Source organism: Oncorhynchus tshawytscha, linkage group LG08 (assembly GCF_018296145.1).
Source record: "Oncorhynchus tshawytscha isolate Ot180627B linkage group LG08, Otsh_v2.0, whole genome shotgun sequence".
NCBI classification, from domain to species: domain Eukaryota; kingdom Metazoa; phylum Chordata; class Actinopteri; order Salmoniformes; family Salmonidae; genus Oncorhynchus; species Oncorhynchus tshawytscha.
Window position 1 is genome coordinate 68,602,481 of NC_056436.1, and position 57,431 is coordinate 68,659,911.

Here is a 57,431-nt window from a genome sequence, read left to right on the forward strand (position 1 = left end):
GTTTTCCTACCAAAGGAGATCTATTTGTCTAAAACTAACACATTGTTTCAACTCATCTTGTAATGGACACAGAACATCACGTTTGGGGAACACGCTCCTTGTCATCTTGAAGATGTTTGTAGAATAGTGCCCACAAACACTCATACACATTTCCTCTATGTCTAAATGCTACTCCATGTGAACTGAAATATGTTAAGACTCAAATATTTTTGGTCTGCCATAATGGCAATCTGATGTAGCACATGTAGGATGATGGCCTACCCCTAGTACATGTAAGGAAGTGGCTCAACTCTGACCCCTTGTGGTGAAAATCTTGACAAGCAATGTGTAGTGTGGATATCTACACGTAGAGGGCACTGTTTTCATATTTGGCAGTTTGTCCAGAATTAGATTTGGGTCATTCCAGCAAGTTTACATGATGATCAAAATTGCAGTGTTGCAATAAAGTTGAAAGACTGAGATAGACATGTTGGAATTGTTAACTTTTATTGAGTTTTAACATTTGCACAGTGGCAACATTGCCCATAAAAAAATAAGAAAAAAGTGGAGTTATAAATAGCTGTTATATAACATAATATGCCTTTATTAAGATCCTCTGACAGTGAAATGCATATAAAATGGTGTAGCGTAATTTACATCAGAGTATGCACCCAGAATGGCCTTGCATCAAGATATTCTGTACCGTATGCAGTAGCTAGTTCCATCTGTTTATTTATCGTCCTTCCCCAGTCATATCATTTTCACATGACATTACGTTGCAACCACATGCCTGTGGAACATATTACAAGCGGATTGTATTACTATCCCAGATCCATGTAGTCAAGCCCCACCCCCAAGAACAGTATTTCCAGGAATCCCCGTTGTGATTACCCAAGGGATTCCTGGGAAAACTGGACCCCGGGGGCGAGGAAAAGCCCAGGGTAATGCTATAAATGCACTCAGGAGGAGGAGATAAATTATAGCATGGAAAACACACCAGGAACTAGTCTTTAATGGTCCATTAACATGTTAACATCATGGGTGGAATGATGATTTGGTATCTCAGATATATGTCCAGACCTGCGAGAGACAGAGAGAGAGAGTGCGAGAGAGAGAGAGAAAGCGAAAGAGAGCAAGAGAGAGAGACTGGGAGGGGCAGAACCAGTCACGGGGGCCCTCCCTCCCTAATATTCTGAGCACATATCGCCACAATAACAGCTTCCATGCATGGTCTCCATGATTATAAGGCACAGAGATAGACAGAGCTATCCCTCTGTCCCAGACTGCTCACCTCGCTGTAGCAGCACCCTCCTTCCCGAGCTACAGTGCTTCATCTCAGACTCCCAATTGACCAGAGATGCAGCACTGCACCTGGGGCCTGAGGACCAAGCAATAGAGTTACACAGTAAAATATCAATGCCAATGTTCTGGCACACCCACCCACCCAATCATACCTTACCTGTCTTCTCTTCACATCACTAAAGAAAAGGGTTGTTTTGACTAGCAAAGTGGATGGTGTTAGAACCTCTCTGGTTTGTTTCTTGTCTAAGACCCCAGCTCAGACTGACCTGTAGGGAAAAAAGAGCAACGGAAGGATTCTTAAGGGCATTCACCAAACAACATGAAGCACACATTCTGAACTCAATTGTGAAAGTTGTCTTGTCTGTACAGTTATTTTCTAATTGGAAACTGTAAGAGAGGTGGTACCATAAAGAGTGAGGTTGGCTGGCTGTATGTTGGGGAATGTGGGGGTTGTAAACGTTATTGTTGGGGAACAGGAAACGACTTTGACCCCTGCTTGCCTTCCTGCCTGCATATTTAAACGCTGCTCCATCCTGTCCGTGTTCCCTTTGCTCCCTGCTCCCACTAGCATTCCTCCCTGTAGCTTCCATGCCATCTCCTGTTCCAGCACGTTCTTCTCACAGCAACTGCAGATGGGTTAGAGTGCCAGCAGCATCACCCCGAACTGCAGGACACCCAGCCAAACCCCAACCAGGAGCTCCCTCTCTCCCTCTGTTCTAAACACACCTCCTCTACTCTTCATGCTACATCCAGGATTCCTCCCTCAGCTATACCACTCTGAAATCTCTAGCTCAATCACTGCATAGGTACTTCTCATTTCTCATCCCGTTAGCCTTGCTCCCACTCCTTTCTCAATTAAAGTCGGCATGCACCATTTCTCAGTAGATTCTTATTGCTATTTATTTAGAATGTAGAATGGTGTAATCATATACGTTAGATAAGATAACCAGTTAATTAAATATTTTAACATTATAATAACAATTTAACTGACTGTAGATGTGTGTTGTGTTTATGCTAGTTGGTAGTTTATGTGTTGGTAGTTTATGTATGCTAGTTGCTAGTTGGTGTTTATGCTAGTTTATGCTAGTTGCTAGTTGTAGGGGCAGAATGTGTGTCACTGTGTGTCATGGTTACCAGCTCCCTGGGCCTCTGGGAATCACTAAGGTCAGGACACCACAGTGCCCTGCCTCCCAACATCAGACCTCAGCCACCACGAAGAGGAGAAGGAGGAGGAGAAACAGGGGGAGGAGGGAGGAGGAAACTCCCATGGAGCTCAGAGACTATATCTGATTTTAGTTACAGTAACTTATTTAGTGATTATGCTTGGTTGTAAAAATACAACTCTGAGTCAACAACACCCATAATGGAATTAGAGTAAAGAACACACTATCAGCTTATTCTATCGCGGGGGGAAGTGATGTTGTGGGACACTGGGGATGGGAAGGTTTCAAACAAATTTCCTTGGATCTGATATCATCTGATACACAGCCTTCCCCTCAGTGACTTTCAGCCAACTTAGACAGACGTACTGACTGTGCCCTTCAGGGATGGGAGTTGACCCGGGATGAGGGATGGGAGTTGACCCAGGGTGAGGGATGGGAGTTGACCCGGGGTGAGCGATGGGAGTTGACCCGGGGTGAGCGATGGGAGTTGATCCTGGGTGAGGGATGGAAGTTGACCCGGGGTGAGGGATGGGAGTTGACCCGGGGTGAGGGATGGGAGTTGACCCGGGGTGAGGGATGGGAGTTGACCCAGGATGAGGGATGGGAGTTGACCTAGGGTGAGGGATGGGAGTTGACCCAGGATGTGGGATGGGAGTTGACCCAGGATGTGGGATGGGAGTTGACCCAGGATGTGGGATGGGAGTTGACCCAGGATGTGGGATGGGAGTTGACCCAGGATGTGGGATGGGAGTTGACCCAGGATGTGGGATGGGAGTTGACCCAGGATGAAGGATGGGAGTTGACCCAGGATGTGGGATGGGAGTTGACCCAGGATGAGGGATGGGGTTGACCCAGGATGAGGGATGGGAGTTGACCCAGGATGAGGGATGGGAGTTGACCCAGGATGAGAAATGGGAGTTGTGATACTCACAGTGACACACCAGACTCTACATGAAAGCATTATTATTAACATTTATAAGAAGTGACATCAGCTGTCTATCACAACTATGATTTCTGAACTCTGAGGAGGATTAGGTTGATGTAACTGTGGGACCGCATGTGATTCTCACCTATGGGATACAGTGTATGTCCTGCTCTTTAGTTCAGTGTGTCCCGGCAGACCTCTGCTGTTTACCCCACAATGAAATAGGATAGATATAGAAGAGAACAGTTCAACACTAGTTCCAGCAGACTCACAAGACTTCACACAGACAAACACAGGAACTGGACACTCAACAGTATGGGCTCATGGATAGCGGTGTCAAATTTTGTGGCTAATGCATGGCCTGTAGAGATACTGACTAGCTTAGTGATGATGACCTATACAGAGCCATGCTCTACGTTGTTCTCACAGACAAGAGTCCAAACTAGGTGTCCAAAAGCTGCTATGATGAGGTCTATTTAGGAGTACAATAAATCTCCTGTAATTCAACTGAAGGAGTTTTCAGTTTAGTCCAAAGAGGGAAAGCAAAACCAAAAAGAGGTGAAGAAAATAAAGAAGAAACAAGGGGAGAATTCCAGAGCAATTTGGAGCTCTCCCCAAGACGAAAGAGCTCGAGGTTGTCTCAACCAACCTCTCCTGGAGCCTCCCTCTGCCCTTATAAGGAATTCTGAGCCGGAAAATGTAGCTGAACTTTCGATAAGCATTCACTCTTTCAGGCTCTTGCAGGAAGGCAGATAGTTTGTCTCTGCGCTCAACGTGCATGCCCCTCCTCCACCTCTCTCTCGCTCTCTTGACGGCTGGCTGCATACATTCCCTTTTCTAGTCACAGAATGCTGCTGACTGACATAAAAGGGAAAAGGGCGCGAAGGTGAAGGAGAAGCCAGAAAAATCCAAGAGCAGTCACAAAGAAGGGCTGCCATATTGTCTAAATGTTGCCTAAATAACGTGCTGGGAGTCTACCAGAGACTAAAGCGAGGTGTTGCCTCAATAACGTGCTGGGAGTCTACCAGAGACTAAAGTGAGGTGTTGCCTAAATAACGTGCTGGGAGTCTACCAGAGACTAAAGTGAGGTGTTGCCTAAATAACGTGCTGGGAGTCTACCAGAGACTAAAGTGAGGTGTTGCCTAAATAACATGCTGGGAGTCTACCAGAGACTAAAGTGAGGTGTTGCCTAAATAACGTGCTGGGAGTCTACCAGAGACTAAAGTGAGGTTGTTGCCTAAATTACGTGCTGGGAGTCTACCAGAGACAAAAGTGAGGTGTTGCCTAAATAACATGCTGGGAGTCTACCAGAGGCTAAAGTGAGGTGTTGCCTAAATAACATGCTGGGAGTCTACCAGAGACTAAAGTGAGGTGTTGCAGCAGCCAGGGTAATGTCCACTTTGACATTATGGGGTATTGTGTGTAGGCCAGAGACAGAAAATCTCAATTTAATCCATTTTCAATTCAGGCTGCATATAACACAACAACATGTGGAGAAAGTCAAGGGGTGCGTCTGACTACTTTCTGAATGCACTATGTATACAGGTCTCATCCAGGACCCCGGATGTCTTACCCAAACAGATATCTACAGGCCGAGAAAACATTACTAACAAACACAACACTCTCCCATGCTCTGTTTCTAATGATACTGATACCACAGACACTTAATAACCAACACAAAACAATAAACATCACATTCTGTATTCATTTCCTGTTTCCCATGCTCCTTGTTAAAAACATTTTACTATTACACTGTAAACCCAAAGCTATTTCCAACTCAAATACTTCCAGTAAGTTGAACTCAAAGTCACTGTTACTTAAATGTTTGTGATACTGACTCAAAACTAAATGAGAAGTCACACCAAAAATTTAAAAAAAAGTTATGATAACGAATGAACTTTTTCCCAGAACTTTTTGCTCTACTGCAGGTAGATTCTTTGAAAAAAAGACATACTGTATATCTGTGTTTTTGCATGTTTTGCATGTGGTGATTGATTTTATGTTACCCACAGATAAATAACATACATTTTTAAACTAATCCAATCATTTAGTTCGAATTTTTGCAACTGTTGAAATGGTTATTCCAGTTTAAATGGTTTAGGTAGTCTCCTCCCACTGTTCCTGACCCTGGCAGACATTATGAATGCAGGCTGCTGGTGGATACACATTTAAGCTGTTGGATATCCCCACTCTGGAGTGATTCTAATAGGAATTACACATCACTTTGCAAGGCAGAATAATGTGACTTGCAGGTAGGGTTGCAAAATTCTGTTACTACCGCGATTTCTGGAAAACCTGGGAAATGTAAGATTCCTGGAAATCCTCCTTTTTTTGAAAATCTGGGAATTTTGGGAAAGCTACTGGAATTTTGCAACCCTACTTGCAGACCTGATGTGGCCTGCAAACCATGAATTTCAGACCACTGTAATCAAGTTAAGCTAAGCCTCAAAATAAGACTATGAGATATGTAATGTATTGTCATAAAGAGTTGAATTATAATGATAACATTTGCCTATGGACTCACTTGGTGAAGGCCACAGGACTGAAAATGAACAAATTCAACAACCATGTCTCTGTCACTAACAAATACAGCCATGGGTAGTAACTCCACAATTCACTCAAAAAGGCAAGGCCCACTGGGAAATTATATTGGAGGGGTGGCTTAATGGGGGGCATTAATAAAGAATTTCAAGCTGATACAACTCAAATCTGGACCCCTGGCCTACAGGGTCACAGTGACTATCGGTTTCAGTAATGAATATAAAATCACTTTATGTTACTGTACTCAGAAATATTTAGTGCAACAGGTTTCCTCAAAAAAATGTGAGTGATGACAGCACATTGGCGTTTACAGTGAGGGAAGAGGGGAGAGAGGACAAAGCAAAAAACGTTTTATTTTTTATTTTTGCTAATTCATAAAAAATTTAAGCAGAAATACCTTATTTACATACGTATTCAGACTCTTTGCTATGACACTCAATATTGAGCTCAGGTGCATCCTGTGTCCATTGAACATCCTTGAGATGTTTCTACAACTTGATTACCACCTGTGGTAAATTCAATTGATTAGACATGATTTGGAAAGGGAGACACCTGTCTATATAAGGCCCCAGAGTTGACAGTGCATGTTAGAGCAAAAACCAAGCCATGAGGTTGAAGGAATGGTCCATAGAAGGGTACCAAAACATTTCTGCAGCATTGAAGGTCCCCAAGAGCACAATGGCTTCCATCAATCTTAAATGGAAGAAGATGGTAACCACCAAGACTCTTCCTAGAGCTGGCCGCCAGGCCAAACTGAGCAATCGGAGGAGAAGGGCCTTGGTCAGGGAGGTGACCAAGAACCCGATGGTCACTCTGACAGAGCTCCAGAGTTCCTTTGTGGAGAACCTTCCAGAAGGACAACCACCAATCAGGCCTTTATGGTAGAGTGGCCAAACGGAAGCCACTCCTCAGTAAAAGGCACATGACAGCCCGCTTGGAGTTTGCCAAAAGGCACCTAAAGGACTCTCAGACCATGAGGAACAAGATTCTCCTGTCTGATGAAACCAAGATTGAACTCTTTGGCCTTAATACCAAGTGTCATGTCTGGAGGAAACCTGGCAACATCCCTACGGTGAAGCATGGTGGTGGCAGCATCATGCTGCGGGCATGTTTTTCAGCGGCAGGGACTGGGAGACTTGTCAGGATTGAGTAAAAGATGAACTGAGCAAAGTAGAGAGAGATCCTTGATGAAAACCCACTCAGGACCTCAGACTGGGGCGAAGGTTCATCTTTCAACAGGACAAAAACCCTAAGCACACAGCCAAGACAATGCAGGAGTGGCTTTGGGACAGGTCTCTGAAGGTCCTTGAGTGGACCAGCCAGAGCCCGGACTTGAACCTAATCGAACATCTCTGGAAAGACCTGAAAATAGCTGTGCAGCAACGCTCCCCATCCAACCTGAGAGCTTGAGAGGATCTGCAGAGAAGAATGGCAGAAACTCCTCAAATACAGGTGTGCCAAGCTTATAGGGTCATAGCCAAGAAGACTCGAGGCTGTAATCACTGCCAAAAGTGCTTCATCAAAGTCCTGAGTAAAAGGGTCTGAATACTTATGTACTTAAATTTTCTATTCTTTATAACAAAAACTGTTTTTGCTTTGTCATTATGGAGCATTGTGTGTAGACTGATGAGGGAAAAAAACGATATAATCAATTTTAGAATGAGGCTGTAACGTAACAAAATGTGGAAAAAGTCAGGGGTCTGAATACTTTCCAAATGCACTTTCAACTGTGCTGTGATGTTTCACAAAAGTTCTGAACCTTTTTTATTCTCATAGTTTCTACGGATTTGTAATTAAATATGCATTTTTTTGCTAACAGTGTTGTTATTTGATCGACTGGCTATGAGTAAAAGGAAACTTACAGTTACATTTGAGTAATGATAATTCATAGTTTCTAAGTAAGGTGGACTGCTAAACTCAAACATTTCAAGTACTTATTAAATTACTTTGACTTATAAAGATGATGTCGTGTTCACTTCACCAAATTGATTTATTTGAACTAGTGGTTTATATATAGAGAAATCAAAATAATTAAATCAGTTTCCTCATTTTTAAAATTATTTTTTACCCCATTTTTCTCCCCAATTTCTTGGTATCCATTTGTTAGCAGTTACTGTCTTGTCTCATTGCTGCAACTCCCGTACGGACTCGGGATTCCTCATCATTTTTGAGTAGCTAGAACTTATCCGGTTTTACCTAGTGTAGTTGTTCTGACATCAATGTTATCTAGCCATATACAACAGCAATGGTGCACATTCCTTTGTGTATTAAATGGTGTCTGTACTACTACGCATGTATAGGCAAGGATATACCTTTGCCTACAGTTTGCTATACACATTATGAACAATTCCCCCCCCCCCCTACTACCATACCGCGTTCAAAGGCACTTAAATCTTTTGTCTTGCCCATTCTCCCCCTGAATGGCACACATACACAATGTCTCAATTGTCTGAAGGCCTAAAAATCCTTCCATAATTGATCTCCTCCCCTTCATCTACACTGATTGAAGTGGATTTAACAAGTGACATCAATAAGGGATCATAGCTTTCACCTGGTCAGTATGTCATGGAAAGAGCCGTGTATATGGCATATGCTAGATGTTATGAATGTAATGTTCTGTATATCATTGGTTTAAATACCTGGCTATTTTAACATATAACTGAAGACCTTTCCAGCCTAAACATCTGTCAAAATGATTTGTAAACCTTTTCACTTCAACTCTTCTCCGATGTCAAGAAACTATCACTTGAAAGTGACAAGGTGAAAAATACATTGCCAGGACTTGCTTACTTTGGTGTGTATGTGAGTGAGTGTGTGCAAGTGTCTCTAACTGTGAAGTGCCTAAGCTTGTGCCAAAGTGCTCACCTCCACAGATATACAGACAGACGTGCAGGCAGACACTGTGTTTACACAGACCCATGGCCTGATAATGGACGCCCAAACATTGCCTTTTAAGGTCCCCTCTCATTTCTCCCCATCTCCTTAAATCATCTAGGCAGGAAGCGTGAGGAGGGGCATCCCTCTCTCTCTCCTCTTTTCTTTCTCCCTCTTCTGCCTGCTCTCTGTGTCGACCACAGAGGATGAATCAGATGTTGATGAAGCTCAGCCCTCTCTAGTACCTCTGAGCTCTCTCTCTCTCTCTCTCTCTCTCAGAATTCAGAGGCAAAGAACAAAGAAACAAATGAATGTCACAGTAGAGGCTAATTGAATAGTCATGGTAAACATTCACGTGGGCCTTACTTTGTAACACATGCATATACATTGAGACATTATGATCAGAGTAGTATTTGACAACTTATGGAAGCAACTTTGTGCATCCCTGTCTAACTAAACAATCCAGAGGATAAATGATTACTGTGATCGATTGTGCTAATGCCTAAGTGACAGTCAAATAAGCTGTGAAATCAAAGGCTGTCAATGCGTTTCTTACATAATAACCTGTTTACTTGAAGCATATTTCTAGTTTTGGGGGCCCGTCTTGTTTGGACTTGAAAGTACATGCCCCATCTTCACCATGGTAGGTCAATGTGTTGTGTTTCTCATCCTATCCCAGATCCAGGACAGCAGAGCCCCCCCCCCCCATGCCTGATCCCACAACGCTCCCTCAGATGCCTTCCATAAACACAGGATTCCCAGCACTTTTAATTTGGGTTGGGTGGATTTCTCAAGACGGAGAGAGAATTTCTGAGAAAGGATGAATCTCTTATCACAATGGGCCAAAGAAGGTTGTGTGTGTGTGTGTGTGTGTGTGTCTGCGCATTGGCTTGTGTGTAGGTTAGATAGTGAATTGTAAATTATTTTTTAGAATAGCCAGAAAATAAAACAAAGATGATGAAGAACTATAATTTACTTAAAAACACTACAGATGAATAATACACTATCTTGGGCTCCCGAGTGGTGCAGCGGTCTAAGGCACTGCATCTCAGTGCTAGAGACGTCACTGCAGACGCTGGTTTGATTCCAGGCTGTATCACAACTGGCCGTGATTGGGATTCCCATAGGGCGGCGCACAATTGGCCCAGCGTCGTCCGGGTTAGGGTTTGGCCAGGGTAGGCCGTCATTGTAATTAAGAATTTGTTCTAAACTGACCGGCTTAGTTAGATAAAGGTTAAAGAAAAATAATACAACAATAATGGACTTAAAAACACTACAGACAAATAATAAACTTACTGATTTACGACTGACATTCTTACACAGGGGGTGAAGTTCCTTCTTACGATCATACGGCTCATGGATAAACAGAATTGAGCAATAATTGGGCAATTTCTTCAGCCAGGTGTCAAAGGTTGTGAATGTACATCAAACATGCACACAATTAAATAAGAGAAGGAATTAGCAATATGTAAGAGGCAAAGAACAGTGGGCATTAAATTGACTAGTTAAATCAGAGATTTCAAAAAGACAATCTAGCATCTTTTTTGAGGAGTCATATAAGCCCAGCAGGAAAAGCATTTTACAACCCAGGGAGGAAGTTATAAAACGACTGAAGCATTCCCAGAATGCTGAGAGAGAGAGAGAGAGAGATGGAATCATGAATGTGAGGGTGTAGCTACGGAAAAATTCCTTGAGTTGCTATAGCATCCAAAGGATGGTAAGACAAAGTATGGAGATAACCTCACCCACCCATATAGACAGTATAGAAGAGAACCAAACAACCTCTGTGGTATTGTGTGTGTGTTCCTGAGAGTGAGAGGGAGGGAGAGAATACAGTATGTAGGTAGGTGTGTGTATGATCAGGCCAGGGTTTTCTGTCTGTCCTCCCTTTGAGCATCTGGGAAAGAGGTCTTTGTCATTCTCTGAGGACTTAACCCCTTGTTTCCCCTCCCACCCTGGTGTACATGTGAGAGGGACCCTGGGAACGGGGGTCCCCTGGGGAGGAAGAGCCAGGGTCATTACAGGGTCATGTGAAAAGGCTCTGTGGTTTGATGGCTTCCAGACGGTTTCCTCTCCCTCCCTCACAGTCTCCATCTCTCATCCCCTCATTTTAATCCATCAATCTATCTATACCATCCATCCATGTACTGATATGGCATTCTGCATTAATACACAGATATGGTGGATTACAACCCTGACATGATTACAACTTCAGTTATACCTCCATCCTGACATGATTACAACTTCAGTTATACCTCCACCCTGACATGATTACAACTTCAGTTATACCTCCGCCTTGACATGATTACAACTTCAGTTATACCTCCACCCTGACATGATTACAACTTCAGTTATACCTCCATCCTGACATGATTACAACTTCAGTTATACCTCCGCCTTGACATGATTACAACTTCAGTTATACCTCCACCCTGACATGATTACAACTTCAGTTATACCTCCGCCTTGACATGATTACAACTTCAGTTATACCTCCACTCTGACATGATTACAACTTCAGTTATACCTCCATCCTGACATGATTACAACTTCAGTTATACCTCCGCCTTGACATGATTACAACTTCAGTTATACCTCCACCCTGACATGATTACAACTTCAGTTATACCTCCGCCTTGACATGATTACAACTTCAGTTATACCTCCACCCTGACAGGATTACAACTTCAGTTATACCTCCAACCTGACAGGATTACAACTTCAGTTATACCTCCAGCCTGACAGGATTACAACTTCAGTTATACCTCCACCCTGGCATGATTACAACTTCAGTTATACCTCCACCCTGACATGATTACAACTTCAGTTATACCTCCAACCTGACAGGATTACAACTTCAGTTATACCTCCATCCTGACATGATTACAACTTCAGTTATACCTCCACCCTGACATGATTACAACTTCAGTTATACCTCCAGCCTGACAGGATTACAACTTCAGTTATACCTCCACCCTGACAGGATTACAACTTCAGTTATACCTCCACCCTGCATGATTACAAATTAAGTTATACCTCCAACCTGACAGGATTACAACTTCAGTTATACCTCCACCCTGACAGGATTACAACTTCAGTTATACCTCCACCCTGACATGATTACAACTTCAGTTATACCTCCAACCTGACAGGATTACAACTTCAGTTATACCTCCACCCTGACATGATTACAACTTCAGTTATACCTCCAACCTGACAGGATTACAACTTCAGTTATACCTCGACCCTGACATGATTACAACTTCAGTTATACCTCCAACTTGACATGATTACAACTTCAGTTATACCTCCAACCTGACAGGATTACAACTTCAGTTATACCTCCACCCTAACAGGATTACAACTTCAGTTATACCTCCACCCTGACATGATTACAACTTCAGTTATACCTCCAGCCTGACATGATTACAACTTCAGTTATACCTCCAGCCTGACATGATTACAACTTCAGTTATACCTCCAACCTGACATGATTACAACTTCAGTTATACCTCCAACCTGACAGGATTACAACTTCAGTTATACCTCCAACCTGACATGATTACAACTTCAGTTATACCTCCAACCTGACATGATTACAACTTCAGTTATACCTCCAACCTGACAGGATTACAACTTCAGTTATACCTCCAACCTGACAGGATTACAACTTCAGTTATACCTCCAACCTGACATGATTACAACTTCAGTTATACCTCCAACCTGACATGATTACAACTTCAGTTATACCTCCAACCTGACAGGATTACAACTTCAGTTATACCTCCATCCTGACAGGATTACAACTTCAGTTATACCTCCAACCTGACAGGATTACAACTTCAGTTATACCTCCAACCTGACAGGATTACAACTTCAGATATACCTCCACCCTAACATGATTACAACTTCAGTTATACCTCCATCCTGACAGGATTACAACTTCAGTTATACCTCCAACCTGACAGGATTACAACTTCAGTTATACCTCCACCCTGACATGATTACAACTTCAGTTATACCTCCACCCTGACATGATTACAACTTCAGTTATACCTCCAACCTGACAGGATTACAACTTCAGTTATACCTCCACCCTGACAGGATTACAACTTCAGTTATACCTCCACCCAGACAATGATTATAACTTTGGTTATACCTCCACACTCTTATTGATTGTTATATTAAACCACAAGAATATAGAAATGAGATCATTGTTAGTGGTGCTCGTCTGGCCCCACCACATTCAGATGAGTTGTTGTGTCACCTAACACAAGGTAAAGTATTCACTGAAGAAGCCTAATGCACTCCCGCCCGCACTAACTCAGTAAACCATTGTCTTGCTGACAATGGCAGCAGCCTTAAGGTTGAAACCAACCAGTACCAAGAGTAACACTGGAGTGACACTGATTCTGTGTCCCAGTGAGAGTCATCATCTCTTTCTCCTGGCTGTTCATCAGCTCAGTGTCAGTTTAACCTGCTTTCTGTCATCATGACACACTGACACAACAGACATGTCACCGTGGCGCTACAACAGACATGTCACCGTGGCGCGACCACAGACGCGCCTGGCAGACAAAAACACTGTGACCCCAGGTCATCCAGCCCTAAGCCTCCAGCACAGACAGGTGACAGGTGACAAAGAACTCTCTATCAGTCACCTTCAACCTTGTACTCTGTTGATCGCCTACCCGTCCGCCACATCAAGACTTCTACCTATGAGCATCTATCAGGGTATCACTTGACCATACAATATGTCACATATACCAGTCAACTGTGGACTGTTTTCCACTTTGGGGGAGTGAACCCTGTCTCTAAAGATGTACACTCCCCTAAGTATGTAATTGGACAGTGAAGCTAAAATATGTACATTTGGCTCTATACTCCACCATTTTGGATTTGAGATCAAATGTTTTATATGAGGTGACAGTACAGAATGTCACATCTTATTTGAGTTTTTTTTCATACAGTATGTGTTTTAGAAATGAAAGCACTTTATGTATGTAGTCCCCCATTTTAATATGTTTTTTCATAAGTATTTGGACAAATTCACTTATATTAATGAATTGTAAATAATGCTTAGTGAGAAAGTTATAGAGGAACAATGATCATACCCCCCAAAATGCTAACCTCTCCTGTTATTGGTAATGGTGAGAGGTTTGCATGCTTTGAGGTGCATGCTCTTTGTGTGTGTTCGGAAACATTATATTCTTATTTACAATAAAAGTTACTCCAAAATGACACAATACATTATTTACCTTTAATTTATATTGAGCACAACATAACCCGAAATACATCTAAAACAAACTGCTAATGCATCCAACAAGTGTGTAAAGTCACAAGCTTTATGTAGTAATTGTGTGCTAGGAATATGGGATCAAATACTAAACATTTGACTACTTTAATATACTGTAAATTAATTTAACCAAATACTTAAGACACCTTCAAATGGGGGGATTAGATACAAAGTGCTTTCATTTCTAAACGGTATAATAGATATGTATGAAAATACTCTCAAATAAAAAGGTGACATTCTGTACTTTCTCCTCATTCAAAACAATTCATCTCCAGTCCAGAATGCTGGAGTATAGAGCCAAATTAAAAGTTTTAGCTTCACTCTCCAAATAAATACGGTACGTAGGGGGGTGTATGTAAGGCTGTGTAGCAGAGGCAGACTTACCTTTGTGCTGCTGTCTTTTGCCTGTGGCCCTGGTCCTCGGTGGCTCCTGTGTTGCTGTCTGTCCTAGACTTGGCCCGGTGGCTGACGCTGAGTGGTGAGGCCTGGGTGGGGGTGGGAGGTGGAAGTGGGAGGTGTTGGGGAGCTTCCCAACACTGCTACCATGGCCGATGTGTGAGCCCAACTGGTTTAAGGGGGTTCCCGGTGCAAGGCTTGGGGAGCACAGACTTTTCTTTGACCTTATATGAGGCGAGGGGCAGGCACCTATGAGGGAAAGCCCCCAGAGCTCTGTGATTTGCTAGCGTGAGGGCCCCGTAACCTCAGCCTATGACCTGCAATGTCTGAGAAGGAGATCTACGGGGGAGGGAGGGGGCAGGGTGGAGGGGGGGCTGGGCTTGTCTCCCTTGCAAAGGAAGCCGCATTTGACAATTTTCATATTTCTTCTAAATTTGGAGTTTTCTGCCTGTACTGTAGGCTTGGCCGCCCACTCCAGAGTTCCATGTGGAAACCATTAAGGAGGAGAGAGGGATCCTTGCCATTCCTGCCTGCTCTAGCCTGGTCGAGTCAGGTCTGGGAACATGAGTACAGCGCTCAGACACAGCTATTTGGAATAATTATCTTCCTTTCAAAAAGGCTGACTGCCCCATATGGGAAAGCATTCGCTGAATGTAAGCTGGGAATCATATACTGAAAGGTCAGGGGGGAAAAGAGGAGGGAATACCAGAGAACAGAGGGAAAATAAGCTTGTTTGCTTTTAGAAAGGAGGGAGAATAATGGGGATGGAGGTAGTGAATTTTTCATAGCTAACCATCAGGGTGACTGTAAAGAGAGCTCACTAGAGCATGGAAGTGTTCGATGAAGACATTTTATGAGAGCCAACCACATGCACTGAAAAACACAGCTAGGTCTGGCTCATGTCAAATGATGGTGGGAAGGAGTCAGAGCACTATGGGAGGGAGAGCAACAGGAAGTGTGATGGGCCAACAGATCAGCTCATCAAGGTAATTGGCTACATATCCTGTGGCCGAGAGAGAGAAACATGCCAAAGCAGCTGGTGCCAATCCAACATGAGAAGACTGGCAATCATCTTCCAACTGCTGTCACAGTTTGCAGGGGAGACCGTGGTGAGGAGCAAGTTAGGAAACTACGGGTGATGTTAGCCCTCAGCCCAGATGTTAGCCCTCAGCCCAGACGTTAGCCCTCAGCCCAGACGTTAGCCCTCACCACAGACGTTAGCCCTCACCACAGACGTTAGCCCTCACCACAGACGTGCACTTAAATCCTACATCTCAGGAACATTTAGATACACTGCCTTCAGAAAGTATTCACACCCCTCGACGTTTTCACATTTTGAATTTAAAATGGATTCAATTGAGATTTGTTTGTCAGTGGCCTACACACAATATCCCATAATGTCAAAGTGACATTTTTTAAAATGTTTACAAATTCATTAAAAATGAAAAGCTGAAATGTCTTGAGTCAATAAGTATTCAACCCCTTCGTTATGGTAAGCCTAAATAAGTTCAGGAGTAAAAATCAGCTGAACAAGTCACAATAAGTTACATTGACTACCTCATCTTTGAATGACTACCTCATCACAAACAATTATCTGTAAGGTCCCTCAGCCGAGCAGTGCATTTTAAATACAGATTCAACCACAAAGACCAGGTAGGTTTTCCAATGCCTCACAAAGAAGGGCACCTATTGGTAGATGGGTTAAAATAAAATAAAAAACAGACATCGAATATCCCTTTGAGAAATGTATTAATCACACTTTGGATCGTGTATCAATACACCCAGTCACTACAAAGATACAGCCGTCCTTCCTAACTCAGTTGCCGGAGAGGAAGGAAATCGCTCAGGGATTTCACCATGAGGCCAATGAGGACTTTAAAACATTTATAGAGTTTAATGGCTGTGATAGTTTTGTCCTGAGGATGCATCAACAACATTGTTGTTACTCCAAAAAACTAATTTAATTGACAGAGTGAAAAGAAGAAAGCCTGTAACAGAATAAAAATATTCCCGAAAATACATCATGTTTGCAACAAGGCACTAAAGTAATGCTGCAAAAAATGTGGCAAAGCAATTAACTTTTTGGCCTGAATACAAAGTCTTATGTTTGGGGAAAATCCAATACAACACACTACTGAGTACCATTCTCTATATTTTCAAGTATGTTGGTGGCTGCATCATGTTATGGGTATGCTTATAATCGTAAAGGACTGGGGAGTCTTTCAGGATAAAAAAGAAACAGGAATGGAGCTAAGCACAGGAAAAATCCTAGAGGAAAACCTGGTTCAGTCTGCTTTCCACCAGACACTGGGAGATTAATTCACCTTTCAGCAGGACAATAACCTAAATCGCAAGGCCAAATCTACACTGAAGTTGCTAACCAAGACAGGGAATGTTCCTGAGTTACAGTTTTACAGTTCTGACTTAAATCTACTTGAAAATCTATGGCAAGACCTGAAAATGGTTGTCCAGCAATGATCACCAACATTTAAGTAAATTAGATATTTCTGTATTTCATCTTCAATAAATTAGCAAACATTTCTAAAAACATGTTTTCACTTCGTCATTATTGGGTATAATTTTTAAAATGCATTTTCAATTATTTTCTCCTCACAACATGTGGAATAAGTCAAGGGGTATGAATACTTTGAAGGCACTGTATGTCTTTAACACTATCATATATTGTGGTGATCAGACATTCTGCTCACCAAGCCGAGTCAGCTAAGAAGATTCATCAGAGTATTCATTCATTAAAAATGCACTCCAGGATCTTAAGCACAACATGTTTGTAACATATAGTATGAATTAGATTCACTTTGTCTCGTGAGCACCACTTTCAAAACTACTGGCTGAAATTATACAAAAGATTGAGAGTGCATTTAAAAAAAAATGGGACACAAAGCCATGACCTTGTGGCTCATACCCTGCCAGATGAAGTTTCCTCCTGTACGCCTACAGCTGTGGGGATCCAACACACAGAATGGACTGGGATCTCCTGGGGGTGGGGGGAGTGCCCTGCCATGTCTGTGAAATGTCACTCATTCTGTGTCAGCCACCCCCCACCCCTTGACCCGTACCCCTCATCCTCCAGACTCTCGAAGCCTAGATGCTGCTGTTGCTTCCTGAGGTACTGCCTGGCTGAAAAAGACTACATTCAGACAGAGAGGGGACGGCGTTGAAGGGGAAAAAAGTGAAAAGAGTAAAACAAATGAGGGAATGTTGGTTTGCACCATGGCTGGGCGGGGCAGAACCTTCATTAGGGTTGTGCAGAAAGCTAGGGTCACCCCCAGCCCTGTTCCCTCCCTCCCGGAGAGGCCTTAAAAAGGCAATGTTAGGAGAAGCTCCTCTGTTTACATCTGGAGAAACGAGGGCTATTAAAGACGGCAGCCAACCAGTGCCTCATGGCTTGGCAGCTCCCAACCCTAATAGCCCAGCCGATAGGGCCCTTTTTTCTTCTTGTAAATTGCAGGCTTCATGTGTGTATACTTTTTCCCTCATATGGAGAGGACCCATGACTTATGGGCTTCCCCCTAAGTAGTTGTATATATTGTGTCTTGCTCTATAGCGTAGTGATTTTACCCAAGAATAGACATTACTTTTATGTTCAAATATATTTTATGCATCCATCTTCCTCCAGAGCCCCAAATGTGTGTTCCTGTGTTCTTTTTTTTGTTCTTTCTCTGAACTGAGCGAAGAACCAAGACTTGATGGATATGTTAAGAGAACATTGTTGAAATAGAGACCCACCATGGAAAATGAATTGTTATAGAAACCAAAGGGGTGATACATTATCAACTTTACTCAGACTGTGGCTTCACATTATACAGCTTGTTTAGATTGGCTGAGAAATGATTCTATGGCAGCATAAATATACAGAGATAAATACAAGCAGCAGTGTACACAAACATTCACCTATCAAAAAATGTGCAAAATCTCTGTCTTTTGACCCAGTTGTCCATCCACCACCTCTAAACTCAGATTTGTGGTGAGTTGCCCGTTTCTATCTCTCAAACTGCTATTTTGCAGCACTCAGTTATGTGTCTGGATTGGAGTCTGATAGTCTAGGATAGGGTGCAGAGGCACAAGACAAGACACAACAAATAGTATGTTTCTCAGTTCTCTGTCATTTGAACTCAATGGACAGATATTTGGTGGCAGTGGGATTCTAGGTCATTAATAGGGACTTATCTATTCGTCTAGGTCTAGAGTTGTTAATGACTTGAATGCCTTCAGCATTATGTAATAACCCTGGGTCTAGAGTTGTTTTGCCACATGCAACACAAATGCGTAAAACACACACAAACCAATGGGAATTCCCACCAAGTCCCACATTCACTGTCTCAATGGATGTCACCAACCAACCCCATCTAGAAGCAATAGCAGTCTGTTGTTATTGGAGGGACTGACATTAAACAATGTGGGCAACGGGAGAAAGAAACTTAAATGCAGAAGACACATTTCAGTTGAATGCTTTCAGTTGTATCCCCTTTCCTTTACTATTATATAGCACAGTATAGGTTGACAAGAGGCAGATGTGTCTCTGCTCTCAAAGACATACACTATATATATACAAAACTATGTGGACACACCTTCAAATAGTGGGTTTGGTTATTTTAGTCATAACTGTTGCTGACAGGTATATAAAATTGAGCACACAGCTATACAATCTCCATAGACAAACACTGGCAGTAGAATGGCCTCACTGAAGAGCACAGTAACTTTTAACGTGGACCGTCATAGGATGCTCTTTCCAACAAGTCAGTTTGTCAAATTTCTGCCCTGCTAGAGCTGCCCCGGTCAACTGTAAGTGGTGTTATTGTGAAGTGGAAACATCTAGGAGCAACCACGGCTAAGCCACGAAGTGGTAGGCCACATAAGCTCACAGAACGGGACTGCCGAGTGCTGAAGCCCGTAGATTGTAAAAATCTTTTGCCCTCAGTTGCAATACTCAGTACCAAGTTCCAAACTGCCTCTGGAAGCAATATCAACACAATAACTGTTTGTCAGGGAGCTTCATGAAATGGGTTTCAGTGGCGGAGCAGCCACACACAAGCTTAAGATCACCATGCATAATGCCAAGAGTCAGTTGGACTGGTGTAAAGCTCGCCACCATTGGACTCTGGAGCAGTGGAAATGCGTTCTCTGGAGTGATGAATCATGCTTCACCGTCTGGCAGTCCGGCGGGGGAATCTGGGTTTGGCAGATGCCAGGAGAAGTCTACCTGCCCGAATGTATAGTGCCAACTGTAAAGTTAGGTGGAGGAGGAATAACGGTCTGGGGCTGTTTTTCATGGTTCGGGCTAGGCCCCTTAGTTCCAGCAAAGGGAAATATTTTTGTGTGGAAGAACATGACTGGCCTGCACAGAGCCCTGACCTCAACCCCATCGAACACCTTTGGGATGAATTGGAATGCTGACTGCGAGCCAGGCCTAACGTCAGTGCTCGACCTCACTAATGCTCCGCAGCAATGTTCCAACATCTATTGGAAAGCCTTCCCAGAAGAGTGGAGGCTGTTATAGAAGGAAAGGGGGGACCCTTTTATAGAAGGAAAGGGGGAACTCCTCCCTCACTCCATCTTCCTCCCTGCCTGCTTGCCTCCCTGCCTGCCTCCCTCCCTACCAGCTTGGGAGACCTACCTGCCAGCCTGGGGGACCTGCCTACTGGCTTGGCTTCTGTCATCCCTTTCCCGGTCAGGCAGGCAAGGAGTCTGGCTGGCAGGCACGGAGGCAGATAGGCAGACAGGCAGGGAGGTAGAGAGGCAGGGAGGCCTCCCTGACTGCATGACTGGGGTGCCTGCCTGCCTGGGGGACCTGCCAACCTGCCTGCTTGGGGGAATTACCTGCCTCCTAGCCTCCCTGACTGCGGTGCCTGCCTGCTTGGGGGGCCTGCCTGCCTACCTGGGGGACTTGCCTGGGGGACCTGCCTGCTTGCCTGGGGGACCTGCCGACCTACCTGGGGGACCTGTCTGCCTGCCTGCCTGGGGGCCCCCCACCTGCCTGCCTTCCTGCCTGCCTTCCTGCCTGGGGGACCTGCCTGCCTTCCTGCCTGGGGGACCTGCTTGTCTCTCTCCCTCCTGCCTCCCTGCCTATCTGCCTCCATGCCTGCCAGCCTGACTCCCTGCCTGACTGACCGGGAGAGGGATGACAGAAACCATACAGCCTGGCAGCAGGATAAACTGTAGCAGGAGGAGAGGAGAGGAGCACATATCCTATTTGGCTGACAGTCAGAACTCTGGATGTATGAGGGAGACAAATAGAGGGATAGGAAGGTAAATGGATGGGGGTGAAGGGTGGAGTCGTGAACTTAGCAGCCATTTATGGAACCAAACGGATCCCTCAATTTAGGAGTCTTGAGTCTTCCCATTGCTGCTGGGACAAATAGATGACAGGGCTATATAAGGAAGTGGCTTTCAGAATCAGCTACTGGCTGCCCTCGTTCGTTAGCTCTCTTGCCAGCCGAGCACTTCAGCGGCCTGCTGTATTGCACAACCACCGGTGTTCCAAAGATATAAGAAAAAGAGATAATTAGATAATTTCATTACAGTTAGCTTAATTTTCTTGCAGCCAGTCAGACCAATTACAGTTGAACAATCTGGGGAGAGAAGATTGTTTTTACTAACTAACAAACAGGGAGTACAAAACAGTTTAATTAGCTGGACTGGGATTCAGAAGGGAAACTACGGGTCTCAGCTATAAAACGACAGTCACAGAGGCTGGAACCGTTACTGGTTTGAGTCACCACACTGAATCCCCCCTCTTTCAACAATCTACATCACACAGATAGTGAGCCTGTTAGCCATTCAAATGAAATATAGCCTTGCCTGGCTCCGACATAGCTTGCCTGTTTTGGTCATATTGATTGAAAAGACTGAAAAGATCTAGCGTCCTACACTCCGCTCCGTCTATAGACGTCTGCAAAGTACCAACTATAGGAAAATATGTTTATACGTCATGAACACAGTTAGGAGTCATTTCACAACTGTGGTCAATTATAAAACACAGATTTGTTCTGGTGGAAATCAAGATATGGATGTTGGGGCTGAGCACGCTAACATAGATAACAATAACAGCCTAGGGTTGAGAAGGAGGAGGGTCTTGCCAGATGTTTTTGCATCCGAAATGGTACCCTATTCCCTACATAGTACACTACTTGTGGGGAATAGGGTGCCATTTTGTGACGTAAATATTCAAATCATGTGTGTGGGGAATGTAGTTTTCCACAGACACAGGCAGCTTTGGAAACATCAACAGGAAAGAGTCAGGCTGTGAGGCTTGGTAATTAGGAGGGTGGGCATAGGCACCAGATCCTGCTCAGGGACATATTTTCCTTTTAATCAAAGTGGAAGAGGCGAAGCAAGAGGGATAACTGGGCCCCAAAATCTGTCTTCTCCAGCAGGTGGCGTTTTTTAGTTTTTCTCGATCATCAAGCGGGGAGTTTTTGTATGGACATCAATGAGTGTCAAATTTGGTTAACAAAAAATGTTAGGGCTTATGTGCTACATGTGGCTTATTTGATCGTATAGAAGTTTCGTAATGCTTAGGTTGTGTACTGATATGACGATTTTGAGCAATTTTGATAAAAAACACTTTCTCTGACTTGTGCCTGATCGTCACTAGTTACCACGGCCACAAAGTCAAACACCGTGCTTATTTCTACAATTTACCTTCTTAAAATGTGATTTTAAACCTAACCCTACCCACACTGGTAACCTTAAGCCTAATCTTAACCTTAAAGTAAAAACCAAAAAGCACATTTTAGTTTTCATGAATTCTTCCGAACTGACTTTGTGGCTGTGGTAACCAGTGGCAACCGTTGGCCACACGGATATCTGCCCTCTCGGTCCCACCAGATCTAGCATTCTCCAATCTACCTTCCATTTTTGAATACTTATTTTCATTGTTAGAGTGGCCACTTGAGTATCTGGTCAATATAATGGATAATCTGTGCTTTAATTCATCTGTAGGTTTACCCCTCCACTCTCCTCTAATATGCAGTTTTGGCACAATTAAATAGTAGGGTGTTCGAGGTGTTCTGTTAAACATTTTGCCGTACCAGACTTAATACACAACATTACCTAACACATCAATACTTAGATATTACATATTAAGTGGCATATTATTTTGATGTTAAAAATTCTTAAACCTTTTTCTGAGGTTGAAAGATAAACTAATTCTAGCCCTTACTGGGATTAGCCAAACTCTGTCACACAGACATACTGCAGGTCCAACATGCTATCTGCACAAATCTTCTCCTCTTCCTGCTTAGACTAAGTAGAAGGGGACATTACACACCTATTATGTGTCAGAATGTATAAACAGTGTGACAATGACTTACTCCAGACCAGACACACAACCTATATTACAGTACTTGTCTTGTGAGTCCACTTAAACTCCAGCAAGGAAATGGATTCTCCAGACGCAGGGCAGCATTACATAGTACACTGGCTAATTTGAAAGCTGGCAGTCTCCTCTCCTCGTCTCCAGGTCTTTTAGGGGTTCTACTAAGCTAATATATGGATAACTGTTTCATTTAATAGTCAAGTCAGTTATTAACTTATTTACAATGACGGCATGCAAAAGGCAAAAGGCATCCTTGCAGGGAGGGGGGCTGGGATTAAAAATACCAGTAAATGAAATAAAAATATAGGACAAAAAAACACATCACGACAAGAGAGACAACACTACATAAAGAGAGACCTAAAGACAACAACATAGCATGGCAGCAACACACGACAACACAGCATGGAAGCAGCACAACATGGTACAAACATTATTGGGCACAGACAACAGCACAAAGGGCAAGAAGGTAGAGACAACAATACATCACACAAAGCAGCCACAACTGTCAGTAAGAGTATCCATAATCGAGTCTATGAATGTTTGTGGCTTGTGAATTTTAGGATCCCTGTAAGTATAAAAAAATATATATTGAATTTGGTCTTAACTGCTATAGCCCAAATAAACACCTTGAATAACACATTCATAAATAGCAAAACAAAGTTTAAAAATGTATCATAAGAAATAAGGTTTTGAAGTATCTGTCCTATATCTAGGAGATATTGTCTGCCCTGGCGGTTGATGTGTGCATCTATGGTTCTGTTGTCTGTCCGTATCAGTACTGGGAGGAAGTGCCGGAGTCCAAGGTGAACTCCAGTACATTGACATGTTGTTCATGGTGCCGACCATACACCATGGAGCCCTGAATGGTTCAATACTTCCCATCCCTGTACAGAAGTGTCTGTGATCAAAGTCACCCGGTTGCAAACTGCACCTAGGAGAACTCCACTGGGAATTTAAGTGCTAGGCACCACCATTGTATTGCTTTCCAGCAAGTCATTGAAATGTCCAGCTTTTTGTGTTGGTCCTTTCTGGGACATAGATTGTGTCTGTTGTACCAGTGCAGTATTAACCACATGTGGAGCTAGGAGCTGCTGACTCTCTAGCGCCATCACCCGTTTTCTCAGTTTGAATGTTAAAAGACAATTTGTCAAAGATTACCACTCTTTCTGGATAGTGTCGATCATGCACTTTATGAAAGTGCGAGGGGTGAGCGAAAGGCATAAGGGTAGAACAGGAAACTGAAAAATATGTTTTTATTTATTAAAAATATATTTATTAAAAATATATTTTTCGACAGCAAATCAGGTCTTTTCTGTGTGATGGGGATATGTAAGTATGCCACTGCGGTGAACCAATCACCTGGTTTTATTGACTGAAGGATAGTTTTGATTGGCAGCATTTTGAAGTGCTGAAAGATGACGATTCAGGCATATTAGGTCCAGGATCGGACGGAGGCCTCCGCCCCTTTTTTGGCGCAATAAAATAGATTGATTAGAACCTGCTGTTTTGTTGCGCTGGTTCTACCCCTGACTACATGCTTTTCCAGGAACAAGGAGATTTCTGAGCAGAGTATTTGCTTTTGTTTTTAGGGCACTCCTGAAGCGTGGGGGTTGCTGACAAATTGTACTGCGTAGCCTTGCGTTAGAGTGCACAAAACACCCATTTGTTGGCCGTTGACTTTCTCCAGAGGAAACGGTGTTGAGTCTTGGTCCAGGCTCTGCGTGCTATGGTGCAGAGGGGATGCGGCCTGCATATGGTGTCGCCTCTGCGCTCCACCTCTTCGGTATGGCTGAGAGGGTCTGTTCCTCCACAGCAGGTGCAGTGTGAGTCTGGGCCTGGTTTCTTGGCATCCCAGTTGGGGCCCTGCAACGGGATTAACGGTTTGCTGCAGAAGCATTCCAGGCTTAGGGATGAGGCGCCGAACCTCCATCTGTGCTTCCCTGTCCTCCTTAAGACACTTGGAGGTAGGGCGCTGCTGGGCCAAATGTCTGGCCTGGTGATATGGGTACACCTAGGAGTGGAACCTTCTTTGTCAGGGAGCTTGGTCTGCGGTAACCATAGGTGGCACCGTGCAACACACAGTATTGCCAAACGTGATCATTGCCCTGAAGGAATTGGATGAGTACGTCTGTAACTGTATACAGTTAGTTCGTTCATGGTCTCAGCATCCTAGTTTGCAGAGAGGCGGTCCCGCAGCTCCTTCTGATAGAAGGCCGGTATCGCTGTTGAATTTCTTAGCCTAGCGGCTGAAGCAGTGCTGTCGTGTGTCCTGGGTAGGAAGCTATCAGATGTCCTGCATCGTTTGTTAGGCAGCTCTTGGCCTTAACTGTGAGAAGCAGGCAGAACAAGCGAAGCAAATGACTTGTCCACACGGGAGAAATGGACAAAATCCTTCTTATCTGCACCAGGAACTGTAGCTAAGCGAGTGTGTATGTTTGGCATGGCAGGGGTTCGGTCATTTGGCGTGCTCCAAGTGCATTGGAGCTCACTCACAAAGTATTTGAACAACAGGATGGACGTCTCAGTCTTTGAAGAACTGTATTAATCCAAACTTGGATGTGGACGCCAAGACAGTAGGTGCATGCTCCACATTGAGGTTTTCATTTACCCTCTCAAAGATTTCAGACATGGATCTTTTCTGGTCAACCGTCACCGCGGGTAGCTGTGGTGCATAGCATCATCATCAGATTGCAAAGAACTAGCGAGCTAACACAAGGATGGACATGCCCGACAAAAAGCAATCAAGTTAGCTAGTTGAAGAATTGTATAAAAGTAATCTGAAGGTGATTAACAGCAAACTCGTAATGTAAAACAAACGTGAGTGACGTAATAGACAGTATGTCATGCCACACAGCCATATTTAGTGACAGGTCACATGGGTACAGTAAGGGTGTGGCGTGACAGATATGCTTAATATCGAAGATATTTACAATCGCGTGAAGGGGAAGGAGTTCCCAAAGCTCGTTTGGCGACCCGCTACAAAAACGAAAGAGAACACCATCGTGTTTGAGTCTCACCTTTCCATAGAGTGGTGATATTAGTTTATAGGCCAAACCGTTCAGACGCTAAAGACATGTGTGAGAAGAGTGATTTTCGGGATGTCTTCTGGTCTCTAAACAGTCGAAGATGAGGAAGGCTGACAATCAGATATCTCTAGCTTAAACTCATGGATTTTGATTAGAATAATGCACAGGTGCTTTCTAGAGCCTATACAGTGCACTACTCTTGACCAGGGTCCATAGGGCTCTATTAAAAAGTAGAGCACTATATACGGAATAGGGTGACATTTGGGACACACATTTTCAGTATAAAGACTATAGAGCTCACTGTGAACTGGGCAGTTTCAATAAAAAGAGGATTCACATTTAAATCATGAACAGACAATGAACAGACAACTCATGACACACAGTGGTGCGCCACTTGATTCAGGTCTCCCTTTTTATTATGTGAAATAGTTGTTTTTATATGAACATATAAAACAAATCTAAGATCCATTAAATACAGCATATCTGTACAGGCTTTTTCCTGCAGTGATTAGCATATTTAGATTAAATCCACAAGCATTACTATCTTGGCTTTGGAAGAGGAGGGTGAAGCGAGTCACCCATGCTGGCTTGGTTTTGGAAGAGGAGGGTGAAGGGAGTCACCCAGGCTGGCTTGGTTTTGGAAGAGGAGGGTGAAGGGAGTCACCCAGGCTGGCTTGGTTTTGGAAGAGGAGGGTGGAGGGAGTCACCCAGGCTGGGTTGGCTTTGGAAGAGGAGGGTGGAGGGAGTCACCCATGCTGGCTTGGCTTTGGAAGAGGAGGGTAGAGGGAGTCACCCAGGCTGGCTTGGCTTTGGAAGAGGAGGGTCACCCAGGCTGGGTTGGCTTTGGAAGAGGAGGGTGGAGGGAGTCACCCATGCTGGCTTGGCTTTGGAAGAGGAGGGTGGAGGGAGTCACCCAGGCTGGCTTGGTTTTGGAAGAGGAGGGTAGAGGGAGTCACCCAGGCTGGGTTGGCTTTGGAAGAGGAGGGTGGAGGGAGTCACCCATGCTGGCTTGGCTTTGGAAGAGGAGGGTGGAGGGAGTCACCCATGCTGGCTTGGCTTTGGAAGAGGAGAGTGGAGGGAGTCACCCAGGCTGGCTTGGCTTTGGAAGAGGAGGGTGGAGGGAGTCACCCAGACTGGCTTTGCTTTGGAAGAGGAGGGTGGAGGGAGTCACCCAGACTGGCTTGGCTTTGGAGGAGGAGGGTGGAGGGAGTCACCCAGACTGGCTTGAACAAAACTTAGTTGTGCTTCCCAAAGAGAAGTATTATTATTCCACATAAAAAACACAATGTGGAGCAAATGTGTTGAAGGTCCTCTTGCTTGGACACAGTCCGCATGCCTGCAGTCATCTAGAGATGAATGAGATGCTTTTAGGACCCTAACTAGCCATGCCCCTTAATCAAAGCAGCCAGCACCCTTCTTAGTCTCTTGAAATGAGGGTTCAATTAGAGGCAGGGAGAATTCTGAAATGCTTGTATGCATGAAAGACTCAATTAATTGTTCCCCCCTTTTCTTCTTCAGGATAATTTGTGGAAATGATTTGGTAACACATTTCTTTGGATTCTTCCGCGGTCCTCTCTCGTTACCAAGTCATGAGGTAAATAGAACTGAGCAATATAGATCATAACTCATAATACACACCAAACCAACCGACCCCCCCAAATGACAGACCTCAGGAAAAGAGGTGAAGAAAATACTAATTAAAACAAAGCAGAAATAAGAATATTTTTTTTTTGAAAAAACTAAACAAAAGCTAAATGTTCTTTACAAACAAATCTAAGGGCACTTGCAGCGTTTAGCTTGAGGGTGCTTCTCTGAAGCTGGTTTCTGTCAGCACCAGAGGTAGGAGGTGAGAACACCAAACTCTCAAACACTGATATTCTTCCATGGCAGTGGAAATCTCTCCGAAACACAAAAAGGGATTTCAAAACCTCTGAAAAATCTCCACCAAGCTAATGCACGCCGTTTTCTCTCAATGCAGATATCCAATTCATACAATAACATAGGCATACACCCTACCCTGGGTGCTTTCACACATACACCGGCCCCACACAATTCCAACATCACCTTTACTGAGAGGCAGTGCATGGAAAGATGAGAGGTCAACATAGCGTATCTATGAGTATGAATGGTAGCAACAGAGCAGAGCTCTTAACTCCTCGAAGTTCAAGCAGCTGTCATTCCCCCAATGAGAGAAACAATCCCTAAACCATGGCTAAGAAGAGAACAAACACACTGTCTGCACTACAGAGCCCCTCCCGCCATCTCTCTCCCAGGACAGAAAGCACTAGATGTGGTCATTGTCCACAGGTTCACCCTGTACGTCATAGTAGTGGATGAAGACCACGGGCTGGAAGACGCCGTGCCGTGTCTGGCGCCGCTCAGAGATCTCCTCGCCAATGGTCTCCATGCAGATGTCTGCTGAGAGCTGACCCTTCCTCCGCGGGGCGTAGATGGTAGCTGCAGGAGAGACACAGGAGAAGAGGGTTGACAATCACAGACTCAAATGGTTCTACCATTTTAGAAGAAGTTCAGAGTTATTCTAACTACGTAAAAGGCTCAAGACACAAAGGCCACCGGTACTACTTATAACAGAACTGTAAATGATCTATAAATAGAGAACCTGTTTGCCAAAGAGAGTGGCTGCAGGACCAAGAGAGTGGCTGCAGGACAAAGAGAGTGGCTGCAGGACAAAGAGAGTGGCTGCAGGACAAAGAGTGCCTGCAGGACAAAGAGGGGCTGCAGGACAAAGAGAGGGGCTGCAGGACAAAGAGAGGGGCTGCAGGACAAAGAGAGTGGCTGCACCTTATGATTGACTGGCACAGACTCAGTGCTACCTATCACGTAGGTACCAGACCGATCACAGAAGAAGGCCCTGAAAAGATCTAAACATTCATGTGAATGGCTCAACAGACAAAGTGCCAGATCATTGGGCTCATATAACACAACTACCAATGATTGTAGAAATAGGACAGCAGTTTGGCCTGGTGGAGCTGTGGACATAGTCACTCACTGCTCTCATCATCCTCAAAGTCGTAGCGTGCGTAACTCTTGGGGTCAGCTGTACGTAGGGTACGGAGCCAGGGGAAGTCTGTGATCATGGAGTAGGGGACTTCATCTACCACTCCTACAAACAGAGAGAGAGAGAGTAGATACATCAGAACAGGGCAGAGCAGCAGCTGCCACCAAAACACTAAGGGGCAAGTGAAGGAACTATTGAGAAAAACTGATTAAATAATGTAGGAATTGCATCATGAAAACCTGAGGGGGACAATAAATGGAGCATGGAAAAACACTAAATCCCACTATGTAGCATAGTGACCCTAGGGGAGGACGTAGCATAGTGACCCTACGGGAGGACATAGCATAGTGACCCTACAGTAGGACGTAGCATAGTGACCCTACGGGAGGACATAGCATAGTGACCCTACAGTAGGACGTAGCATAGTGACCCTACGGGAGGACGTAGCATAGTGACCCTACGGGAGGACGTAGCATAGTGACCCTACGGTAGGACGTAGCATAGTGACCCTACGGGAGGACATAGCATAGTGTCCCTAGGGTAGGATGTAGCATAGTGACCCCACGGGAGGACGTAGCATAGTGACCCTACGGGAGGACGTAGCATAGTGACCCTACGGGAGGACATAGCATAGTGACCCTACAGTAGGACGTAGCATAGTGACCCTACGGGAGGACATAGCATAGTGACCCTACAGTAGGACGTAGCATAGTGACCCTACGGGAGGACGTAGCATAGTGTCCCTAGGGTAGGATGTAGCATAGTGACCCCACGGGAGGACGTAGCATAGTGACCCTACGGGAGGACATAGCATAGTGACCCTACAGTAGGACGTAGCATAGTGACCCTACGGGAGGACATAGCATAGTGTCCCTAGGGTAGGATGTAGCATAGTGACCCCACGGGAGGACGTAGCATAGTGACCCTACGGGAGGACGTAGCATAGTGACCCTACGGGAGGACATAGCATAGTGACCCCACGGGAGGACGTAGCATAGTGACCGCACGGGAGGATGTAGCATAGTGACCCCACGGGAGGACATAGCATAGTGACCCTAGGGGAGGACGTAGCATAGTGACCCCACGGAAGGACGTAGCATAGTGACCCCACGGGAGGACATAGCATAGTGACCCTAGGGGAGGACGTAGCATAGTGACCCTAGGGGAGGACGTAGAATAGTGACCCCACGGAAGGACGTAGCATAGTGACCCTAGGGGAGGACGTAGCATAGTGACCCCACGGGAGGACATAGCATAGTGACCCTAGGGGAGGACGTAGCATAGTGACCCCACGGAAGGACGTAGCATAGTGACCCCACGGAAGGACGTAGCATAGTGACCCCACGGGAGGACATAGCATAGTGACCCTAGGGGAGGACGTAGCATAGTGACCCTAGGGAGGACGTAGCATAGTGACCCCACGGGAGGACGTAGCATAGTGACCCTAGGGAAGACGTAGCATAGTGACCCCACAGGAGGACGTAGCATAGTGACCCTAGGGGAGGACGTAGCATAGTGACCCTAGGGGAGGACGTAACATAGTGACCCCAGGGGAGGACGTGGCATAGTAGTGACCCCACAGGAGGACGTATAGTGACCCTAGGGAGGACGTAGCATAGTGACCCTAGGGGAGGACGTAACATAGTGACCCCAGGGGAGGACGTGGCATAGTAGTGACCCTACAGTAGGAGGGAGGACGTAGCATAGTGACCCCACGGGAGGACATAGCATAGTGACCCTAGGGGAGGGACGTAGCATAGTGACCCCACGGGAGGACATAGCATAGTGACCCTAGGGAGGACGTAGCATAGTGACCCCACGGGAGGACATAGCATAGTGACCCTAGGGGAGGACGGCATAGTGACCCTATGGGAGGACGTAGCATAGTGACCTCACGGAAGGACGTAGCATAGTGACCCTACGGGAGGACGTAGCATAGTGACCCTACGGGGGACGTAGCATAGTGACCCTAGGGGAGGACGTAGCATAGTGACCCTAGGGGAGGACGTAGCATAGTGACCCTAGGGGAGGACGTGGCATAGTGACCCTACGGGAGGACGTAGCATAGTGACCCTACGGGAGAACGTAGCATAGTGACCCTACGGGAGGACGTAGCATAGTGACCCTAGGGGAGGACGTAACATAGTGACCCCAGGGGAGGACGTGGCATAGTGACCCCACGGGAGGCGGTAGCATAGTGACCCTAGGGGGACGTAGCATAATGACCCTAGGGGAGGATGTAGCATAGTGACCCCAGGGGAGGACGTGGCATAGTGACCCCGGGAGGGGCATAGTGACCCTAGGGGAGGACGTAGCATAGTGACCCTAGGGGAGGACGTAGGTGACCCCATGGGAGGACGTAGCATAGTGACCCCACGGGAGAACGTAGCATAGTGACCCACGGGAGGACGTAGCATAGTGACCCCACGGGAGGACGTAGCATAGTGACCCTACGGGAGGACGTGGCATAGTGACCCTACGGGAGGACGTAGCATAGTGACCCTAGGGGAGGACGTAGCATAGTGACCCCATGGGAGGACGTAGCATAGTGACCCCACGGGAAGACGTAGCATAGTGACCCTAGGGGAAGACGTAGCATAGTGACCCCACAGGAGGACGTAGCATAGTGACCCTAGGGGAGGACATAGCATAGTGACCCCACAGGAGGACGTAGCATAGTGACCCTAGGGAGGACGTAGCATAGTGACCCTAGGGGAGGACCTGGGCATAGTGACCCCACGGGAGGACGTAGCATAGTGACCCCACGGGAGGACATAGCATAGTGACCCTAGGGAGGACGTAGCATAGTGACCCTACGGGAGGATGTAGCATAGTGACCCTAGGGGAGGATGTAGCATAGTGACCCTAGGGGAGGACGTAGCATAGTGAACCTACGGGAGGACGTAGCATCGTGACCCTAGGGGGACGTAGCATAGTGACCCTAGGGGGGGACGTAGCATAGTGACCCCAGGGGAGGACGTAGCATAGTGACCCCAGGGGAGGACGTAGCATAGTGACCCCACGGGAGGACATAGCATAGTGACCCTAGGGGAGGACGTAGCATAGTGACCCTACGGGAGGATGTAGCATAGTGACCCTAGGGGAGGACGTAGCATAGTGACCCCACGGGAGGACGTAGCATAGTGACCCTAGGGGAGGACGTAGCATAGTGACCCCAGGGGAGGACGTAGCATAGTGAACCTACGGGAGGACGTAGCATCGTGACCCTTGGGGGGGGGGACGTAGCATAGTGACCCTAGGGGGGACGTAGCATAGTGACCCCAGGGGAGGATGTGGCATAGTGACCCCACGGGAGGACGTAGCATAGTGACCCTAGGGGAGGACGTAGCATAGTGACCCTAGGGGGGGACGTAGCATAGTGACCCTAGGGGAGGACGTAGCATAGTGACCCCAGGGAGGACGTGGCATAGTGACCCTACGGGAGGACGTAGCATAGTGACCCTAGGGGAGGACGTAGCATAGTGACCCTAGGGGAGGACGTAGCATAGTGACCCTAGGGAGGACGTAGCATAGTGACCCTAGGGGAGGGGCGTGGCATAGTGACCCTACGGGAGGGTAGCATAGTGACCCTACGGGAGAACGTAGCATAGTGACCCTACGGGAGGACGTAACATAGTGACCCCAGGGGAGGACGTGGCATAGTGTGACCCCACAGGAGGACGTAGCATAGTGACCCTAGGGGAGGACGTAGCATAGTGACCCCAGGGAGGACGTGGCATAGTGACCCTACGGGAGGACGTAGCATAGTGACCCTAGGGGAGGACGTAGCATAGTGACCCTAGGGGAGGACGTAGCATAGTGACCCTAGGGAGGACGTAGCATAGTGACCCTAGGGGAGGACGTGGCATAGTGACCCTACGGGAGGGCATAGTGACCCTACGGGAGGACGTAACATAGTGACCCCAGGGAGGACGTGGCATAGTAGTGACCCCACAGGAGGACGTAGCATAGTGACCCTAGGGAGGACGTAGCATAGTGACCCTAGGGGAGGACGTAACATAGTGACCCCAGGGGAGGACGTGGCATAGTAGTGACCCTACAGGGAGGGAGGACGTAGCATAGTGACCCCACGGGAGGACATAGCATAGTGACCCTAGGGGAGGACGTAGCATAGTGACCCCACGGGAGGACATAGCATAGTGACCCTAGGGGAGGACGTAGCATAGTGACCCCACGGGAGGACATAGCATAGTGACCCTAGGGGAGGACGTAGCATAGTGACCCTATGGGAGGACGTAGCATAGTGACCTCACGGAAGGACGTAGCATAGTGACCCTACGGGAGGACGTAGCATAGTGACCCTACGGGGGACGTAGCATAGTGACCCTAGGGAGGACGTAGCATAGTGACCCTAGGGGAGGACGTAGCATAGTGACCCTAGGGAGGACGTGGCATAGTGACCCCACGGGAGGACGTAGCATAGTGACCCTACGGGAGAACGTAGCATAGTGACCCTACGGGAGGACGTAGCATAGTGACCCTAGGGGAGGACGTAACATAGTGACCCCAGGGGAGGACGTGGCATAGTGACCCCACGGGAGGCGGTAGCATAGTGACCCTAGGGGGGGACGTAGCATAATGACCCTAGGGGAGGATGTAGCATAGTGACCCCAGGGGAGGACGTGGCATAGTGACCCTACGGGAGGACATGGCATAGTGACCCTAGGGGAGGACGTAGCATAGTGACCCTAGGGGAGGACGTAGCATAGTGACCCCATGGGAGGACGTAGCATAGTGACCCCACGGGAGAACGTAGCATAGTGACCGCACGGGAGGACGTAGCATAGTGACCCCACGGGGGGCGTAGCATAGTGACCCTACGGGAGGACGTGGCATAGTGACCCTACGGGAGGACGTAGCATAGTGACCCTAGGGGAGGACGTAGCATAGTGACCCCATGGGAGGACGTAGCATAGTGACCCCACGGGAAGACGTAGCATAGTGACCCTAGGGGAAGACGTAGCATAGTGACCCCACAGGAGGACGTAGCATAGTGACCCTAGGGGAGGACATAGCATAGTGACCCCACAGGAGGACGTAGCATAGTGACCCTAGGGGAGGACGTAGCATAGTGACCCTAGGGGAGGACCTGGGCATAGTGACCCCACGGGAGGACGTAGCATAGTGACCCCACGGGAGGACATAGCATAGTGACCCTAGGGGAGGACGTAGCATAGTGACCCTACGGGAGGATGTAGCATAGTGACCCTAGGGGAGGATGTAGCATAGTGACCCTAGGGGAGGACGTAGCATAGTGAACCTACGGGAGGACGTAGCATCGTGACCCTAGGGGGACGTAGCATAGTGACCCTAGGGGGACGTAGCATAGTGACCCCAGGGGAGGACGTAGCATAGTGACCCCAGGGGAGGACGTAGCATAGTGACCCCACGGGAGGACATAGCATAGTGACCCTAGGGGAGGGACGTAGCATAGCGACCCTACGGGAGGATGTAGCATAGTGACCCTAGGGGAGGACGTAGCATAGTGACCCCACGGGAGGACGTAGCATAGTGACCCTAGGGGAGGACGTAGCATAGTGACCCCAGGGGAGGACGTAGCATAGTGAACCTACGGGAGGACGTAGCATCGTGACCCTTGGGGGGACGTAGCATAGTGACCCTAGGGGGACGTAGCATAGTGACCCCAGGGGAGGATGTGGCATAGTGACCCCACGGGAGGACGTAGCATAGTGACCCTAGGGGAGGACGTAGCATAGTGACCCTAGGGGGACGTAGCATAGTGACCCTAGGGGAGGACGTAGCATAGTGACCCCAGGGGAGGACGTGGCATAGTGACCCTACGGGAGGACGTAGCATAGTGACCCTAGGGGAGGACGTAGCATAGTGACCCTAGGGGAGGACGTAGCATAGTGACCCTAGGGGAGGACGTAGCATAGTGACCCTAGGGGAGGACGTAGCATAGTGACCCTAGGGGAGAACGTAGCATAGTGACCCTAGGGGAGGACGTAGCATAGTGACCCTAGGGGAGGACGTAGCATAGTGACCCTACGGGAGGACATAGCATAGTGACCCTACGGGAGGACGTAGCATAGTAACCCTACGGGAGGACATAGCTCCGCTGTGAAGAGACCAAATCTCAGTCTCAGAGTGCTGAACAGGACTTCCTCCATCTTACCCTCCAAGGTATAGATGTCTCGGCCCCAGGGGTAGTTGGGATACTTCTTCACATCCTCTTCCGTCCGCATGGCTTCGGGGAAGAACTCATACTTAATGAGCTCCCTGTTGATTAAATGAAAGTGGTTGTTTATGTCAGGTTTTTAGATAGAGGAAGGAAGGAACTGGTTCTTGACCACCATGTCAACAGTACAGTACAATATGGCTGATTGATGTCAGAAGGGACTCAAGGGACTCCTGCTGGCTGTAGTTATAATGACACCAGGGCCATGATAAAGAAAGCAATCTACTGTAGGAAACAGAAGGGCAGCAACACACCAAATTTCAGGGGTTGGAACCCATTCAGGGAACAGAAAACTGTGAAAGAAGAACATTTTTTAGAGGAAAATAACCCGATGCAAGAACGAAAGTGATCTATACAGTTCCGGAACAGATCCATTATTTTAAAAGCATGGGAACCAGTTAATAACATTATTTAATGTTCTGGGCATTTCTTTCCAGTCCCACAAAAAAACAAAGTGGCTAGGTAAAGCACTCATGGTTTATTCCAGTGTCTGCCTGCCTGCCATCTGAAAATCTTTGCCAGTTTGTGTGTGTAGGCTACCTGCCCCTCCCCTAAAGCCTGCATAGTCTACTGTAGCTAGTGACGTTACAAATGTTATTGGTCACATGCACTTATTTAGCAGATGTTATTGCGGGTGTAGCAAAATGCTTGTGTTACTAGCTCCAGCAGTACAGTAGTATCTAACACTATACAACAATACACACAAATCTAAAATTCAAATGATGGGATTAAGAAATATATAAATATTAGGACAAGTAATGTCAGTGGCATTGACTAAAATACAGTAGAATATAATACAGTATATATATATATATATATTATATATATATGAGATGAGTACACATTATTAAAGTGACTAGTGTTCCATTATTAAAAGTGGCCAGTGATTCCATGTCTATAGGGCAGCAGCCTCTACAGGCGTGATTCACAAATTAGGGAGATAGATTTTTTATTCAAGAACAGGTTGATTCACTTTTTCAATGCTAGTTAAGTACACTCCAGTTATGAGTCTCATTGGATTTATTAAATGACAAAAAAAGGGGGTTTATTTTAATTCTGGTGCCGCTTTGCACACACAAGCATGTTAGCTAGCTAGTTTGTTAGCTAGCTCTGGTCTAGCTCTCTAAAACTTTGCAGCACTTTGTGTAATGTAATGGAACGGAGAGTCATGGTCAAGAGCTAGCTCTGGTCCAACGTTAGTTAACAACTCTGAAGTTCAAATACAAAGTTCCTCCATAAAAGCCGCTCCTCCGTTGGCCTAATTCAAGCAATGCATGTCATAACAAGATGGCCAGCGCTTCATGCCCAGCGCTCTCCTCACCCGCAATATTTCAGTCGCATGCCGCACCCTACATGTACATAGATTGCCCGCTCCATAGCAAGCTGCTCTACCTATTGAAGTATTTTAATGTCGAGCTAAATGTAAAATAATAAATAAGAGGTTTAAAAAGGAACAGAGAGGAGCCATATAAACTGACTAACAGGTTCAGAACTTTATTTTGCTGGTGGGAAAAGTGTTAGAATAAAACAAATTAGGGATTGGGCCATTTCAGCCACAGCGGTTGCTGAGGGAGAAGGGTCCCCCCCCCCCGAAATGACACCCTATTCCCTATGTAGTGGCCATTGGGAAGCAGCCTGAGACTCATCCTAGTAGGTGTAGTGTCCCTACCTGTACATGATCGTCCTCAGTGACCGGGTCGCTGGTGCTGGTGGACTTGTCTGCTGTGGGTCTCCTCTTCACCATGACCCGAGGCTTGGACAGCTCTGCATGAGAAGAAACAGAAGCTCTATGAGGAACTCACATTTTCCACAGGCTTCCTACTTCACTATTAATGCCACAGACACACTCGACTACCTGTTGTTTCTTCAGCTTACAATATTGAATACAATTTGATGGCATGGATTTCAACTGATGAGTGTTACAAATGTTCCATGCTCTGACAGAGAGCGATCTCTTATCCCCGGTCTTACCCGACTCAGACACCAGGGGTACAGACGACAGTCTGCTGCGGGCGCGGGTGAAAGGTCTACTGGGGAAGCTGTCCCTTAACCCCCTGGGCTGGGGCTCTGCTCCATGGACCTCCCTGAAGCTCTGGCCCGACATCCTCTCACTACCATGCCCCTCAGCCATACCCCTCGCCCTGGCTGGGCTCTCCTCAACAAGGTCCCCGGGCCTCCAGCCCCTGCTCTCCCCCCAGATCCTGCCTCCTCTCTGGGGTCCTGTCCCCTCCTCCTGACCCTCCAGAGGATGGGTGGTTGGGCCCACCTCGAGTCCTTTCCTCTGGGCCGGGGCGAGCCCTACTGCAGGTGCAGCGAGTCCTGATCACCCCCTCGTCTCCCAGCTCCCCTGCCCTGGCTCTGGCCTGTTCCTCCCGGTTCTCGGAGTCTTCTCTCCAGCAGACAGAGCGTACACAGCCCCCTGTGGTGCTGACGCAGGGGCGACCCTCGCTGACGCAGGGGCGTCTTCCCTTTACCACCTGGAACACACACAGCACAGGACTCAGAACATACTGAGACTAGCTGTGACAATGTAAATAATTTTGACTCATGGTAAGGATAGAAAATAGCTTTTCATCATCAACATTTTGGCTCATGGTCTCATATTCTACCAGAATTGTGAAAGCCTCTTTCGATGTGAGGAGTAAAGATTTGAGAGACTCACTACTAGGACTATGGCAGTCATGAAATATTGTCAGACGATTATTGTAATGGAAATGGGGGCCGGTCTTACGGTAATTGACCATTAATTAACAAACATGTTTTGCATCTTAGCTGAATAAACTAGAAAAGGATATGAAGTGGCTATGTCGAGCGTAAAAGTCTAATACGCTAGATTTATTTGGCAAATTTAGTTGTGCATTACACAAACCTTAGAATGCCTAAGAAATCTAATATACATGGGCTGCATGCTGCCACTATCCTATTGACTATTTGAAAAAGGTAGCAAAAAAAGCTTGCGCCCTGTTCCTTGCCTCGGGCTGCACACCCTGTTCTCTCATCAAGTGATCATATATTGTCACCCATCAGACTATTCTCAATTTAAATCTTGTCTTATGTGGAAAATTTGTTTCGATTTAGAAATGGACAATTATTAAATGGGTAGGAACAGGGTCAAGGGGAAAAAAAAGACCTCATCCGTATGCACTGAGACCGCTTTCTCGCAGTTTAAATCATGCCGGTTGTAAAGGTGAGCCCCTGAGAAATACATATAGTAGCAGCTGGGATCCTCAACCATCACAACAACTCTGCTTTCACACAGGATTGCATATATAGAAATGTCTGTGCTTATAAGAACTGTTATTTCACGTCATGCATCAACCACTGTTTGAGGAGCATGCTGCCTCTTGCTGCGCTACAGGTGATATTCCACCCAATCTCTGTATGCCATGGGCTCTTCAACCCTGACCTGCAGCTACCCAAAGCTTCATTTGGGAAACCAAGTCAAATCTGTTCGGGAACATCAATAGTAACATGTGGGAAGAAAGGAATGAGGGAAAGAGGAGAGATGGAAAAACATGGTGGTGAGATACTCATTACCGAAAAGGTAATGTGTCAGCCTATTATGAAAACAAAAAATGCCCCTACTACTAGGCTATTCAAAATTAAATTCACTATAATATACAGTGCCTTCGGAAAGTATTCAGACCCCTTGACTTTAAAAAAGTAAAAAATAAATTGCACACACACACACACGTTACAGCCTTATTCTAAAATAATACTTATCCTCAGCAATCTAGACGCAATACCCCACAATGATAATGTGAAAACAGGTTATTAGAAATGTTTGCTAATGTGTTAAAATGAAAAAACAGAAATACCTTATTTACATAAGTATTCAGACCCTTTGCTATGAGACTTAAAATTGAGCTCAGGTGCATCCTGTTTCCATTGATCATCCTTGAGATGTTTCTACAACTTGATTGGAGTCCACCTGTGGTAAATTCAATTGATTGGACATAATTAGGAAAGGCACACACCTGTCAGTAAAAGGCACATGACAGCCCGCTTGGAGGATTCTCAGACCATGAGAAACAAGATTCTCTGGTCTGATGAAACCAAGATTGAACTCTTTGGCCTGAATACCAAGCGTCACATTTGGAGGAAACCTGGCACCATCCCTACGGTGAAGCATAGTGGTGGCAGCATCATGCTGTGGGGATGTTTTTCAGCGGCAGGGACAGGCAGACTAGTCAGGATCGAGGGAAAGATGAATGGAGCAAAGTGGAGAGAGATTCTTGATGAAGTCCTGTGAGCTCTGGAGCAGGTTCTCAGACTGGGGCGAAGGTTCACCTTCCAATAGGACAACGACCCTAAGCACACAGCCAAGATAACGCAGGAGTGGCTTCGAGACAAGTCTCTGAATGTCCTTGAGTGGCCCAGCCAGAGCCCGAACCAGATCGAACATCTCTGGAGAGACCTGAAGATAGCTGTGCAGCAACGCTCCTCTCTCACCTGACAGAGCTTGAGAGCATCTGCAGAGAAGAATGGGAGGAACTCCCCAAATAAAGATGTGCCAAGCTTGTAGCGTCATACCCAAGAAGACTCAACATTGTAATCGCTGCTAAAGGTGCTTTAACAAAGTACTGAGTAAAGGGTCTGAATACTTATGTAAATGTGATATATACAGTTTTTGCTTTGTAATTATGGGGTATTGTGTGTAGATTTGAGGGGGAATTTAAATAAATAAATAAATGTTAGAACAAGGCTGTATCGTATCAATGTGGAAAAAGTAAAGGGGTCTGAATACATTCCAAAGGCACTGTAGAATTGTAGGCTAACACTGTAATCCACCCTACACAATCAATGAACCAACAGCATTGGCTCGGCCTGCCTATATGTTCTCTCCCACACTCATGGATAGAACGTTTGGTGCATAGCATTAGGTAACCAGTCCATCCAGTATGCATAATCATATAGTCCACACAAAGGCAATTACTAGAACTAGTATAGGCTACACCAATTATGTACCAAAGACATGTTAAATCTGTGTTTTTTTGCATGTTTTTCTGCCGTGAGTAATATGCGGTAGGCCATTAGGCCATGTATTGTATAACGGCACAATCATTATTTTATTCAGGCTCATATACAGTACATTCACCAGACAGTCTATTACGTACACCACCCCATTCCTCAAATTGGTTTGCTCCTACAGCCAGTGAGTCACGTGGCCATGGCTTGCTATATAAAGCAGATAGGCATCGAGGCATTCAGTCACTATTCAATTAAATGTTTGAACGGGCAAAACGAGTGACCTAAGCGAATTGGAGTGTGGCGTTATCGTTGATGCCAGTACCTCAGAAACGGCCGTCCTCCTGGGCTTCTCACATATGACAGTGTCTAGGGTTTCCAGAGAATGGTGTGAAACAAAAAACATCCAGTCAGTGGCAGTCCTGTGGGCGAAAACTGCTCATTGATGAGAGGTCGAAGGACAATGGCTAAAATCATGCAAGCTAACAGGCAGTTCACACACAGACAAATAAAGGCCCAGTACAACAGTGGTATGCAGAACAGCATCTCGGAAAGCTACAACTCGTCGGTCCTTGTCACGGATGGGCTATTGCAGCAGACGACCACCTTCCTATCGGCTAAAGACAAGAAGAAGAGGCTCCAGTGGGCACGCGATCATCAACACTGAACAATTGAGTAAAAAACATCACCTGGTCTGACGAATCCCTGTTCCTGTTGAGTCATTAACTGATGCCAGTCAGGATTTTGTGAAAGCAGCACGAGTCCATGGACACATCCTGCCTGGTACAGGCTGGTGGACGTGGTGTACCGGTGTGGGGAATGTTTTCCTTGCACACGTTAGGTCTCTTGATACCAATTCAGCAACTAATGTTTCCGACACCTTGTAGAATCCATGCCCTGAAGAATTCAGGCTATTACGGCGGCAAAGGGCGATCAGACCCGGTACTAGTTGGGTATACCTAATAAACTGGCCGGTGCGTATAGGCCTACGCATATGTAAAAGCTTTAGTATGCGTATGAGTGTTTTACATGCAGTATCTTAAATGCTTTGAATGAATCATTATCATCTCAGAAAAGCCCTGTCCATTTCCTTGTTTGGCTTTAACAACATCCACAACAACCATGTTTCCCCCCTCAGTTTCAACCTACTGTTGAACTTCTTTCTTCAAATTGATCATCACAGTGAGGTTGAAAAATGTAGCCTAATGGTGAGTTTTAAAAGCATGACAGAGTTCTGATCAGTGTTTGATGTGATTTTCAATTGCATTGATGCCTTAGTGGTTAGAGGGCAAATAGAGCACGGCGTACCAGGCCATTAGTGACATGACGTCGTTAGCGAGTAGGTAGGCCTACTATCAACGCATGTCCAGAGTGCATAAGAAGAGATTACCATGACCCGATGGTCACGTAGGATTTTACTGCGGTCATGACTGACGGTTTGCCGGTAATACGGTCTACGCAACAGCTGTACTCACTACTGTGTGTGGCTGTCTCCTCAGCAGTGGCAGTCTTGCCAGTGGGCTGTGGTGGTTCAGGAGGATAGGTGGTGTGTTGCTGGGGCCAGCCAGGAGCCTGGTGTCTGGCAGGGCCCTCCTCATCCTCACTGTCCGAGTCAGACATCACCACTGGAGGCTTCTTCACCACAAACTGAACACCACTGGGACCTACAGGGGGGAGAGACAGAGGAGAAAATAAGTCAGAGGAGCGAGAGAGAATAGTGAGAGGATAGAGAGAGAAATAAAAATGAGAAACGTCCCTTTTCTGTTATGGATTTAGTTCTGTCCAGACCTGCTTGTTCCTTGTCAGGCTGAGGGTTGGCAGGCTGACTGGGACCAGGCGGTTCTTCCTCCTCAGCAGGTTGACTGGGACCGGGACCAGGCGGTTCTTCCTCCTCAGCAGGCTGACTGGGACCGGGACCGGGCGGTTCTTCCTCCTCAGCAGGCTGACTGGGACCAGGTGGTTCTTCCTCCTCAGCAGGCTGACTGGGACCGGGACCAGGCGGTTCTTCCTCCTCGACAGGCTGACTGGGACCAGGCGGTTCTTCCTCCTCAGCAGGCTGACTGGGACCGGGACCAGGCGGTTCTTCCTCCTCAGCAGGCTGACTGGGACCGGGACCAGGCGGTTCTTCCTCCTCAGCAGGCTGACTGGGACCGGGACCAGGCGGTTCTTCCTCCTCGGCAGGCTGACTGGGACCGGGCGGTTCTTCCTCCTCAGCAGGCTGACTGGGACCAGGCTGAGGCTGGGACCGGGACCAGGCGGTTCTTCCTCCTCAGCAGGCTGACTGGGACCGGGACCAGGCGGTTCTTCCTCCTCAGCAGGCTGACTGGGACCAGGCGGTTCTTCCTCCTCAGCAGGCTGACTGGGACCAGGCGGTTCTTCCTCCTCGACAGGCTGACTGGGACCGGGACCAGGCGGTTCTTCCTCCTCAGCAGGCTGACTGGGACCAGGCGGTTCTTCCTCCTCGACAGGCTGACTGGGACCGGGACCAGGCGGTTCTTCCTCCTCAGCAGGCTAACTGGGATCGGGCGGTTCTTCCTCCTCAGCAGGCTGACTGGGACCAGGCGGTTCTTCCTCCTCAGCAGGCTGACTGGGACCGGGCGGTTCTTCCTCCTCAGCAGGCTGACTGGGACCGGGCGGTTCTTCCTCCTCGACAGGCTGACTGGGACCAGGCGGTTCTTCCTCCTCAGCAGGCTGACTGGGACCAGGACCAGGCGGTTCTTCCTCCTCAGCAGGCTGACTGGGACCAGGACCAGGCGGTTCTTCCTCCTCGACAGGCCAGGCCTGGCCCGGCCCACCACCTCAGCCTCAATGTTCTCTTCCAGCACCATCCAATTCACCTCAGGAAGCTCTGCAGCAGAGGACCAGTAGTATTAAGGCCATGAGTTTGTAGCAATAGTAGCAATGTTGTAGGAATGTTATAATTAAGCAATAGGGCCTAAGGGGGTGTGGTATATGACCAATATACCACAGCTAAGGGTCGTTCTTATGCGCAACGCAGAGTGCCTGGATACAGACCTTAGACGTTGTATATCGGCCATATACTACAAACCCCCGAGGTGCCTTATTGCTAATATAAACTGGTTACCAACGTAATTAGAGCAGTAAAAATAAATGTTTTGTCATACCCGTGGTATGCGGTATGATATACCATGGCTTTCAGCCAATAAGCATTCAGGGCTCAAACCACCCAGTTTGTAATGTCATGTAGAAAAGTAACATTGTGAGCAGCAGCGTACCCTCGGCCCTGTGTTGTGGCTGAGGCATGGCAGCACCACCCTCCTCGTTGTCATTGTTGTGCGGTGGGATGTTGGGTGCGTTGTTGTTGTGCGAGTTCTGGTTGCTGACCAGAGCTGAGGAGACACCTATCCCAGTGCCAGCACTCAGACCCACACGGGCACAGCCCTGAGGGAGAAACAGAGGTCACTCAGAGACAACGGCTCAGAACAGGGAACATTATGACCTAGAAGGTGTTAACTATATAGACCAGCCTGTATTAAGCACTTCATATTCAGTCTTCCAAGGTGGTTAATATCATATACAGTGGGGCAAAAAAGTATTTAGTCAGCCACCAATTGTGCAAGTTCTCCCACTTAAAATGATGAGAGAGGCCTGTAATTTTCATCATAGGTGCACTTCAACTCTGACAGACAAAATGAGAAAAAATATCCAGAAAATCACATTCTAGTATTTTTAATGAATTCATTTGCAAATTATGGTGGAAATAAGTAAATAAGACCGTAATTAAATTTGCCAGAATTTTACATAATTATGACATAACATTGAAGGTTGTACAATGTAACAGCAATATTTAGACTTAGGGTTGCCACCCGTTCGATAAAATACGGAACGGTTCCGTATTTCACTGAAATAATAAACGTTTTGTTTTCAAAATGATAGTTTCCGGATTTGACAATATTAGTGACCTAAGGCTCGTATTTCTGTGTGTTTATTATAATAAAGTCTATGATTTAATATTTGATAGAGCAGTCTGACTGAGCGGTTGTAGGCAGCAGCAGGCTCGTAAGCATTCATTCAAACCGCACTTTCCTCCGTTTGCCAGCAGCTTTTCGTAATGCTTCAAGCACAGCGCTGTTTATGACTATCAACTATCAACTCCCGAGATTAGGCTGGCAATACTATAGTGCCTATAAGAACATCCAATAGTCAAAGGTATATGACATACAAATGGTATCGAGAGAAATAGTCCTATAATAACTGTAACCTAAAACTTCTTAACTGGGAACATTGAAGACTCATGTTAAAAGGAACCATCAGCTTTCATATGTTCTCATGTTCTGAGAAAGGAACGTAAAACGTTATCTTTTTTACATGGCACATATTGCACTTTTGCTTTCTTCTCCAACACTATGTTTCTGCATTATTTAAACCAAATTGAACATGTTTCATTATTTATTTGAATTAAATAGATTTTATTTATGTATTATATTAAGTTAAAAATAAAAAAGTGTTCATTCAGTATTGTTGTAATTATAATTAAAAAAATTAAAAAATCAGTATCGTTTTTTTTTGGTCCTCCAATAATCGGTATCGGTGTTGAAAAATCATAATCGGTGGACCTCTACTTTCAACGTGGCACCGTCATAGGATGCCACCTTTTCAACAAGTCAGCTGGTAAAATTTCTGCCCTACTAGAGATGCCCCGGTCAACTCGTAAGTGCTGTTATTGTGAAGGGGAAACATCTAGGGGCAACAACGGCTCAGCCACAAACTGGTAGATCACACAAGATCACAGAACGGGTCCGATGAATGATGAAGAACCTAGCGTGCAAAAATCGTCTTCTTGGTTTCAACAATCACTATTGAGTTCCAAACTCCCTCCGGAAGCAAGGTCAGCAAATGAGCTGTTTGTTAGTCAGCAGCTTCATGAAGTATGTTTCCATGGTCGAGCTGCCGCACACAAGCCTAATATCCCCATGCGCAATGCCAGGCATCGGCTGGAGTGGTGTAAAGCTCATCGCCATTGGACTCTGGAGCTGTGGAAACATGTTCTCTGGAGTGATGACTCACGCGTCACCATCGGGCAGTCTGACGGACGAATCTGGGTTCAGCGGAGGCCAGGAGAACACTACCTGCCCGAATGCATAGTGCCAACTATAAAGTTTTGGTGGAGGAGGAATAATGGTCTGGGGCTGTTTTTCATGGTTCACGCTCGGCCCCTCAGTTCCAGTGACGGGAAATCTTAACACTACAGCATACAATTACATTCTAGATGATTCTGTGCTTCTAACTTTGGGGAAAAGGTTTGGGAAGGCCCTTTCCTGTTTCAGCATGACAATGCCCCCATGCACAAAGCGAGGTCCATACAAAAATGTTTTGTCGAGATCGGTGTGGAAGAACTTGACTGGCCTGCACAGAGCTCTGACCTCAATCCCATCGAATACCTTTGGGTTGAATTGGAACGCTGACTGCGAGCCAGGCCTAATCGCCCAACATCAGTGCCCAACCTCACTAATGCTTGTGGCTGAATGGAAGCAAGTCCCAGCAGATATGTTCCAACATCTAGTGTAAAGCCTTCCCAGAAGAGTGGAGGTCAGTATAAAATAAATGAGGGCGACCAACTCCATATTAATGCTCATGATTGTGGAATGAGATGTTTGACGAGCAGGTGTCCACATACTTTTGGTCATGTAATGTACCCTACTGTTTGGGATCAGAAATACAGTGTAGACATTGTTGTAAATGACTATTGCAGCCGCAAAATACCATTCTCAACATCAACAATGAAAAGGTGACTCCGGGATGCTGGCCTTATAGGCAGAGTTGCAAAGAAAAAGCCATATCTCAGACTCGCCAATAAAAAAAAGAAGATTAAGATGGGCAAAAGAACAGACACCGGACAGAGGAACTCTGCCAAGAAGGACAGCATCCTGGAGTCGCCTCTTCACTGTTGACGTTGAGACTTGTGTTTTGCGGGTAGTATTTAATGAAGCTGCCAGTTGAGGACTCAAACTAGACACTAATGTATCAAATCAAATCAAATTTATTTATATAGACCTTCGTACATCAGCTGATATCTCAAAGTGCTGTACAGAAACCCAGCCTAAAACCCCAAACAGCAAGCAATGCAGGTGTAGAAGCACGGTGGCTAGGAAAAACTCCCTAAAAAGGCCAAAACCTAGGAAGAAACCTAGAGGAACCAGGCTATGTGGGGTGGCCAGTCCTCTTCTGGCTGTGCCGGGTGGAGATTATAACAGAACATGGCCAAGATGTTCAAATGTTCATAAATGACCAGCATGGTCGAATAATAATAAAGCAGAACAGTTGAAACTGGAGCAGCAGCACGGCCAGGTGGACTGGGGACAGCAAGGAGTCATCATGTCAGGTAGTTCTGAGGCATGGTCCTAGGGCTCAGGTCCTCCGAGAGAGAGAAAGAGAGAATTAGAGAGAGCACGCTCAAATTCACACAGGACACCGAATAGGCCAGGAGAAGTACTCCAGATATAACAAACTGACCCTAGCCCCCCGACACATAAACTACTGCAGCATAAATACTGGAGGCTGAGACAGGAGTGGTCAGGAGACACTGTGGCCCCATCCGAGGACACCCCCGGACAGGGCCAAACAGGAAGGATATAACCCCACCCACTTTGCCAAAGCACAGCCCCCACACCACTAGAGGGATACCTTCAACCACCAACTTACCATCCTGAGACAAGGCTGAGTATAGCCCACAAAGATCTCCGCCATGGCACAACCCAAGGGGGGGGGGGGCACCAACCCAGACAGGATGACCACATCAGTGAATCAACCCACTCAGATGACGCACCCCCTCCAGGGATGGTTTGAGAGAGCCCCAGTAAGCCAGTGACTCAGCCCCTGTAATAGGGTTAGAGGCAGAGAATCCCAATGGAAAGAGGGGAACCGGCCAGGCAGAGACAGCAAGGGCGGTTCGTTGCTTCAGAGCCTTTCCGTTCACCTTCCCACTCCTGGGCCAGACTACACTCAATCATATGACCCACTGAAGAGATGAGTCTTCAGTAAGGACTTAAAGGTTGAGACCGAGTTTGCGTCTCTGACATGGGTAGGCAGACCGTTCCATAAAAATGGAGCTCTATAGGAGAAAGCCCTGCCTCCAGCTGTTTTCTTAGAAATTCTAGGGACAATTAGGAGGCCTGCGTCTTGTGACCGTAGCGTACGTGTAGGTATGTACGGCAGGACCAAATCAGAGAGATAGGTAGGAGCAAGCCCATGTAATGCTTTGTAGGTTAGCAGTAAAACCTTGAAATCAGCCCTTGCTTTGACAGGAAGCCAGTGTAGGGAGGCTAGCACTGGAGTAATATGATCAAATTTTTTGGTTCTAGTCACGATTCTAGCAGCCGTATTTAGCACTAACTGAAGTTTATTTAGTGCTTTATCCGGGTAGCCGGAAAGTAGAGCATTGCAGTAGTCTAACCTAGAAGTGACAAAAGCATGGATTAATTTTTCTGCATCATTTTTGGACAGAAAGTTTCTGATTTTTGCAATGTTACGGAGATGGAAAAAAGCGGTCCTTGAAATGGTCTTGATATGTTCTTCAAAAGAGAGATCAGGGTCCAGAGTAACGCCGAGGTCCTTCACAGTTTTATTTGAGACGACTGTACAACCATTAAGATTAATTGTCAGATTCAACAGAAGATCTCTTTGTTTCTTGGGACCTAGAACAAGCATCTCTGTTTTATCCGAGTTTAAAAGTAGAAAGTTTGCAGCCATCCACTTCCTTATGTCTGAAACACATGCTTCTAGCGAGGGCAATGTACTTGTCCTCTTGCTCAGTTGTGCACCGGGGCCTCCCACTCCTCTTTCTATTCTGGTTAGAGACAGTTTGCACTGTTCTGTGAAGGGAGTAGTACACAGCGTTGTACGAAATCTTCAGTTTCTTGGCAATTTCTCGCATGAAATAGCCTTAATTTCTCAGAACAAGAATAGACTAACGTGTTTCAGAAGAAAGTCTTTGTTTCTGGCCATTTTGAGCCTGTAATAGAACCCACAAATGCTGATGCTCCAGATACTCAACTAGCCTAAAGGCCCGTTTTTAAAATCAGAACAACAGTTTTCAGCTGTGCTAACAATTGCAAAAGTGTTTTCTAATGATCAATTAGCCTTTCAAAATGATAAACTTGGAATAGCTAACACAAAGTTCCATTGGATCACAGAGTGATGGTTCCTGATAATGGGCCTCTGTACACCTATGTAGATATTCCATAAAAATTTAATTAGATGGAGGAGAACACCTCGTTGACAGCCTTCATCCCAATGTCTGTGATGACCCCTGGGTTCTCAATTACATAAGCCAGGCCATACTTCACTAGCTCAGAGTGACTCATTTTACCTGACCAGGAGAACACATCAATCAATACATCATATGTAATAGCATCATCATTGCCAACTGTTTAATGTGACACTATTTTGGAGCATCGCACTCCTTACATATTTTTGTTTTGGTAAACAGCTGAGGGATGGAGAATTGTAACCTCTCAGTCAGAGCTATGGATGCAAGGTCTGACCATCCATGATATCAAAATGATAGTTTTAACCATGTTTTGAGGCTATATACTGTAGTGTTTGTTTATATTTACTTTGTTTACAAACATTGGAGTAAAACAAGCTTATATTTTGGGTTCTGATGAGGTACAACTGTTGAACTAAGCTTATGAGGCATTTATAAATTATGTGCTTCAAGAATCAATGGGTACATATTCATTTATAAGTCAAAAAATGAAAGTAGCAACTGCTGATTCCCTCTTTAAAGTGAAGTAATGTGAGTAACTGTTGGTTTATTGGTGATAAGCAGTCTTGGGCAGTCACTACCATCACAGGACTTTAATTTATTGTTTTATTCTGTTTTGTTAAAGCATTCAACCCACATAATGCATTTAATGTTTTTTATTTTTTATTATAGAAACCTAAATCGTGATATATATATTTTTATCAAATTGAAACTGACCTCATTAAGCACTAATTGCTCAGCACTAGTAACTATACAGTATAACATCTTAGACCTTGACTGACTCACACTGCAATAGGAACTCATCAACATATCCAAGGTGCAAAGTCTCAAACTCCAGTAAACCCATCTACAGTGCAGCGAACACCCCATCTTTGGCTAGGGAAGGCTGGATTCGAACGTAATCTTGAGGATAACCCAAAGCACCCGCTAAATCTCCCCATTCATCATGTTTATCTATTGAATGATCTTAAACAGTAAGTTGTTACCTGCGTGCAGCAGTAATGATGAGGTAGCCCAGGTCAACTTCAAGTGCATGCTTAAAGGCACCAAATACAATATATTCTAAATCCCTTTGGGGCACAATAGGTAGGAGTAAATGCAGAGGGTGATTGAAACACACAAACTGTACTGAATTGAATATCATTAAGATGGTCCCTCAGCTTACCTGACTTCCAGCTGTCCTCCACCACGTGCTGGATGAGCCTCCCCAGGAAGGTTATTCTGACAAACTCCAGCTGCTCCAGGTTGTGGGCAGAAGCCAGGCCTGTCACCAGGGGAACGTACTCAGGGAGTTGGTGGGGCCTGCGCAGTTCCTCATCACAAAGGTCCGTAGGCTGACACACAGGAAGTCTTTGAAGGGCTGGGGCTTGGTCAGGCGAACCCACTTTAGGTAGAGGTGTCTCAACATGAACACACAAGGGATCTCTGGCACATTCACCCCTGGGACATAAGATGTGTACAATAACTTAGTACACTGTGGAGAGTGTCTTAAGCCTGGTAAATACAGTTGTCCATTGAGCACAACAGTGGAGTTAGCTAAAGCCCACACAGCTCTGTTACCAGGCTAGGGTATCATGGCGTAAACAGACAGGTAGCTATAGTCCCTGATGCACTCACCGACAAGATGCAGGGTTTGTATTTTGGCTGCGATGGGGATGGTGAGCTTGTTTTCGGGGGGAATGGGGAACACCCCGCTGCGGAACTTCCCCAGGATGTGGACCTGAGGCATGTAGTGTCAGATCACCTCCACCAGCTCTAGATGAAACGTCTCCACTCCCTGCAGACAGACGAAGACATCTTAGCGTACACAGACAGACGAAGACATCTTAGCGTACACGGACAGACAAAGACATCTTAGCGTACACAGACAGACAAAGACATCTTAGCGTACACAGACAGACAAAGACATCTTCGCGTACACAGACAGACAGACATCTTAGCGTACACAACATCTCTACTAGGCATACAGTATCATAGAGCTGGTATAGCTCAAAATGTATCACATCACTATAAAAGATCTTTATGCAAACCTATCACCTCAACATGAATGTTGTTTTCTGAATTGAACATAAGTCACAGGCCGAGTCCCAAATGGCACCCTATTCCCTATATATAGTGCACTACTTTCAACCAGAGCCCTATGGGCCCTTGTCAAAAGTAGTGCCGTACACATGAGCCCCAGACTCACCAGCAGATTGGGCCAGGCCTGAAGAGCCTCCAGTACTCCTGGGATGCTGAAAGCATGGTATTCCCGGACCCTGTGGCGCTCCAGGTAGCGGGGGTCTGGCATCTTCTTCAGCAGCATGAGGAAACTGAGGTCCGTGAATCCTGCTTCATTGCACCAGGCCAGAACAGTTACAGAGGGATAACTACAGAGTGCAGTCTGTATAGGTTCCCTATCACAGAGTACGTACATATTACCTGCAATCTTAAGTGCTTTAATCTTTCATTTGTGTTTGACAGCCCCAAAAAATGGACCATTCAAAAAAAGATCAACTATTCTGCATAGGATCAATATCATAATCAATCCCCTGTAGCTTCACTCAAAGCATACCATGTACCTCTCTGCCTACCTGAGGGAATGTACTCCCACCAGCGGCTGGCACACAGGTCCACCACCTACACCCCCGCGCAGGTACTGTGTTACCACCTCTCAGAGCTTCCGAGACAGGCACTTCATACACATGACGTCCTGCATAGGTAGATACCTGCATGGATGAGGAAAGCCCTTGAACTGAAATTGGTCCCTAACGCAGGTAAAACTAAGTATATGTTATTTTCCAAAAAGCTTTTTAAGCTTAGTTCAACAGTTTCTGATGATTTATGGATGGTGCCTACATTGATCATGTGCCCGCTTAAAAACGTCTGGGTATCTTTCAGAAAGCATATTGATGAGTTAGTTAAGTCAATCATTAAAATGGGATTCCTTTAGGGGAATAGGGCATGCCTTCCACAGGGGGTTGGTGGCACTTTAATTGGGGAGGATGGGCTCGTGGTAATGACTGAAGTGGAATAGTAACAAACACAAGGTTTGATGCCATTCCATTCACTCTGTTCCAGCCATTATTATGAGCTGTCCTCCCCTCAGCAGCCTCCACCGATGCATTTCATTAAACAGAAGAAAAAACATTGTTCAGTCAATATTCTTACCGGTTATAGACTATGGGGATATCATCTATACGAATGCAGCTGCTACTGTATTGAAGCCATTTGACACAGTTTATCATCACACTACGCTTAATTACGGGTGACAGGTTCAGTACACATCACTGCATTCTGTATCAGAAAACCGGCTGGCACTCTCTGAAGTTTCATAGATCGATGCATTGCACTACTTTTGTTTATAAAGCCCTCTTACACAAACTTCCGCCATACCTTACTTCATTGTTAGCCTATAGACGTAGAAGAAACCAGACCCGGTCTCAGGGACGGCTAACTCTGGAGATCCCTTCTGTCTCCACTGAGTTAGGTAAATATGCTTTTTTAAATGACTTATGGAATAATCTTCAAGTCACAGAATGCCACTTGATCCAGGCAGATAAACTCAGCTACTGCCAAGTTCAATATCATTACATTATTAAAAAAATGACGTCAACATTTTTCAGAAACAGCAATGTATGCATTAATTAATAAATTATACAATTAATGACTTTTTTATTTTTACCAATCTAACTACATAACGGTAATAATTTAATGGTAAATCTATTGATAAACTGGGTAAATCAAGATGTAGCCTAGGCCTATTCACAAGACAGGTGAATGCATATTCAATAGGAGTGTGTGCATGCATTGAGTTTTTTAGCTTGTTTAGGCTGATTTCAGATGTCAATATGTTTCCCTTCCATTTGGGACTTATTTTATTGTACTGATCAACATCATTTTCATAAAAGTAGCTTATTTTATTTTTTGCTGTTTCTAACCAGTAATGAGGTCATTTATGAGGCAAGAGAGGGGCGCTCCGTCAGAACCCCCCCCCGATTGGTGGCAATCGCCTTAGAAATCAGCATATTTTGCATTATGGTTTGCATATTATCACAAACTAAGTATTTGGGTAGTGAAATTATGTTCGCTTCAGCTGTAAACTAGCAAGGAAAGATAGCATCCAAAGCTGGAGGATACCGGAATCTTCTTCCAATGTAACGTGTTCTAGCCTGTATAGACATAGCAAACAGTATATAACAGTTTCAACATTTCTATATACCATGTTGCATTATTCAAGTGTGTTAACTTCTGTGCAGTATGAGTGGGGAGCTAATATGATGCTGCCCAGACTCCCAGTGCAGGCTAAGTGGAGCAGGCACGGTGTGCTCATGCTATAAGGGTTACATCGACTGCGCTGATAGACTTGATCCGTGACACACATTTGACAAGTACTGAAAGTTTCCCAACGTTTTTCATGATCTGTTATTAAAAAAGTACTGAAGTTTCAGTATACCGTGCAACACTAATGTATTGATATGTATATTTTTGTAATTACAGGGATCCTATGAAACAGAGACCTTGGTCTCAGCATGACTGTCAAAATAAAGATAAAATAGAAAATACATTTAAAAAAAAGAAATATTCACAGCTACCCTATCATCTCAGAACAATGAGTCAGATATTTCACCAGATGTATAAACGTGAAGCATCCAGTTACCCGTTCCACTCACTACCAAATATGGTGATGAGAAGAAGCCCAGATGATGGCAGTGGGAGGAGATGGAGAGAGACAGATCTTGGCTGACATTCTGCAAATTTTCTCGAGATTAAACATTTAATCTCCATACAGTTTACGGTTTCCAAAACTAGAATCTGTAACAAAACAGAATGGAATGCGTTCTGTAAACTTTAGCCTTTGCCAAAATATTTTAAAAAATTCATTGTTCAGGAGTGCAAAGGCGAATTGAGTTATTGTACACACTAATGGAAATATGCAAATAAATGCTAAAACGCGACAATAGAATCTCCCTAGCTCATGCTTGGCTCTGCCCACTATGATTAATTTGCTCCCATTGAAAACGACAGGCTCTGGCCTATCTTGGATTAGCTATAAAAAAAATCTTTGCTATCACGGTCATTGTTGTGAAATTGACATTTGTAACATCTGGGGTCTTCCTGCATGGGGGTGGTGGATGGGTCTTCCTGTGGCATACATCTACATTATTTAAAACCGCGACCACGATGTATCAACAGTGCTGCACCGCTACTAAATGCCTATAGGGGAAACACTGTATAGGGAGCCATTTGGGAGACATGTCAATTGAATTCTGCTCTTTGACTTTCACTGACCGGAATATGTGGCAGAGGACCTCATGGGAGAGCTCATTGATGTAGTCCTTATGCTCATCCAGTCTGTACGGGATTCTTTCTCAATTCAATACAGGTTAGCTCGTCTGCTGGCTTGCAAGCTAATTGACTCTTACTTGAAGCTTCTAATCGCTCAATATAGATGCGCTCAGACAGCTGGCTAGAAAGTTAGCAACATCCCCACCCGACACCCGTGGAAGTCATTTATAACCGTTTGTGGCAGTGGAAAGGTCAAACACAGTTTTAGTTATCCGGTGGTTCTATCTGAACCAACCCTTGTCTAAGGGCTTAGACCGGGCCCCTCTGTCTCCAATATATCCGATAAACATAGAATATGAAAGATGAATTCGGACCTCGATTTCTGTGCTCAAAGATTGACAAGATAGTCAAGTGACACATCTAACAGCGGAAATACATGTCCTCAAAGATGGAAGGCAGTTTTCTTATTTCTTCTTCAATGGCTGATCGCTTCCAACTCATAGGAATCACCACCCACTTGACTACTTTAAAATGGTGGAAGTTCTCAATGGCAATGTCCATGCTAAAACAGGTTATGTACATGTTCAGTCCTCTATCTATCTATGACAGGCACAACTTAGATATAAAGTCATGTTTTTCAATGTTGTCGAAATGCCACGTGACGCACTTATATCATTCAATTCGTAAAAACTTAACTATTAGGAAACTTCTATTAGATCAAATAAGTCTCGTATAGAAAATTAGCAATTACAATTTTTGTTAACCAAATTTGACGCTCTCGTTGACCTCCATACAAAAAATCCTAACTTTGTGGGATTTTATTTTCTTGGGCGGAGTAAAACCTCTCGCTTTGCCTCTACCTCTCTGGCTCAGATCATGGCGCATGCTCAGAAACGTACTTCCGCCAAACGCCCTTATGATCTCCATGCTGGCATAAATCATACTCCACAGACGCTGAGACGCGATAGTTTGCGTTCGTAACCAAGTGGAGGTGGGAATTTACCATTTGTAAAGACGTAAAAGTGCTTTGAACTCGTTGAAACGTCAATTGGCTAATGGCCAACAAGCTGTGTAAACCATAAACTAAAAGTACAGCTATCATGCTTGTGAACAAATAATAGTGTTCAAAGACAATACTAATAAATAATGTTTTGTTGCATTTCACTGCCGAAAAGGCTGGTATCGGGGAAATGATTTTAGTATGTCACGTCAGAAGTCAGCATGTGGGAGCTCAGAACGATATATGAGTTCCCACTAGTAATTAGCAGTTGGAGGGCCGTTCAAGTGCATTTTACCAGTATTATGTGGTAAATTCCACATCCCACTTGATCATGAACGCACCTCACGCTGGTCTCCAGGCAGGAGGAGTCACGAGGAGGGGTTACAAGATGCCAAATCAAACGAAACGCGAAGGAACAGAGCTGTTCGAGGCTGACGGGCTAGGAGGCCGTTTGAAGGAAAGATGTCGGAAGTGGATGCTGTGTTCGAATTGAGCAGCGCGTCGAGTAAATTTGGTGAAGACAAATATTCTGAATGGACAACAGTAGTATCGAAAAATTTAAAAAAATTGAAATAGTCCAAAATTGTAGTGGATACCAGTGTAAGTGATAATGAGTCGCTTCTTGTTGGGATGTGTTGGTTGAGTAAGGATGTATATGTAGGAAACCCGTTTGAGATGTAAAATTGTTAAGTATGTGCTTGGAAAAATGGAGTCTGTTAGATTGACCAGTAATGGTCTTATTTTGATTAATTGTATTTCTGAAGAGTAGAAGAAGATTGTAGTGGGCCTAAAAAAAAATCCTAACAGAAGTTTTGTGGAATAGAGCACATGTCAAGGAGTCATTTCAGGGGTGACGATTGATATTCAGGTTGAACACCTGAAGAGAATTCCTGGTGTGGTTTGTGCCCGGCGTCTGACCTATTGGGTGAATGGAGAAAAATAAGTCAGTTGGTGCTGCTGTTTTTTTTATAAAGAGCAAATACCTACTCATGTGAAGCTTGGATACGTAAAATATGCTGCAAGAGCTTTCGTCCCCCACCCACCGGAGAATAATTGTAAAGGATTTGGCCATGTTTCAAATGTGTGCAGACGAACAGATGATACTGAAGAACGGCGTGTAGAAGGACGAGAGTGTTGAAATTGTGGTGGGGATCATGATCCTGAGTTCCTGGAGTGCCCAGTAAGGGTGAAGAGAACTGAGTTGGCAAAAGTAAGAGCAGTCAATCTAATCTCCTATGCGAAGGCGATTCAAATAATTGAGAAAACAAGTGGTGCTGATGAAGAGATGGTAGTGGATACACCACAGCCTGTAGGAAATGTTTGCTGCCAGACGAAATATACCGTGTGTTAAAAATGTGGATTTTGTTGCGTTCATTGCCACAGTTGTAAACTGTACAGCACAAGTCTCAAAGAAGTAGAAGAAACTGGACATTATTGTGGTTGCGGCAGAAAAGTTTTTGGGACTCAAGGATTTTACATTGCAAGAGGTACTGGCGCTGGAAGACCCGACCTCCCAGATTCCTTTTGAGGGATCAGATCCGTTTTATATATATCTTTTTTTAAAGAAAAGTTGTTTGATTTAGTTTATACCTTTTTTATAGTTTGGTAGCTGTTTGAGTATTTTGTTCCATTTTGGGAAATCCTGTTTACATCCCGCACAGTAGGTTGCGGAATGCACATAAAATTGTGCGATCGGCAAAATATCGTAGAAGAAGAACGCGAAGACGTTGGAATTAGGATGCACTGTAGTGAATGGCAGAAAACGTATAAAGCCACTGAGTGTTGATGCTCCTTGTTATTATGTAAGATGTTGTAATAGTGTAAAACACAGAAATATCACATTTTAGAGTCGAACTTGTGCATTCACAACACTGCAATCATATCAGGGAATATATATGTATCATGTGCATTTGAAATGTTGTTGGTTGTTTTTTTTGTTCAACATTAAAACAGATGTGTTAACAAGTTGTGTTATTTTTTTAACACAGTAGTTCCCGGGTACTTGGTCAATCTACAGGGGGTACTTGAGAAGACTCATGGGACCATAGGCCTCAGTGGAGGCTGGTGGGAGGAGCTATAGGACGACAGGCTCATTGTAATGGCTGGAATGGAATAAATGTGTGGTTTCCATGTGTTTGATAGCCTTCCATTAATTGCACTCCAGCCTTTACAATGAGTCTGCCCTCCCACAAGCCAATGGTAAAATGCACATGAGGGGGTACTTCAGGCAGAGCAAAATTCAGTTGGTGGTACATTAACTTAAAGTGTTGAACCACTGTTTTAACACATCCTTGTGTCTAGTTAGGAACAGTTATTGTGTTGGCACATTTAACACATTTGTTAACACAACATGAGAAGATCTCAAATGCAATATTCTTGTCTCCTTTCTCAAAATGCACTGGAGGACAGGGTCAGAGGGGCAGGACCTCTGGCTTTCTCATCCAATGGGTTTTGAGAGAGGACGAGCGGAGTATGCAGTTGAGATCTTCCTGGGGTGTCATCCCGAACTAGAAACAGGTGAGTCAAAAGATTGCTGTGTCTACAAAGGCAGGCAAATTCTAATATTTTTCACTAATTGGTCTTTTGACCAATCACATCAGATATTTTACAGAGCTCATCTGATTTGTCAAAATACCAATTAGCGAAACAAAGATCAGAATTGGGCTGTGTAAACACAGCCAATTCTTCACATATTGCATTATATTCCACTTAACAATTCTGTAAATGGGAAAGACATGTAGAAAAACAGTAGCCATTTATCCAATTAATATAGTGCTCTATATACCAAACTTTTACATTAAACACATTTTTGTACATGCAAAAGATAATTCTTTAAACATCTCAAACAAGTTATTTATTAGATGTCAGCCAGTCAGATATGCCGTCCAG

General features: G+C 45.4%; 1 long non-coding RNA gene and 1 pseudogene across 1 annotated transcript; both read right to left on the reverse strand.

The window, feature by feature from the left end:
* Positions 1 to 469: 469 nt before the first annotated feature.
* Positions 470 to 14,769, reverse strand: LOC112256042. The gene is made up of 2 exons (XR_002954359.2): positions 14,465 to 14,769; positions 470 to 1,547 (listed from the first exon to the last, which is right to left on the reverse strand). It is a non-coding gene; the product is annotated as an uncharacterized LOC112256042 (long non-coding RNA).
* An 11,898-nt stretch (positions 14,770 to 26,667) lies between these two features.
* Positions 26,668 to 53,534, reverse strand: LOC112257033 (annotated as a pseudogene).
* Between the last annotated feature and the right edge of the window lie 3,897 nt (positions 53,535 to 57,431).